Source organism: Vulpes lagopus, chromosome 5 (genome assembly GCF_018345385.1).
Source record: "Vulpes lagopus strain Blue_001 chromosome 5, ASM1834538v1, whole genome shotgun sequence".
Lineage (NCBI taxonomy): Eukaryota > Metazoa > Chordata > Mammalia > Carnivora > Canidae > Vulpes > Vulpes lagopus.
The window spans coordinates 44,894,602-44,955,549 of NC_054828.1; the positions used below are offsets into that span (position 1 = coordinate 44,894,602).

General features: G+C 38.8%; 1 protein-coding gene across 2 annotated transcripts; it reads left to right on the plus strand.

Annotated features, from left to right (window-relative positions):
• Nucleotides 1-21,316: 21,316 nt before the first annotated feature.
• On the plus strand, nucleotides 21,317-53,407 carry PAPOLG (poly(A) polymerase gamma). Of its 2 annotated transcripts, none has more exons than XM_041756734.1 (22): nucleotides 21,317-21,550; nucleotides 24,513-24,674; nucleotides 26,770-26,836; nucleotides 30,442-30,523; nucleotides 30,725-30,834; nucleotides 31,744-31,797; nucleotides 33,601-33,712; nucleotides 35,845-35,934; nucleotides 38,336-38,474; nucleotides 39,317-39,389; nucleotides 40,145-40,265; nucleotides 40,512-40,596; nucleotides 40,986-41,039; nucleotides 43,140-43,259; nucleotides 43,686-43,795; nucleotides 45,736-45,857; nucleotides 46,077-46,252; nucleotides 46,631-46,719; nucleotides 46,797-47,011; nucleotides 47,558-47,623; nucleotides 47,807-47,860; nucleotides 49,385-53,407. In XM_041756734.1, the coding sequence occupies exons 1-22, from the start codon at nucleotides 21,534-21,536 to the stop codon at nucleotides 49,481-49,483; spliced, it is 2,217 nt and encodes a 738-aa protein (XP_041612668.1). In that variant the 5' UTR covers nucleotides 21,317-21,533; the 3' UTR covers nucleotides 49,484-53,407. The 2 variants fall into 2 exon arrangements, with proteins under 2 accessions (XP_041612668.1, XP_041612669.1); XM_041756735.1 differs by having other exon boundaries at nucleotides 46,800-47,011.
• The last annotated feature ends 7,541 nt before the right edge of the window (nucleotides 53,408-60,948 follow it).

Sequence of the window (60,948 nt, forward strand, 5' to 3'; positions counted from 1 at the left end):
AGGCTTTGAGGGGCCGTAGGTCACAGAATCATTAAGTTTTTTAAAATTCTTATTTGGGCACCTGAGTGGCTCAGTGGTTGAGCATCTGCATTTGGCTCAGATCATGATCCCAGGGTTCTGGGATGGAGTCCTGCATCGGGCTCTGCAGGGAGCCTGCTTTTCCTGCTGCCTATGTCTCTGCCTGTCTCTGTGTCTCATGAATGAATAAATAAAATCTTTAAAAATAATAAATAAAAATTCTTATTTAAGTATACATACAGAGAAGTGTATAAATCCTAAGTGTACAGATTGATGAATAATAAAAAGTGACCACATCTATGTAATCAACAATCAGGTCAAGAAATAGTAATATATGAAAAACTAGTTCTCGGTACAAATAGGTCAGAACGGTGGTTAATGGTGGAAGTTGTCATCTGGGTGAAGGATATGCCTACTGAGGCATCTATATCTTGATCTGGGTGATAGTTATCACAAGTATTTACTTATGTAAAAATTACCCTGTACATTTAAGATTTGTGCATTTTCTCTACTTAAATTATAATTGAATAAAAAGTAAAAAAAAAAAGTTGAAGGATTAGTTTTGCCTGTTCTTGAGCCATATGTAAACAGAATCCTACCGCATGAGTTTTTTTTATCTTGCTCAATGTTATGTTTGGGAAATCCACCCATGTGGTTGAATATAGTTGCAGTTCATCCCTTTTTGTCAATAGTGTTTAATTATATGAATATCACAGTTTATTTATCCATTCTACTTTTGGGTTGTATCCAGTTTGAGGCTAATATGAATACTATTTCTGTACATGTCTTCTGGTATGGTTTTGGACACATTGCTGCAGTTATATATTTAGGAGTAACATTTCTGGATCTTAGGGTGTGTGTATACTCAATTAGATATATTGCCAAAGAGTTTTCCAACCTGGTCATCCAATTTACATCCCCACCATCAATGTCTGAGAGTTCCCAGTAGCCCCACTTGTCAGTAGTTGATATGGTCAAGTTTTGTGATCTTAGTCATTCTTAGTCATTTCGTTGACTGCTAGTGAATTTGAGTACTTTTTCATGTATTAGTAGTTATTTTGTGAAATCCGTTCAAACATCCATTTTTAAAGTAGTCTGTATTTTGTCTCACTGATCTGAAAGGGTTTTTTGTTGTTGTTGTTGTTGTTTTTTAACGTTTTAAAGTAAACTCTACCCCCAACTTGGAGCTCAAACTCATGACCCTGAGATCAAGAGTCACATGCTCTACTGACTGAGCCAGTCAGGTACCCCTGCAAGAGTTCTTTATATATTCTGGATATAAATCCCCTGGCTTGCCTTTTTACCTTCTTAATGGTGTCTTTAGTGAACAGTTGGTATTAATATCAGTTTGGTCCAACTTATTGATCTTTTCTTTCACAGTTAGTGCACTTTTTGTGTCCTATTTAAGAAATCTTTTTCAGGAGAGAGTCTGAGATGGTGGAGGAGTAGGAGATCTTAGTTTTGTCTGCTCCCAGGAACTCAGCTAGATAGCTATCAAATCATTCTGAACACCTGCGAACTCAACCAGAGATCTAGGAAAAGAATTGCTGGAATTCTACAAATAGAAAAGCAATCACTTTCTGCAAGGTAGGAGGTGTAGAGAAGCGAATCCGAGGAGATATAAGGGAAGATAAACCATGGGGGGAGGGAGCCGGCTACTGAAAAGTAATAAAGCAGCAGAGCACAAAATCGGAACTTTTAGAAATCTGCTCAGGTGAGGGACATCCCTGCCTGAGAGGCGCTCAGGGGTCCAAGTGAGGTGGAATCCTAAGTGGGACAGTGTGGTCTCAGGATCCCCAGGTTCACGGAAAGAACAGAGGTGCCTGAGAGCAGCAGAGTTCCCAGGCATTGGAGCAGGAAAGTCAGCTGCAATCAGTGAGCCCAAGAGGAGCAGCGTGGGTGTGAGCTGCAGGAGAGCACAGGGTTTATAGACTGAAAATGAGGTCCTGTGCCTGAGATAGAAATGCTTGGTCACAGGCTAGGTGAGCTCAGAGTGCAAACAGAGACAAGGGAGACAGGAGTGATTGACTGCTTTGCCCTGAGGGTGCACTGAGGACTTAGGGTGCAAAATTTTGGCTCCAGGGCTGGAGATTGGAAGGCCACCATTTACACTCTCATTCTCTAAAGTGTCTCAGAAAGCCTTCAGGGAACAAAAGCCACCTAGAGCAATCCCAGGCAGATTACTTAGCTTGGCCCCCTGGCAAGGGTGGTGCAATTCTGTAGGGAGGGGGAAGTCACCTGAGAATCAGTGCAATGGTCCCCTCCCCCAGGAACACTGGCTAAGACCAAGTCTCCTGATCACTGTAAAATTCCAGCACTGGGGAAAATAGTGTATAGAATACATGAGGGTTTTTTTTTTCTCATGATTCTTTAGTCTTTCCATTTTAATGTTTTTCTCTTTCCATTTCAATCAATTTCTTATCAACTCTTTTTTAAAGGCTTTTTAAAATTTTCATCTTTACAGTTACAGTCTATCCTTTCTTAGTATTTAAATTTATATTTGTATATATATATACAAATATATATATAAATATATATATATATAAAGTTTTCCTTTCTTTCCGATTTTGGGATGCAGTTTCTTCTAGTAAACAGACCAAAATACACAGACTCTAGTGTATTGCTCTGTTCTGTTCATTTGTATGATTATATTCTTTTTTTTTCCAGTTTTGGGTCTCTTCTGATTTGTTTAGTGTATATTTCTCTGGGGTCATTGTTGCCATTTTCACATTTTGTTCTCTCATTCATCTATTCTTCTCTGGAGACAATTACTATATGGAAAAACTGACCTCAAAAGAAGGATCAAGAGGCAGTACTGACTGCCAGGGTCATAACCAGTATGGATATAAGTAAGATATTGGAACTAGAACTCAGAATAACAATCCCAAAGATATTAGCTGGCCTTGAAAAAAGCATAGAAGACACTAGAGAATCCCTTTCTGGAGAATTAAAGAACTAAAATCTAATCAAGTTGAAATCAAAAGGCTATTAATGAGATGCAATGAAAAATGGAGGCTCTAACTGCTAGGATAAATGAGGCAGAAGAGAAAATCAGTGATACAAAAGACCAAACAATGGAAAGAAAAAAGAAGCCGAAAAAAAGAAAGATAAGCAACTACTGGATCATGAGGGGAGAATTTGAGAGATAAGTGATACCATAAAGTGAAACAATATTACAATAATTAGAATCTCAGAAGATGAGGAACAGGGGGCAGAAGGTATATTGGAGCAAATTATAGCTGAAAACTTCCCTAATCTTGGGAAGGAAATAGACATTCAAGTCCAGGAACAATAGAGAACCCTCCTCCCCAAGATCAATAAAAATAGGTCAACACCTTCACACATAATAGTGAAACTTGAAAATCTCAAAGACAAAAAGAAAATCCTAAAACCCACTCAGGACAAGAGGGCCATAACCTACAAGGGTATAAACATTAGACTGGCAGCAGATCTATCCACAGAGAACTGGCAGGCCAGAAAAGACTGGCATGATATATTCAGAATGTCAAATGAGAAAACACACAGCCAAGGATATTTTATCCAGCAAGGCTGTCATTCAAAATAGGAGAGATAAAAAGCTTCCAGGACAAAGAGAACTAAAAGAATCTTAATTACTAAAACCAGCCCTGAAAGAAATATTAAAGGGGATCCTTTAAAAAAAAAAAGGGGGGGGGATCCTTTAAGCAAAGGATTAAGCAAAAGTAAGCAAAGGATTAAGCAAAAGTAACATAGACCAGAAAGGAAGAGAGACAATATACAGAAACAGTGACTTTACAAGTAATACAATGACACTGAATTCATATCTTTCGATAGTTACTCTGAATGTAAATGGGCTAAATGCCCCAATCAAAAGACAAAGGATATCGGATTGGATAAAAAAAAGCAAGACCCATTGATATGCTGTCTGCAAGAGACTCATTTTAGACCCAAAGACACCTCCAGATTGAAAGTGAAGGAGTGGAGAACCATTTATCATGCTAACAGACTCCAAAAAGAAAGCTGAGGTAGCAAGTCTTATATCAGACAAAATTGATTTTGAAGCAAAGACTGTAATAAGAGGTGAAGATGACCACTATATCACAATTAAAGGGTTTATCCAACAAGAAGATCTAACAATTGTAAATATCTATGCCCCTAACACAGAAGCAGCCGATTATATAAACACATTAATAACAAAATTAAAGAAACACATTGATAATAATAAGTAATAGTAGGGGACATTAACACCCCAGTCACAGCACTGGACAGATGATCTAAGCAGAAGATCAACAAGGAAATAAGGGCTTTGAATGAAACACTGGACGAATGGACTTCACAAATATACTCAGAGCATTCCACTCTAAAGCAACTGAATACACATTCTTCTCAAGTGCATATGGAACATTCTCCAGAATAGATCACATACTGGGTCACAAGTTAGGTCTCAACTAGTACCAAGAGATTGGGATCATTCCCTACATATTTTCAGACCACAGTGCTTTGAAACTGGAACTCAATCACACGAGGAAATTTGGAAGAAACTCAAATACTTGCAGGCTAAAGAGCATCCTACTAAAGAATGAAAGAGTCAACCAGGAAATTAAAGAAAAATTTTAAAAATTCATGGAAACAGGACCGGGAGGGGCAAGGTGGCGGAAGAGTAGGGTCTCCAAATCACCTGTCCTCACCAAATTACCTAGATAACCTTCAAATTATCCTGAAAATCTATGAATGCGGCCTGAGATTTAAAGAGAGAACAGCGGGAATGCTACAGTGAGAAGAGTTCGCGCTTCTATCAAGGTAGGAAGACGGGGGAAAAAGAAATAAAAAACAAAAGGCCTCCAAGGGGGAGGGGCCCCGCGAGGAGCCGGGCTGAGGCCGGGGGCGAGTGTCCCCAGGGCAGGAGAGCCCCGTCCCGGAGGAGCAGGAGCTGCACCAACCTTCCCGGCGGAAAGGGGCTCGCAGGGAGTTAGAGCAGGACCCAGGAGGGCGGGGATGCCCTCGGGCTCCCGGGGACACTAACAGGCACCTGCGCCCCGGGAGATGCGCCAAGCTCCCTAAGGGCTGCAGCGCGCACGGCGGGACCCGGAGCATCTCCGAGGGGCTCGGGCGGCGGCTCCGCGGAGGGGGCTGCGGGGCGGGAGCACGAATCCAACAGCGCAGGCCCCGGAGCACAGTGCGCCGGGACACAGCCCAGGATCCGGCCTCCCCCCGGGACAGGCAGAGACCGGGAGGGCCCAGGACAGCAAGGACACTCCTGCCCCGAGCTGAGCAGATCAGTGGCCCCGCCCCGGAGCCTCCAGGCCCTGCAGACGGAGAGCTCCATAGTCACTGCGGGAGCTGACTCCAGGGCTCTAGAGCTGGCCCTGCCACTGCGGTTGTTCCTCCGGCGGCCTCACGGAGTGAACAACCCCCACTGAGCCCTGCACCAGGCAGGGGGCAGAGCAGCTCCCCCAAGTGCTAACACCTGAAAATCAGCACAGCAGGCCCCTCCCCAAGAAGACCAGCTAGACGGACAAGTTCCAGGGGAAGTCAAGGGACTTAAAGTATACAGAATCAGAGGATACTCCCCCGTGGTTTGGTTTGGTTTTGTTTTTGCTTTTTGATTTGTTTGCTTCCCCCACCCCTTTTTCTCCCTTTCTTTTTCTTTCTCTTTTTCTTCTTTTTTTCTTTTTTCTTTTTCTCTTTTCTTTCCTTCTTTCTCTCCTCTCTTTTTCTCCTTTTCCCAATACAACTTATTTTTGGCCACTCTGCACTGAGCAAAATGACTAGAAGGAAAACCTCACCTCAAAAGAAAGAATTAGAAACAGTCCTCTCTCCCACAGAGTTACAAAATCTGGATTACAATTCAATGTCAGAAAGCCAATTCAGAAGCACTATTATACAGCTACTGGTGGCTCTAGAAAAAAGCATAAAGGACTCAAGAGACTTCATGACTGCAGAATTTAGATCCAATCAGGCAGATATTAAAAATCAATTGAATGAGATGCAATCCAAACTAGAAGTCCTAAAGACGAGGGTTAACGAGGTGGAAGAACAAGTGAGTGACATAGAAGACAAGTTGATGGCAAAGAGGGAAACTGAGGAAAAAAGAGACAAACAATTAAAAGACCATGAAGATAGATTAAGGGAAATAAACGACAGCCTGAGGAAGAAAAACCTACGTTTAATTGGGGTTCCCAAGGGCGCCAAAAGGGACAGAGGGCCAGAATATGTATTTGAACAAATCATAGCTGAAAACTTTCCTAATCTGGGAATGGAAACAGGCATTCAGATCCAGGAAATAGAGAGATCCCCCACTAAAATCAATAAAAACCGTTCAACACCTGGACATGTAATAGTTAAGCTTGCAAATTCCAAAGATAAAGAGAAGATCCTTAAAGCAGCAAGATACAAGAAATCCCTGACTTTTATGGGGAGGAGTATTAGGGTAACAGCAGACCTCTCCACAGAGACCTGGCAGGCCAGAAAGGGCTGGCAGGATATCTTCAGGGTCCTAAATGAGAATACCATGCAACCAAGAATACTTTATCCAGCAAGGCTCTCATTCAAAATGGAAGGAGAGATAAAGAGCTTCCAAGACAGGCAGGAACTGAAAGAATATGTGACCTCCAAACCAGCTCTGCAAGAAATTTTAAGGGGGACTCTTAAAATTCCCCTTTAAGAAGAAGTTCAGTGGAACAATCCACAAAAACAAGGACTGAATAGATATCATGGTGACACTAAACTCATATCTCTCAATAGCAACTCTGAACATGAACGGGCTTAATGACCCCCATCAAAAGGCACAGGGTTTCAGATTGGAAAAAAAAGCAGGACCCATCTATTTGCTGTCTACAAGAGACTCATTTTAGACAGAAGGACACCTACAGCCTGAAAATAAAAGGTTGGAGAACCATTTACCATTCGAATGGTCCTCAAAAGAAAGCAGGGATAGCCATCCTTATATCAGATAAACTAAAATTTACCCCGAAGACTGTGGTGAGAGATGAAGAGGGACACTGTATCATACTTAAAGGATCTATCCAACAAGAGGACTTAAAAATCCTCAATATATATGCCCCGAATGTGGGAGCTGCCAAATATATCAATCAATTAATAACCAAAGTGAAGAAATACTTAGATAATAATACACTTATACTCGGTGACTTCAATCTAGCTCTTTCTATACTCGATAGGTCTTCTAAGCACAACATCTCCAAAGAAACGAGAGCTTTAAATGATACACTGGACCAGATGGATTTCACAGATATCTACAGAACTTTACATCCAAACTCAACTGAATACACATTCTTCTCAAGTGCACATGGAACTTTCTCCAGAATAAGCCACATAGTGGGTCACAAATCGGGTCTGAACCAATACCAAAAGATAGGGATCATCCCCTGCATATTCTCAGGCCATAATGCCTTGAAATTAGAACTAAATCACAACAAGAAGTTTGGAAGGGCCTCAAACACGTGGAGGTTAAGGACCATCCTGCTAAAATATGAAAGGGTCAACCAAGAAATTAAGGAAGAATTAAAAAGATTCATGGAAACTAATGAGAATAAAGATACAACCGTTCAAAATATTTGGGATGCAGCAAAAGCAATCCTAAGGGGGAAATACATCGCAATACAAGCATCCATTCAAAAACTGGAAAGAAATCCAATACAAAAGCTAACCTTACATGTAAAGGAGCTAGAGAAAAAACAGCAAATAGATCCTACACCCAGCAGAAGAAGAGAGTTAATAAAGATTCGAGCAGAACTCAATGAAATCGAGACCAGAAGAACTGTGGAACAGATCAACAGAACCAGGAGTTGGTTCTTTGAAAGAATTAATAAGATAGATAAACTATTAGCCAGCCTTATTAAAAAGAAGAGAGAGAAGACTCAAATTAATAAAATCATGAACGAGAAAGGAGAGATCACTACCAACACCAAGGAAATACAAACGATTTTAAAAACATATTATGAACAGCTATACGCCAATAAATTAGGCAATCTAGAAGAAATGGATGGATTCCTGGAAAGCCACAAACTACCAAAACTGGAACAGGAAGAAATAGAAAACCTGAACAGGCCAATAACCAGGGAGGAAATTGAAGCAGTCATCAAAAACCTCCCAAGACACAAGAGTCCAGGGCCAGATGGCTTCCCAGGGGAATTCTATCAAACGTTTAAAGAAGAAACCATACCTATTCTACTAAAGCTGTTTGGAAAGATAGAAAGAGCTGGAGTACTTCCCAATTCGTTCTAGGAGGCCAGCATCACCTTAATTCGAAAACCAGACAAAGACCCCACCAAAAAGGAGAATTACAGACCAATATCCCTGATGAACATGGATGCAAAAATTCTCAACAAGATACTAGCCAATAGGATCCAACAATATATTAAGAAAATTATTCACCATGACCAAGCAGGATTTATCCCCAGGACACAAGGCTGGTTCAACACTCGTAAAACAATCAATGTGATTCATCATATCAGCAAGAGAAAAACCAAGAACCATATGATCCTCTCATTAGATGCAGAGAAAGCATTTAACAAAATACAGCATCCATTCCTGATCAAAACACTTCAGAGTGTAGGGATAGAGGGAACTTTCCTTGACATCTTAAAAGCCATCTACGAAAAGCCCACAGCAAATATCATTCTCAATGGGGAAGCACTGGGAGCCTTTCCCCTAAGATCAGGAACAAGACAGGGATGTCCACTCTCACCACTGCTATTCAACATAGTTCTGGAAGTCCTCGCCTCAGCAGTCAGACAACAAAAAGACATTAAAGACATTCAAATTGGCAAAGAAGAAGTCAAACTCTCCCTCTTCGCCGATGACATGATACTCTACATAGAAAACCCAAAAGCCTCCACCCCAAGATTGCTAGAACTCATACAGCAATTTGGTAGCGTGGCAGGATACAAAATCAATGCCCAGAAATCAATGGCATTTCTATACACTAACAATGAGACTGAAGAAAGAGAAATTAAGGAGTCAATCCCATTTACAATTGCACCCAAAAGCATAAGATACCTAGGAATAAACCTAACCAAAGAGGTAAAGGATCTATACCCTAAAAACTATAGAACACTTCTGAAAGAAATTGAGGAAGACACAAGAGATGGAAAAATATTCCATGCTCATGGATTGGAAGAATGAATATTGTGAAAATGTCAATGTTACCCAGGGCAATTTACACGTTTAATGCAATCCCTATCAAAATACCATGGACTTTCTTCAGAAAGTTAGAACAAATTACTTTAATATTTGTGTGGAATCAGAAAAGATCCCGAATAGCCAGGGGAATTTTAAAAAAGAAAACCATATCTGGGGGCATCACAATGCCAGATTTCAGGTTGTACTACAAAGCTGTGGTCATCAAGACAGTGTGGTACTGGCACAAAAACAGACACATAGATCAATGGAACAGAATAGAGAACCCAGAAGTGGACCCTGAACTTTATGGTCAACTAATATTCGATAAAAGAGGAAAGACTATCCATTGGAAGAAAGACAGTCTCTTCAATAAATGGTGCTGGGAAAATTGGACATCCACATGCAGAAGAATGAAACTAGACCATTCTCTTGCACCATACACAAAGATAAACTCAAAATGGATGAAAGATCTAAATGTGAGACAAGATTCCATCAAAATCGTAGAGGAGAACACAGGCAACACCCTTTTTGAACTCAGCCACAGTAACTTCTTGCAAGATACATCCACGAAGGCAAAAGAAACAAAAGAAAAAATGAACTATTGGGACTTCATCAAGATAAGAAGCTTTTGCACAGCAAAGGATACAGTCAACAAAACTAAAAGACAACCTACAGAATGGGAGAAGATATTTGTAAATGATGTATCAGATAAAGGGCTAGTTTCCAAAATCTATAAAGAACTTCTTAAACTCAACACCAAAGAAACAAACAATCCAATCATGAAATGGGCAAAAGACATGAAGAGAAATCTCACAGAGGAAGACATAGACATGGCCAACATGCACATGAGAAAATGCTCCGCATCACTTGCCATCAGGGAAATACAAATCAAAACCACAATGAGATACCACCTCACACCAGTGAGAATGGGGAAAATTAACAAGGCAGGAAACCACAAATGTTGGAGAGGATGCAGAGAAAAGGGAACCCTCTTACACTGTTGGTGGGAATGTGAACTGGTGCAGCCACTCTGGAAAACTGTGTGGAGGTTCCTCAAAGAGTTAAAAATAGACCTGCCCCACGACCCAGCAATTGCACTGTTGGGGATTTACCCCAAAGATACAGATGCAATGAAACGCCGGGACACCTGCATCCCGATGTTTCTAGCAGCAATGTCCACAATAGCCAAACTGTGGAAGGAGCCTCGATGTCCATGGAAAGATGAATGGATAAAGAAGATGTGGTTTATGTATACAATGGAATATTACTCAGCCATTAGAAACGACAAATACCCACCATTTGCTTCAATGTGGATGGAACTGGAGGATATTATGCTGAGTGAAGTAAGTCAATCGGAGAAGGACAAACATTATATGTTCTCATTCATTTGGGGAATATAAATAATAGTGAAAGGGAATATAAGGGAAGGGAGAAGAAATGTGTGGGAAATATCAGAAAGGGAGATGGAACATAAAGACTCCTAACTTTGGGAAACGAACTAGGGGTGGTGGAAGGGGAGGAGGGCGGGGTGTGGGGGTGAATGGGTGATGGGCACTGAGGGGGGCATTTAACGGGATGAGCACTGGGTGTTATTCTGTATGTTGGTAAATTGAACACCAATAAAAATAAATTTATTAAATAAAATAAATAAATAAATAAAAAGAAACAATTAAACTGAGCATAAATTCTAATCTCAATGTAAAAATTAAAATATAATTGGGCAGCTTTCTATAGGAATATTAATCTCTAAATTTAGAATAAAAAACCATCCTTGAAATAAAACTCAGACATCACTTAGTATCTTCCCATAGGAGTAGCTTATTGTACCAATTAGTTCATTGGATTAGGGAACAACTCAAATGTCAATAAATGCCTTGAGCATCATTACAAATAAAAGAAATTAAAATCTGCAAAAAAAAATTCATGGAAACAAATGACAATGAAAACACAACTGTTCAAAACCTTTGGGATGCAGCAAAGGCAGTTCTAAGAGGGAAGTATATAGCAATACAAGCCTTTCTCAAGAAAAAAGAAAGGTCTCACAACGTAACATTACACCTAAAGGAGCTTGAGGAAGAACAGCAAATAAAGACTAAACCCAGCAGGAGAAGAGAATTAATAAAGATTAGAGCAGAAATCAATTATATAGAAACCAAAAGAACAGTAGAACAGATCAACAAAACTAGGAGCTGGTTCTTTGAAAGAATTAAATAAGATTGGTAAACTTCTGGCCAAACCTATCAAAAAAGAAAAGGGAAAGGACACAAATAAATAAAATCATGAATGAAAGAGGAGAGATCACAACCAACACCAAAGAAATATAAGTAATTATAAGAACATATTATAAGCAACTATATACCAACAAATTAGGCAATCTGGAAGAAATGGATGCATTCCTAGAAACATATAAACTACCAAAACTGAAACAGGAAGAAATAGAAAACCTGAACAGACTCATAACCAGCAAGGAAATAGAAGCAATAATCAAAAATTTCTCAACAAACAAGAGTCCAAGGCCAAATGACTTCCCAGGAGAATTCTACCAAACGTTTAAAGAAGAATTAATACCTACTTGTCTGAAACTGTTTCAAAAAATAGAAATGGAAGGAAAACTTCTAAACTCTTTCTATAAGGCCAGCATTACCTTGATCCCAAGACCAGACAAAGACTCCACCAAAAAGGAGAAGTATCCCTGATAAACATGGATGCAAAAATTCTCACTAAGATATTAGCCAATAGGATCTAGCTGTACATTAAAAAGATTACTCACCACAACCAAGTAGGATTTATTCCTGGGCTTTAAGGGTGGTTCAACATCCACAAATCAATCAACATGATATACTACATTAATAAAAGAAAGGACAAGAACCATATGATCCTCTCAATAGATGTAAAAAAAAGCATATGACAAAGTATAGTATCCTTTCTTAAATCTCTTCACAGTGTAGGGATAGAGGGAACATATTGCAAATCCATATACAAAAAGCCTACAGCAAATATCATTCTTTTAAATATATATTTTTTTAATTTTTATTTATTTATGATAGGCACACAGTGAGAGAGAGAGAGGCAGAGACACAGGCAGAGGGAGAAGCAGGCTCCATGCACCGGGAGCCCGACATGGGATTCGATCCCGGGTCTCCAGGATCGCGCCCCGGGCCAAAGGCAGGCGCCAAACCGCTGCGCCACCCAGGGATCCCCAGCAAATATCATTCTTAATGGAGAAAACTGAGAGCTTTTCCCCTAATGTCAGGAACATGACAGGATGTCCACTATCACCACTGCTGTTCAACATAGTTCCAGAAGGTCTAGTTCCAGCAATAAGACAACAAAAAGAAATAAAAGGCATCTGAATGAGCAAAGATGAAGTCAAACTCTCACTCTTGGCAGATGACATGATACTCTATGTGGAAAATCCAAAAGACTCCACTCCAAAATTGTTAGAGCTCCTACAGGAACTCAGCAAAGTGACAGGATATAAAATCAGTGCACAGAAATCAGTTGCATTTCTGTACACTAACAATGAGACAGTAGAAAGAGAAATTAAGGAGTCAATCCCATTTACAATTGCACCCAAAACCATAAGATACCTAGGAATAAACCTAACCAAAGAGGTAAAGCATCTATACTCTGAAAACTTTAGAACTCATGAAAGAAATTGAGGGAAACGCAAATTGAAAAATGTTTCGTGCTCATGGATCAGAGGAACAAATACTGTTAAAATGTCTATGCTGCCTAGAGCAATCTATACACTCAATGCAATCGCTATCAAAATACCATCAACTTTTTTCACAGAGCTGGAATAAATAATCCTAAAATTTGTATGGAACCAGAAAAGACCCCCAAATAGCCAAAGGAATGTTGGAAAAGAAAACCAAAGCTGGCAGCATCACAATTTCAGACTTCTATTATATTACAAAGCTGTAGTGATCAACACAGTATGGTACTGGCACAAAAACAGACACAAAGCTCAATGGAACTGAATAGAGAACCCAGAAATGGACCCTCAACATTATGATCAACTAATCTTCAACAAAGCAGGAAAGAATATCTAATGGAAAAAAGATATTCTCTTCAACAAATGATGTTGGGAAAATTGGACAGCCACATGCAGAAGAATGAAACTGGACCATTTTCTTACACCGTATACAAAAATAGACTCAAAATGGATAAAAGATCTAAATCGGAGACAGAAATCCATCAAAATCCTAGAGGAGAACACAGGGAGCAACCTCTGCGACCTCAGCTGCAGCAACTTCTTACTAGACATGTCTCCAAAGGCAAAGGAAACAGACAAAAACCAAACTATTAGGACCTCATCAGTATAAAACTTTTGCACAACAAAGGAAACAGTTGACTTGACCAAAAGATAACCTACAGAATGGGAGAAGATATTTGCAACTGTCTTATCAGATAAGAGGCTAGTATCCAAAATCTAAAAAGAACTTATCAAACTTAATACCCAAAGAATAAACAAACCAATCAAGAAATGGGCAGAAGACATGAATAGGCCTCCAAAGAAGACATATAAATGGCCAACAGACACATGAGAAAATGCTCAACATCACTCAGCATCAGGGAAATACAAATCAAAACCACAATGAGAGACTATCTCACACTTGTCAGAAAGGCTAAAATTAACAAGTCAGGAAACGACAGATGTTGGCAAGGATGCAGAGAAAGGTGAACCCTCTTACAATGCTGCTGGGTGTGCAAGTTGGTGCAGACACTCTGGAAAACAGTATGGATGTTCCTCAAAAAGTTGAAAATAGAACTACCCTACACCCCAGCAATTGCACTACTAAATATTTACCCCAAAGATGCAAATGTAGTGATCTGAAGGGGCACCTGCACTCCAATGTTTATAGTGGCAGTGTCCACAATAGCTGAACTATGGAAAGAGCCCAGATGTCCATCAACAGATGAATGAAGAAGATGTAGTATATATATATAATATATATATACAATGAAATGCTACCCAGCCATAAAAATTATGAAATCTTGCCATTTGCAGCAATGTAGATAGAACTAGAGGGTATTATGCTAAACAAAATAAGTCAATCAGAGAAAGACAATTATATGATCTCATGCTGATGTGGAATTAAGAAACAAAACAGAGGATCATAGGGGAAGTGAGGGAAAAAATAAAATGATGAAATCAGAGAGGAAGACAAACTAAGAAACTCTTAATTTGGAGGTTGCTGGAGGGGAGGAGTGGGGTAAGGGAGTAACTGGGTGATGGACATTAGGGGGGCATTGGATGTAATATGCACTGGGTGTTACACGACTGATGAATTACTGACCTCTACCTCTGAAACTAATGATACTCTATACGTTAATTAATTGAACTTAAATTAAAAAATAATTTAAAAATAAGATCTTTTAAAAAAGAAACCAAAGAAGAATGATCATCACTATGCTAAAGCCAAGCTATCCTTGTCCCTTACTGCCAAGATTGACATATACTCCGTGGCCCTGTGTATACAAATCTGCCTTACACTGTATTGGACCTGAGGGGCACTTCTTTGATATGAAGCCCCTTTGAGAGAGACTCATCAGGGCCTAGCTTGTTTGTGTACATGCCAGAAGCACACATTGAAGAAAACTTGCAGTGGAATGGAGTCTGCTGTCCTCAGTTCAGAAGACAAAATTAGGAGTTGGGAGCAGCAAGTATCGCAGCTAAAGAATTTGCTCCAAGATCTGAATTAATTTTCACCATCCCAACAGATAAAGGCTAATTTGATTCTGTAGCTATGAAAAATGATCATGGAAGCATTCTTTGTAAAATACTTTGGAAATGTCCCTGATTTATTTCAAATGCCAGACACGCATGCAGCAACAAAATGCTATGACAAATCGTGACATAGACCCTAAGGAATTTTCACTGTCGCCTTTTCTGGAATCCAGAGCAGCAGCAGCAGCAGCAATTCCTGGTAGGACTGTCTTTTCCTGCACTGTAACCGACACTGGACAAGGAAACTATCTACCTGATGGATTCAGGAAATCAAAGTAATAAAACTGCCAGCAACAATGCAGCCAAGTGATTAAACGATGGCTGGTTGAAAATTTAAACACCCTTTTTACTCATTAATCTCCAACTGCTAAAGACAAACAAAAAGCAAAATTAACATGATTGTAAACTAAGCACTTGCGTCCTGCGGCTACCGTGTTAGCCTGCTGAGAAGGAATGGGCTGATCAAAGCTGGGGAGTCTGCAGAGAACCGTGGATAAGGGCTGCTTGGGGGGCGCACAGCCAGGATCCATTACCGCGCCGGTTCAGGAACAGGTGAGTACCGTAATTGATCTTGCCTTCAATTTGGAGGGAAGCGGGAAACCTACCCTCTCTGTCCACCGAGCTTATATGTTAATCCCCTGAGCTCTGGGAAGAAGTTTTTAAATTGGCATAAAGACTTTTTCTGTGCCCTTCGGAACGTGTAGAGGAGAAAGAGTTGGGAGGGGCTGCTGAGGTCCCTAACTTCAGTCAGTTAAGCCGCCTCTCTGGCAAGCTGTTGATTGCCACCTTGCTTGGCTTGACGCATCTAAGCTCACAGAGCAAAGGCTCCTCCAATGAAGCTAGAAGGGTTTTTGTTTTGTTTTGTTTTGTTTTTTGTTGTTGTTGTTTGTTTTTATTTTATTTTTTGTTGTTGTTGTTTGTTTTTAACACAAGAAAATACTTGGAGACGCAGGGGTCCTCACCCGGCAAACATAAACCATGAAAATCCAGATACTTGGAACTGGAGTTGCTTCCTGGAGCAAACTCATCTAATTAATGAATTGCTTAAAGCATATCCAGGACTTCACATATTATTCTAGATACAGAAACATGAATAGGCACCTGCCTGGTCCTTTCTTTGCACCAAATTCATATTTTTTTTAAAAAAAAAACTGATAAATTGTACAAACAAAATATCTGCATTGGCAACAGAAATTTCACATCAGAAACATTGAGGACTTACACTAAAACTCAGTGCTGAATGAATGGGGTAGCAAAACAAAGTCGAACCACAGAAAGCAATCTTTTCTTCTACAAGGAGGCAACAAATTGTGTGTGGAAGCAGAAGATGCTAGAAGTTGTCCTCTGACACCTCTAAGATGGTGCCTCTGTGATAGAAGGCTGAAAGCAAAGCGGTTTGAGAGGCCTGTTAGAAAGGGTAATGATTGGATTTCCCTCCCTCTGAGACACCTCAGTGATGGGCGGAGGCCCCAAGAGGGCACCAATTGGCCATTCAAGCATAAGACCTTTTTAAAAAAAACATTTTATTTATTTATTCATGGGAGACACAGAGAAAGGCAGAGACAGAGGGGGAGGCAGACTCCTCACAGGGAGCCCAATGTGGAACTCCATCCCAGGACTGGGATCACGCCCTGGGCCAAAGACAGACGCTCAACCACTGAGCCACCCAGGCGTCCCTCAAGCATAAGACCTTAAAGAATAAGGTCCTTTTTCTGGAAAACTTGCACACAGTGGTAGAGATGTGACTTCACTTGGACTACCTCCCCCATTCCACTCTTTTCCCCCCACCCCATGCACAATTCTATAACAAAATATTACTACATTTTTGAAATGTCATTATTGCCAGCTTCTTTCCCTCTTTAATTTATCAGGATCTGGTGCCCTACTATTAAAAAGTTGATTGGGACGTGTCTTAATGTGGTCTGTTATAACAAGACTATACACTGGGTGGCTTAAAATACAGAAATTTATTTCTCACAATTCTGGAAGCTGGAAAGTCCAAGGTCAAGGTGCTGGAAGATTTGGTATCTGTTCAAAACCCTCTTCCTGGTTTAGAGATGGATGTCTTCTCATTACATCATCATATGGCAGGGACCAAAGACAGAAGCAAGTACTCTTCTTCATCTTCTTATAAGGGCACTAATCTAATCATGAAGACTCTGCTCTCATGATCTAATTACCTCCTGAAGGCTCCATCTCCAGATACCATCACATTGGGAATTAGAGTGTCAATTTATGAACTGGGAGGGCCGGATAGGGAGTGGAATCAAACATGCAGTCTGTAACAGGACCTGTATCAATTTCTGACACCTGCCAACTCCTATTTGTTCCAAATCAACTGAACAGAACTGGATATGAATTCATTGAGAGCATATTCAACCACATACTTTATTTTATTATTGTGTTGTTGTTGTTCAAAGTGGGTAGGGAGTCCCTGCATGGTCACTGCCTATCAAGCAACAAAACTTAGGGTGAATTCCATATGGTCATTAAGCTTCAGTTACGGAACAGGCCTTAATGAGGGAGATTGCAAGCCAAGAGTCAGAAAGAGAAGATGGCAGAGTCTAAGATCTTCTAAACATCCCAGAAAGAAGGATGCTATGGCTAGGTGCTGCGTGTGTTCCAGTGGAAGAACATGTACACCAAGATGATATCTTCTCAGAGTAAACTCGTGAGAAAGCAGCCTTATCAGAATGTGGACAAAGAAATTATTTAGAGCCAGGGTGACTGAGGTTAGGTGACAGCTGCCCAACACCTGGGATCTCAGGGGCCCTTAAAAAGTTGCATCCCCTTTTGCAAGGGGTAGAAAGCCCTCCTGGGAAGCTAAGTGTGGGCCAGCTGCTCCTGCTGGTAGAAGGACAGACCCTGATCCCTTCTCGCACATTACGTGGGCAACCTCAGCATCAGCCTACAAGGTCATTTTGGGATGATCCTGCCTGAAGGACCATACTCAAGGTGTTAGTCATAACCTGCTAATGACCAATATGAACAATACTCTGCTATAACAATCTGCCAGGTAAAGGCAATTTTTTTGAGTGGGATCCCTCGGTGGCTCAGCAGTTGACCTTCTGCCTTTGGCTCAGGGCGTGATTCCAGTCTGGGGATTGAGTCCCACACCAGGCTTCCTGCAAGGAGCCTTCTTCTCCCTCTGCTTATGTCTCTGCCTCTCTCTCTCTTTCATGAATAAATAAATAAAATCCTTTTAAAAAAGGAAATTCTTTTGAGTTAATAAAGTTGTTCAGAGATGAAAAGTTTCCAACGGAATAGTTACATAACATTCAGACACATCAGAATTTTAAGTTAGAGGGAGAAGGCAAAGTGGAGATTGCCTACCAATTGGGACAAAAAGATGAAGAGATGATGAGATGAAAAAAGACAAAGGAGAATAATATTAGAAATCAATTTCTTCAAAAAATATTAAACACTTATGTTAAGTTCTGAAGATGAGCTGGTGAGCAAGACAGATATGCCCTACTTGTTCTAGATATGTTTAAAATGATAACTTTTAAAGATGGGTTTTTTTGGGGGCACCTGGGTAGCTCAGTGGGTTAAGCTGACCAGCTCAGGTTCCCAGGGTTCTTGGATTGAGTCCTAAATCCAGCTCACTGCTCCGAGGGAAGCTGCTTCTTCCTCTGGCCCTCCCCCTGCTCATGTTCTAGAGACAGCATGTTCATATGATACTCTCTCAAATAAATAAAATCTTAAAAATAAAATAAAGATTTTCCCCCCTGAATTACTTGCATGGACATTTTAACATTCTCCCAAGTTGCAATTCTGTTTACCTGAATTGCAAAGAAGAGCTGATTCTTCTTTTGATTCAAGCAAAAAAAGAGCTGATTGATGGATGGAACAGAAGCAGTTTTTAAAGAAAAAAAAAACGGACTTAATCTAATCTTTTAAAAAGTACTCAGAGGGATCCCTGGGTGGCGCAGTGGCTTGGCGCCTGCCTTTGGCCCAGGGCGCGATCCTGGAGACCCGGGATCGAATCCCACATCAGGCTCCCAGTGCATGGAGCCTGCTTCTCCCTCTACCTATGTCTCTGCCTCTCACTCTTTCTCTCTCTGTGACTATCATAAATAAATTTAAAAAATTTAAAAAATATATATATATATACAAAGTACTCAGAAATTTTTTTTAATGTTTATTATGTTCTAGACACATTCTAGGGAAAAGACGGTCATACAAAGACCTATTTGGACAGAATTTTTAAACTTCAAAACTAAGAATTTTACAAGTGTTTAAGACTCATCAGGTAACAATGAAGCACCATCTACCAAACTTTGAAGGACATGTTTTCAAATATGCCAGAACTAGGAAAATGTACCTCCTTTCTGAATAAGCTATTTCAAGACTCATTCTAGACCAAGAGACAATCAGGAGGAAAAACTCAAACAGAGGGAGGTTGCAGCTGAAAAAGACAGGCAGTAAGCCCTGAGAACATTTCATCTGTAGGGGTGAGTCTTGATCATTGGTGTAAATACCGTTATACCACAAGGAAAATGGACAAAACATATGAATCCATTGAGTGAGAAATATAAAAGGCTGGTGAAATACCACTGATCATGGATATGTCAGTTAAAACTGCAAAGAAACAACACTTTCCAACTTATATTGATTTAAAAAAAAATTTAGGGGATCCCTGAGTGGCTCAGTGGTTTGGCACCTGCCTTCGGCCCGGGGCGTGATCCTGGAGTCCTGGGATCGAGTCCCACATCCGGCTTCCTGCACGGAGCCTGCTTTTCCCTCTGCCTGTGTCTCTGCCTCTCTCTCTCTCTCTCTCTCTCTCTCTCTCTCTCCCCGCCATGTCTCTTATGAATAAATAAATGAAATCTTCAAAAAAAATTTAATACTAGCAGAGGAACCAGCTTGACAGAGAAACCCACTGGCCAAAGTTGGAACAATTTTAGCATTAAAAGAACCATGATTGTAATTGAAGCATGCTAACTATATTAGAAAAATGAGTCCATATGATACTCAAAAAAATAAGAGGAATGAAATAAGCGAGCAAATAAGTGAGAACTTCTTTTAAAGTGGTCATTATACCAAGTTCTTAACTCTGAAAGGGAAAGGAATATTTTTCCTTTGCAGTAGGAGTCGTATTGCAGAATAATCTAATAGTCTCAACGAAGAAAAGCTTTTCTTTCCAGAAAAATGCCAGCTATATATGTAGACAGAATTGGAAAAAAAAATCACAATTTGCAACGCCTAAGGAAATCATTGAACCAAGAATATCAACAGATGCTGAAACCACTAAGTGAAAGGTTGATAGACAGCTAGATATCCACCTAGTGCCAAAGTTATCACCCCACAGATTACTAATTAGTTCCAAGATGACTGCCAATATATAAACCCAGTTGTCAATCTTAATAGCACCAGTGATGGGATAACCAGAGCTTCATAATGTGACTTACAGCCTGATGCCATTTTACCTAAATCTAATCAAACCTTTAGATCCATCTTCCAAGAGGTAGCTCTCCTTAATCCTCCCTAAATCCCTGGCCCCACCTATATTTCATTGATTTCTGTACCTGTTTGTCCTCCTCCACTAGACTGTGAACTCCGAAGGGGAGGAATTAAGCATCTCTAGTGCCTGACACACAGTAGGTGCTTTTAGTTCTACCACAGAAAAATATTACTTATATTTGACTGTTTCCTCACTAAACTCTAAACTTTATGAAGGTTAAAGAATACATCTGGTTTTATGCACCATTAAGCCACTGGTGCCTAACAGTGCTTGGTTTCCAATAAATATTTTTGAATGAATGAATAATTTTATAAGTAATCGCCTCTATTTCCTATGACTCTGAGTCACATTCCGAGGAAAAGTAGCTTCTCCTTTTCCTTGGAATGATTTAGCGTATTAAGCTATTTCTTGGATTTTTCCTCCTATTGCAAACTGCTAAGAGATTCTCCTTTCAACCCCCCACCTCCCCCCCAACTGCCCTAATGTCATAAAGCAGGGGGAGGTAGAGATGCAGTGAACAGATTAGCCTCCACTTTGCAAGCCTGCTTTTCCCTGAGATAATTGTAAAGTCACACGTTCCTCGGTGTGACCCTCTGACGACCAAACCTCCTCCACGAGCGGATTGATTACGTATGATGATGACTAATTAAAAGATGTAGGATAACGGCAGAGTTCAACTAGTATTTGCAAGGCAAGGCAGCGATCTTTTTAAAAATACAGTCTTTCATCAGCGAAACTAGGAAAATATGTTCCAAATTATCTTCCAAGTGGTTTGCCCGCATCGACAGTCCCACGGACAAAGAAGGGGACAGAACTCTCCTTCCGAGCGGCTTTTGCAGCCAGGAGCCTGCGCCCCGCCCCCCTGTGGGCGGGGCCACCGAAGCCTCCCGGGACACCACGGCGGAGGGGGCGGGGCCGGAGGCGGGGCCAGGCCTCGGGGGCGGGGCCACGGCGGGCGAGGGGCAGGCTGGGAAGCGGCGCCATATTGGCGTCGGCCGCGCTGTATTGTCATAAATAGAGCCGGTTTTGTGGTGTTTTCACTACTCGGTTGGATGCCTCGGCCGTAGTAAGTGAGAAAGTGAGCGAGCAGCGAGCTACAAGCGACCCGGAGGGAAGTCGACAGGAGGAGAAGGGAAGAGCAAGAACTTGACTCCAGAGGGGAAGATACTGGCCGGTGAGGGGGAGACGCAGGAAGCGATGAAAGAGATGTCTGCGTAAGTGGTGGTGGGGGGCGGCGGTTGGGGGAGAGGCGGAGAGGGGTGGCCTGGGGTGGTGGGCCCGGGGCCCGGTGTCCGTTCCCTGCCCCTGGCGCCCTGGTCGGCAAGGGCACCTCCCCTGCACCCGGCGGCTCACCTGGACACCCCTGCACCCGGGCTCGGGGACTCCCGAGCCCCCCGCTCCCCCCGGCCTGTCCCGCCTCCGAGGGCTCCCCGCCCCCCCACACACACCCCCAGACAAGGGAGCGGCGGCAGAGGCGCGAGTGTCCGTGGGGAGAAATTGTCGGTCACTCCTCTGCCCCCAGCACTGTCTGAGCCCGTCTCCTCTCCTGTCTGCATTGGCGCAAATACCATCCCCCTGCCTCCCTCCCCCTCCTCCCTCCCGACCGGCTGTCTCCTGGTCTTCAGGAGTGAATGACCTATCCCAGCCCATGCTTTTTTTTTTCTTTCTTTCTTTATTCTTCTTCTTCTTCTTCTTTTTTTTTTTTTAATAAAGGCAATGATGTTTCCGCCCTCCCCCACCTACCCCACCGTATACATCCACCGTTCCGCATGTACCTCCTGCTCACACTTTGATAAGTCAGGAAGGGTGTCGGTGCTTGGCAAGATGTTGTTGTAGCTCCTAACGTTTAGGAAATAATTTTAAACAGGAAAACGCAGAGAATAAGCCAAAGCATCATGTGTGTACTCTCCATCCATCTCTCCCAAAGCATAGAAGAATTTCGTGGTTTTGTTTTTGTTTTGTTGGGGGTGGGGGCGCACGCGTGTGTGTGTACACATATATATCTTTATTTAAAAGAAATCATGCATTACAGATAATGTCTGAAGGATTCTCCTACCTCCTTGTTCTGTTCGCCCCCCTCCCCCAGACTTCCTCACAATCCTGAATTTGATGTTTAAGGCTGCGTGGTTTTTTTTTTTTTTTTTAATGCTATTACAACGTCTGTAAGTGTCCATACATAATAACTGGCATTGTTTTACTTGTTTTTAAGCTTTGTGTGACTAGTGTCCTACTTGTCATTTTGCAACTTCTTTAGTGCAACATAGTATCTTTGAACTTTGTCCATATTAATATTTTCAAGTCCCATTAATTCACATTAACTCCTGTATTCCAGCATAGGGAATACACCCTAGTTTAGTCCTTTTCCTGTCAGTGACTCTTTGAGGTTGTTTCCTGAGTGTCTCATGTGACCCTGTGGTAGTGAACAGTCTTGTACATGTTTCCTTGTACACTTGTACTAGGATTTTTCTAGGGTGTTTAGTTATAAGTGAAATTGATGAGTTGAAGGGAATGTGGAATTCTTTTGCGTACTTTTTTTTTTTTTCCCTCCTCCCTCTCCAGATGAGGGAGATTCAGAACCGTAGATTTGGAATTTTAGTGCTAGTAGGGACCTTAATAGCCAATTTTTCAGCATATAGATAAGAAATGAGGACCCAAGACGACAGTGTCAGAACAGAGGTATTTGTTGAAGGGAGAATGGAGTGGTGGAAAGATCTTGGGTATTGGAGTTCAGATTCTGGCTCTTCCTATCTCTTGGATCTCAGGTCTTACCTGTAAAATGGCACTTACTCAGTATCTACCTCTTAGGGTTATTGTTGAAATTAACTGAATGATCATGTATGATCAGCCTGTCCCATCCATTTACCATATACATTTAAACACACATAGACAAATACCAAAATACCTCTGTAGCTCTCTTAGAGGTAAAAAGCTAAATTTTTAAAAAGAAGTTATTTGAAATAACTAATTGAAATTTTGTTTGTTCCACAGAAAAATTAATACCAGAAAGAAATTAAAGTCGCTGGTATTGGTGTTTCTCTTTTGTTTCTTTGAATTATTTCAGATGATATATAGGCTATTTTATCTTTCATTTGATGCTCCCTACCTACCTAATGAAATCTTTAGCTAAAGAGCATGCCTTCCTATAAGAACTTAGTAGTGATAAATCAGTGTTTTGACCAATTAAAATTCAAAAACAATCACTACTGTATTTTTGTGTTAATGTTTACAAGGCTAATTTATTCATTTAAAAAACTGTTCTTTTATATTTTGAGATTACATTCTTACTGTTGTTAATGGGCCTTAGCATCGAGTGATAAAGATAGTTGGGAGGGTTAGTTGGTTATTGTATATATTTATTTTTACTTTACTTTGTTAGCAGAATAAAGTTTTACCAACCCATATTGGTCCCAAAATTTCTTTTGAAATTATTTAAATCCAAACTAAGGAATTCAGTTGTACTTTATTCAAGACTATAATTTCCTGATAGCTAGGATAGCTTTTGGAGGTTGGGTTGTATTCTGTCTATAAAAGTGTAAAGAATTCGATAATTATTTAGTGTAAAAATGGTCTGATTACTAATCTAAATGAAGAGAACAATTAACTAGAGTCACAAAATTTAGGACTGTAAAATTCACATTTTAACAAAGGATGTTACTGTCGGTTCCTCAAGGGCAAATCTAGTTCTGATTTCTTTTTAAAAGCCGGGATATCTCACAAGGACCTTTTAATGGGATGTTTTTGTTTCTTTCCTGAGGGGGGAAGAAACATTGTTCTTAGAGCTTTCTTTCAAGTGGCTGACTGCTTTTCAAAGACTGAATATAGATGGTACTTGACTTAAGTTCACAGGGTTTAGTGGAGGTGGCCCTGGCCCAGCTCCCATTCAGGGTTTTTTGCATTTGAGCTAAGTGGTGCTGGCACAGTTGTCCTGGTGCCAACACATGCTGCTTTTGGCTTGAAAAGACATCCTAACCAAGAAAGCTGGAGGCAGTATGAATAGCCGTTCATCAAAATAAACACAAAATACCCCCTTTCCCCCTTAAAAATAAAGTGCCTGTCCAAACTGTTAGTACTAAGTAAACTTTTAAGGTAGCTAATAATAGTGAGTGGATTGAGAGATTCAGTGTATCACTATGATATTATACTTTAATTTTTTTCTTTTTCATTTTTCTTGAACAGAAACACCATGCTGGACAGCCAGCGTCAACAAAAGCATTATGGAATCACTTCTCCAATTAGTTTGGCATGTCCTAAAGAAATTGATCATATTTATACACAGAAATTAATTGATGCCATGAAACCATTTGGAGTGTTTGAAGATGAGGAAGAATTGAACCACAGGTATGCCATTTAAAAATGCAATATATTTTGCAGTATATTATTTAATCATTAATTCTGCAAATATATATCAAGTACCTATCATGACCCTGCGTAGGGATACAAAAATTACAAAATGAAGAGAAATTTTGGCCCTGCTAGAACTTACATTTTAGGTGGAACTTCGGGAAAGAGACTAACAATTAGCCAAATAAGTGAAATAAAGACAATGTTACAGATGAGAGATGCTGCTGAAAAAAAAAAAAAAAATGAAGCTAGAAGTGGAGGTTGTCAGGAAGGCCTTATTGACATTTGAGGGAAAATTTGAAAGTGAGAGAGGGAACTATGTAGATATTTGAGGGAAGAACATTCTAGGCAGAAGGTTTGAGGTGGGAATGTATATTTATTTATTTATTTATTTATTTTTAAAGATTTTATTTATTTATTCATGACAGTCAGAGAGAGAGAGAGAGGCAGAGACACAGGCAGAGGGAGAAGCAGGCTCCATGCACCGGGAGCCCGACGTGGGACTCGATCCCGGGTCTCCAGGATCGCGCCCTGGGCCAAAGGCAGGCGCCAAACCGCTGCGCCACCCAGGGATCCCGGAATGTATATTTAATAAGGAATACATAGTAAGGTAACCTGGTGTCCAAAGCAGAGTGAGTAGTAAGCAGGTGAATATAGGCTTATAGAATGTGAGGTGGGAAATTGCTTGGAGAGCTAGGTCACTTAGGACCTTCTAAGTCAATATAAGTTTTGGCCTTCAAGTGAAATTGGAAGCCATAAGGTTTTGGAGCAGAAGATTGAGCTGGTTTACTGATGTTTTAACACAGTCACTTTGGTTGCTATATTAAGAATAGTCTAAAGATGGGATCCCTGGGTGGCGCAGAGGTTTGGCGCCTGCCTTTGGCCCAGGGCGCGATCCTGGAGACCCGGGATCGAATCCCACGTCGGGCTCCCGGTGCATGGAGCCTGCTTCTCCCTCTGCCTGTGTCTCTGCCTCTCTCTCTCTCTCTCTGTGACTATCATAAATAAATAAAAAATTAAAAAAAAAAAAAAAAAGAATAGTCTAAAGAGGGATCAAAGGCACAAGTTAGGAAACTGGTTAAGAAGCTGTTCTGTAAGAACCCAAGGAGGAAAGGATGGTGGGTTAAACTAAGGGGGGTGATAGTAGAGATGATAAGAAGTAGTAGAATTCTTGATACATTTTAAAAGGTAGGGTTGTTTAATGACTGGAATGTGTATGAGAGAGAGAGGTTAAGGATGATGCCAAGGTTTTGGATCTTAGCACCTCAAAACCCAGAAAAGGCTGAGGGAGAATCAAGTTTGGACATCTCAGGGATTCCATTTTTCACATGTTATTTTTGAGATGTCTAAACTACTTCTCTCTCTTTTATTTTTTCCCCTTCAATGTGGATTTGGATATGCTATTGGTCGAAAGTTTGGTTTAATATCAAATTGCTGTTATTAAGTAATGTTTCATACAAATTAACCAATATTTAATTTACCCATTTTAATTATCCAATGATCTACGACTGTCAATGAGAGAATGCTAACCTCTATCACCATGTTGAATTGATTTTTATTCTTTTATTAGAAAGTTGACAGTTCATTTAGGCTCCATAGACTTATTGAAGGTAATTTTGATTTTTTGTTAGGTTTTTTAAATTTTGAGAATAGCTCAAAGACCAAAATACTATCATCACATTTATCATTTCTTTGGATGTCTTAGGGACTTAAGAGTGTCAAAGACACGTGCCATGTATCAACAGATGTGACAGCATTAGCTCAGGTATAAATGTGCTTTTACTCTGGCATCAACATAAAGGTTCTGCTTATATGGTGTATTCTTTTTTTTGCTTTTCGTTTAAAAGATTTTATTTATTTATTCATGAGAGACACACAGAAGCAGAGACATTGGCAGAGGGAGAAGCAGGCTCCCTGCGGGGAGCCGGATCTGGGACTCGCTCCCGGGACTCTAGATCACACCCCGAACTGAAGGCAGACACTCAACCACTGAGCCACCCAGGCGTCCCTGCCTATATGTTTAATTACTTTTTTTAATACTGTTTTGAGGTTTTCTCGGTTTTAATCTAAAGCGTGTTATTTTTTATTATAGGCTTGTTGTTCTTGGCAAATTGAACAATTTAGTAAAAGAATGGATTTCTGATGTCAGTGAGAGTAAGGTAAGACTCTACATTGAATTCAGTTTCATTGTGTCCTGATCATTAGTCCTGGTAATAACTTGGAGGAATTGAGAATAATCTGAAATAAGCTTTTTGATATATGGGTGATGAATTGATCTAGACAGTTGAGTCCCTAAATAATGATAATGAAATAAATAAGAATTTACAGCAGCGTCTAGCTACAATTCTACATAGATTTCCTGTTTGAATTACACATAGTGGACCAAAATTTAAATATCAAGGGATTTTACTTTAAAAGCCAGATTTCAGACATCTTGTGAAATATCAGATTGGGCAACGTTGGGCCTGCTTTCTTATTTTGAATGTAATCAAATTTTCTTTCATTTGAGAATAATCACTGAATATTATCTTATTGGCTGTACTAAACTGAAGTGGGGTATGTGTATCTGGATGATACTATTGGCCCCTTCACTGAGTGGCCCAAAGTATTGTATTTTAAGTTTTTGTTTGGTTTTTATAATTTTTATAGTTTTCCCATCTTTTCCTTAACAACGGTCAGTTGAAAGTTACTATCTCACAGCAGTCAGTGTGTCTCTTTGTAAACTCTTTCTGCTCCTTAATCTGCCTGGATTTAGAAATTAGATAAACACCTGTTAGAATTCTTTCTTTTGCAAGTTTTAGTATTTCTTTCTGTACCTAAGGTACATGATTGGGTACCTTAGGTCTTTTAAACAATGGACTCAGAATAAAGTCATGAGGGACTCTGCTAAATCTGCAGTCATCGAGTTTAAATAAATGGTTTTTATGTTGTTTACTTTTGCTGCCAAACAGCTATGTGACTCATTTCTGAGCTCTCAGCAGGGTTATCTGTAGTTGAGATTTTCAGATAAGTTGAATTCTGAGCTTAGTCATGCGTAACAAAAAAAAAAATCATGTTTGTTTTTCTGCTACTTAGTGATCAGCTCTGTGAGAAAAAGACCTGTCTTGGTCACCTGCATAATCTCAGGACAGAGCTCAAGCATTAAATAAATGTTAAAAGAATCTGTTGTCCCTCTCTAATCAACCCATAATTGTTACAGGTGTGCAAACCAAATATTCAATTTGCTAGAATTATTTTAAAATCTTAGTAACAAGCTTTATGACTTAGTATATATGGTCTTTATGTCAACTATCATGGTTGTGCCAGGGTCTTTGTTTCCATCCCTATTCTAGAATGCATTTGAGATAAATTGAATGTTGTTATTCATGAAAGAGGCTATATTAATTTGTTGAGAGATGTACTAATTTTCTTCACGGTTTCTTTGCATTTATTCTGTTTGAAGGACAAAAGGTGGTTTGTTTGGTTTGTTTTTATTAAATTGCTTTTTCTGCCATTTTACTCACGTCAGTACTTTAATCTGTGAAAAGCAATCACTGGCTTACATTTAATTTCTAGACATAAAAATTAAGGATTTGCCATAATTTGGCTTTATTTTTTTAAACAAAATGAATAAAATACCTAATTATAAAAAAATTTTTAATTGGCTTTGACATCTTCTGTGTGGATAAAGTGTCTTTTTTTTTTTTTTCATTTTCTTCAACTATCCCTTTTATTTATGCATATTTTAGTTTGGAAAATATCAGAAGGATTTGAGTTAGATCAAAGATCATGTGATTGGGATGCCTGGTGGCGCAGCGGTTTAGCGCCTGCCTTTGGCCCAGGGCGCGATCCTGGAGACCCGGGATCGAATCCCATGTCGGGCTCCCGGTGCATGGAGCCTGCTTCTCCCTCTGCCTGTGTCTCTGCCTCTCTCTCTCTTTGTGTGACTATCATAAATAAATAAAAAATTTAAAAAAAAAGATCATGTGATTATTCCACACAATTGGGATTTTTAAGCTATAAACCATCTAGAACCCAAACATCATTTTAAATACTGTGATTTGTGATGAAAATATTTTACTTTGATTCATTGTGTCACTTTCTCATAATCATTTAAGAATCTTGCTTTTCAAAGTAGGAAAGTAAACTCATAGAGTAGGAAGGTAAGCTAAAAGGTCCTATCTTTCATTTGGATTCATATTAATCAGTATATTTACTGACTTGTTTGTAGCTCTAAAATTATGTATGGTGGTCTTAAACATTAACACCCATTAAATAGAAGAAGTAATATAATATGCTGTTACACAGATAATTTCAAGTTGATCAAAGGATATTATTCTTTGAAACTTGCACTGGCCATTATAAAAAAAAAAATAAGAGAAATAGTGGACAAAGCTCTCATTTTCAAGGAATTTAAATATAGTTAAAGAGACGGGACATATATTCAGGGAAAAAAGATAAATGTAGTATGAAAGAGGTTAAAGATAATAGCAGTGGAATACAGAGGGAAAAGACCTTGTTATGGAAGGGGGGATCATCAGAGAAGGCTTAATAAAAAAGGTGGAACTTGAACTTTGAAAAAATAGGTGATACCCAGAGAGCCATACCCAGAGAGCCATACTTATGGACAGGCATATGAGATACCCAGAGAGATACCCAGAGAGCCATACTTATATAGACAGGCATATGAGGCAGGGAGAATGGCAAGTGCAGTGGAAAGGAGATTGGATTATGTAATGTGTTGGCAGTTGGAGCTTCAAAAGGGAAAATCAGGAGACAAGGCACAAAAGATCCATAAGAGCATATTGTGGAGATTCCCAGGATCCAAGAATCCTTACCTCAGTAGTCAGAAAAGAATGCATTAGCAAGTTTTGAGTAAAAGAGTTATATAATAGAGTAAGAATATCAAGTGAATTTTGTACAAGAACTAGAAAAAAAAAAGACTAAGGTCAAGAAGGTAGCTTAAGATTCTATTAAAGCCTAGAATTAAAGGGTATAGTAGTTGAATAGAAAGGAGGTGACATATGAAGGATATAAACTAAGAATTAGTAAGCCAAGAAGAATAATAACTGTAGGTATAGGCATTAAGGAAAATGAGGAACAGAAAGAGAGAAATCAGAAGGGATACCTGGTTTATCATAGGAAGAATATTTTGTTTCAGGCATGGGTAATGAAGTGGATCAGAATGTCTGAATGAAGATACCTGATGGGAAGTTAGAACTGGCTCCAGAGAAAGGCGGAGGAGTAGCCTTATAATTCTGGTACAGTCTAAAAAAATTCATTAAAGATGTTAGATTACCTCTCATAAAAAGGTCATATCAAGAATGACCACTTTCTTGCAGAATGGATACAGAGCTAGAATCAAGAAATTAAGCATATTTGTTACAAAAACTAATGGGAAAATGCAATGAGTTAAGTATATGATACTATAAAGAACTGAAAGTGCATTAATTAGTTTGGTAGTTAAGAGTTCCTTAGTGACTTCAGAATGATGGAGCCAAAGATAGGCATTTGAAAGGGGACAAGCAGGATCAAGTGATAAAAAATGTTTCTCTTAAGAGAGAGATGTGTCCTTGTATAGTAGGCATGCATTTGTTTTGTCTTCCTCCTGAATACTTTTCAATACTTCAAACTGCAGCCCAGAGAGCTCTGAAGTACTTTCAGAAATCTCAATTTCCCAAAGTTGACAAAAATGGTATAAATCAGTAGTATTTGGGCAATTTTTGTGCTGAATAATTTGAACAAATGAATGCCATTTGTTTAATTTAATTTAATTTAATTTTAGAATCTCCCACCTTCTGTTGTGGCTACTGTTGGTGGTAAAATTTTCACATTTGGCTCCTATCGGCTTGGAGTACACACCAAAGGTAACTGCTTTTCTGTGTTGTACAAGCTCTTATTTGTTAATTATAATTAGTAGAAGTACAGGAGAAAAAATACCCATATTATTATATCACTATTCAGAGCTAATCATTGTTAACATTTACCTACATGTTTGTATATACTTTAAGAAAAATATAATACATACTTAATATACTCTTCTTAATTAGAAGTAATTTGATTTGCAGGAGCTGACATTGATGCACTTTGTGTAGCTCCAAGACATGTTGAGAGATCTGATTTTTTTCAGTCTTTTTTTGAAAAATTGAAACATCAAGATGGCATTAGAAACTTAAGAGTAAGTATCCTCTGGTATTTAATATTTTTAAATCACTAACAAAAGCTAGGGCTTATGATTATTGAAATATTTAAGAACTTGCTATATCTTATTAAAATAACAGATGGTTAAGAACATGGGCTTTATACAGACCTGAGTTTGAATCTAGAATCTACCACATATTAACTCTTAGATTTTTAGTTATCTATTATTGTCTTTGAGCCTGGTTTCCTCAAAGCCGCAAGGTGGAGATATAGTGATAATTTTTTATAAGGTTTTTCTGAGGATCAGTGAGATAATTGACTATATTATCTGATAAGTGGTTGATGCATATCAAATGACGGCTGTTATTATACTGTCCTTAATCCCAGAAATAGGAGAGTGAACAAGACATAGTTTATGGGAGGGAGGGATTAGGGGAACTAAACAGACAGATAGCTTTAATACCGTCTGAAGTGCAAGGATAGGCTGAAGTTGAAAGCATCTGCATTATTTGGGTATCTGGGAATGGAGAAAGAGGTTCAGAATTTGTTAGGTTGGAGGATTAAGGAAAGCTCAGAAAGACATCCTTTCTACTAAATCCAAATTATATTTATTGTATATTTTAGATTAATCATGAGCTCTGATTATATTTTAATTTGCAATACTAGTGCTCTTTATAATCAGTTTTCAATTTAATCTCAACAAATAGTAGGTACCCAGATGGTAGTAGTTCTGCCTGTCAGTTTCTGATGAATATAAGTACTATCATGACATTTTCTGTATCTTAAATAACACAATCACAGAGTAGAAGTACTTACTTGGAATGTGAGACCAACAATATTTTCACCTTTTAGCAAAAGTATTCACATTATTGGCAGAAGGGCTAGAGAAAAGGATTATACCGTTAAAGGATTACTTTTGTGTCCTAATTATTGTCTTCTTTTGTAGGCTGTAGAAGATGCCTTTGTACCTGTTATAAAATTTGAATTTGATGGAATTGAAGTAAGTGTTAAATATTTTTCTGACTTTGCAACTGATATTTAATACATAAGGCTTTTTTCAGTTTTGTTTTTTTTTTTTAAATCAGACGGACAAAGACATATTTTAAAGAACCAAATTTTTTTTTTTTTTTTAATTCCTCACCTTTCTCCTATATCTATTGACTTCTCATTGTGGAAAATGGACCAGCTTCCATCCCTACCCCCATGATTTTTATATACACTCTTCATTCCTATAATCTAAAATAATTGTGTTATTACTATTTTGATTGGAGCAATATTCAGTGTTTACATTATTTTATAAGTGATGTTCAAAACTGAGCACAAAGTGTACTAGATTATCGTTCTTTGTGGGATTTGGTTTCTTGGGAGTTGTTTTGCATTTGTCTGCTTGGTTTTTATACTTAACACTAATTCAAAGTCATTCTCTGTAGATTCAGCTGTCTGAATCTTCTCTAAATAGATTTAGATTTCTCAGGTGTTCTGTCATTATCATCTTAAAAAAACATCTGAGTCTTCTCACCTGTTCAATTCCATACCGCCATACCGGTTGTTCTCCATGAATGATATACAGCTGGCATCCTGGCATCTTTCTTTATCATCCTGGGATTTCCTTTTGCTTCTCTCTAGAGTTCTCTTTTTTTATGACTTACTGTCATTTTAGTGGCCCTTATCCACTAGCTTCCTGAGAAAGAGAACATATTTTTGAGATCCTCCATGTTTAAAAATGTCTTTATTTTGTTCTCACACCAAACTACTAGTTTGGCTGAGTATAGAGTTCTAGGTAGGAAATAATAGATTTCAGAATTTTGAAGGCCTTACTTCATTGTCTTCTACTTTCCATGCTGTGTTGAAAAGTGTGTTGCCATTTTGATTGCTCATTCTTTGTGACCTGTTGTGTCTCTTTGGACACTTAATATGATCTTTTTTTTCCTGGGCTTCATAGTTGTAAGATTCATGGTAATGTACGTTGGTATGTATCTTTCAATCAGATATGCTAGGCAGTCAGTAAGTAGTCCTCCTCTACTTTGGAAGTTCCTGTCCTTCCGTTCTTGGAAATTGTATTGAATTCTACTGGATTTCCTGCCTTGATTTTTTTTTTTTTTTTTTTCTCCTCCTGTATATTGGACTGCCACATCTTTATGTTCTGCTTTTTGGGGTTTTCTCATCTTCCAAGCTTCCTATTGTTTTCCATTTCTGCTGTCATATTTTTAATTTGTAAGAATAACTTTTTTATTTTCTAAGTGTTCCTTTCTATTTACATATGTATTTATTTATAGCCTCCTATCCTTTCCTGGGTACAATATTTTTTATCTCTATTTTCTTAAATCGGCTGAGTCTGTTACCACTTATCCATCTGCTTCCATAGTTTTTGCTGTTGTCTCCTTTTATTCCCTTTGCCCTCATGGGTTATGCCTTTAAAAACAAAATTAAATAAAAAACAAAATAAAATTTTGCTGGTATCTTATTGGGGTTTCAAGAGGGAGTGAATGTAAATGTGTGTTGGATCTGCCATCATTATCTAGAAATTCTTTTGTAAGAGTTTGATTTTTTTTTTTTTTAATGCTTGGTATATATGCTAAAATTAAAATGCTTTCCCTTGATTTGCAAATTTAATTACCCTCACAAAACTTTGTGGTGATTTTCCAATGTGAAATTGCCTACATAGGCTTTTTGAAGTTTTGGTAGAACTTCCCAAACTAATAATTAGAACTTTGTACTTTTGAGGTTGGGGGAGTGGGGAGGGGGAGAATGGACCAGAAGGAGAAAAAGTAATATTTTTCTCTTTTTTTGCATCTTTCCAAAGATTGATCTAGTCTTTGCAAGATTGGCAATACAAACCATATCAGATAATTTAGATCTAAGAGACGACTCTCGACTGAGAAGCCTTGATATAAGGTGTATTCGCAGCCTAAATGGTAAGCTTCTAAAAAGAAATCTCAGATATCTGCTTGAAAACCATTAGACAAAGAGATCTTTTTTGCAGAACTATTAATGGACTTTTTAAGAGATTGGATTAACTCAGTTAAAAATGATGTAATTTTCTTTATATAGGTAATCTAACCATATTTAGGCATTTTAAAAGATACATTTATTTGAAACGTTGGTGTTTGTAGTAATGCGCAGACTTAATGGTCTCAGGATCCCTTTGCACTCTAAAAATTTACTGAGGACCCCAAAGATCTTCCATTTATGTGGGTTTTATCTGTCAATATTTACCATATTAGAAGTAAAACCAGAAAATTTTAAGATACTCATTTCAAAATAATAAACCCATTCTGAGTGAATATAAATACTTTTTTGTGTGAGACTGGCTTTTTTTTTTTTTCATTTTTGCAAATCTCATTAATATTTGACTTAATAGAAGACAGCTAGATTCTCCTATCTGCTTTTTTAATGAATTTCTTAAAATGTTTTGATTGAAGCATAGGAAGAATCTGGCCTATAAAGATATGTAATTGGAAAAAGGTGGAGAATTTTAACCACCTTTTCAGAAAATTGTAGATCTTCTTTGATACAGCACCAAAACTTGACCAGTGACAGTATCTGTTTTCTTTTCAAAAACTTTATTGAGGTATAATTACATGTCATAAAATTCTTCCTTTTTTGGTATACAATTCTGTAGTCTTTACTATATTCAGAGAGTTGTATGCCAGAATCCAAGTCTTAGAACATTTTCATCATCTTCAAAAGATCCCTCTTGCACATTTACAGTCATTCTCCTTTCCAACCCCCAGTCCTGAGCAACCACTATTCTACTTTCTGTCTATAAATTTGCCTTTTCTGGACATTTTATACAAATGGGATCATATAGTATGTGGTATTTTGTGTCTGGCTTCTTTGACTTAGCATAGTGTTTGTGAGGTTCATCCATGTTTGTAGCATATATCAGTAGTTTGTTCCTTTTTATTGGTGAGTAAAATTGATTTTTTAAATATTAACTTGAATATTGAATCTAAAACCATATTAGTTAACTTGTTACATTACAATCTATTAGTCTGTCTTGTTCTTTGAATGGATGTCTTACCTATACGTGATTTTATACTATCATGCCTTGGTTATTTGAAAATTACTGGTTTGCAAATTTATTTGGATCTTCAAAATATTAACATACATTTCATTATAAAATATCCAAAAAAATCACGTTCATTGAGATCACCACCAGTCTCATCAGAAAAGTCTTTAAATACTGAAAGGCTTTCGGGCTCACAGTAGCAGATATTAGTTGTCCAGAATGCTAATTTTTACTTGATTGCTCAAATTTTATTATTGGTAACAAGTTTTGTCATTTGTTTTCCCTGAAGTGTGGGACTCACTTTGTTCATTTTTTAGGATTCTTCTAAGTAAAACTGGTGTTCCTTAAAAAGCAGGTAGTTCAGCTTTCCTTAAACTTGTTTAGACATTGCACGGGTTTCTTGGGTTTCTTCTCTGTTTTCTAACTGCATATGTATGGTGGTGAAGGTAATTGTTTACTAGCTTTGTTGCTACAGCTTTGGTACAAGCAGTTGTACCCACCACTGCTTTTGCACCAGTAGTGCAGATGTCAACACAGTAAAGAGGCAAAGCCTATTGTTATAAAAATAGGTTTGACAAACTTTAGAAAGAAAAATAAGTTAATCTAATAATTCCTAATGGCCCACAGACCGCACTTTGAGAACCACTGGCTCATACATCTTTTGTTTAATCACTGCATTTTTGTTGTACTTTCCGAGTGCAACAGTAAATTACAGTATTTGTGAAATAAGGTTTATGTTAGAACAATAACAGTTTTATAAGTTTGGATATTTGATTCACAGTAAAGACAAATGGTGCAGACAGCTAAAGATACTCAGATCCATCTCTTAATATTGAATTACATTACCCATCCCCTTTTTGATTCTTTAAAAGAGAAGCGATTTCTTCTGTATGTGCTAAATTTCAAATACATAGAGAAAATAAACTCCCTCATTTTATTATCTTTGATAATTTTAGCATTTGAAATTAGAAGGGTGTCTCAATTAACTGGATTTTGTTGCATAATGAAAAAAATGAATGTTTTTATCTTTTTCAGGATGTAGAGTTACTGATGAAATTTTGCATTTAGTGCCAAATAAAGAAACTTTTAGACTCACTCTAAGAGCAGTCAAATTATGGGCAAAACGTAAGTATCCCACATCTTTTATGCTTGCGTTATAAAATTACAATTTTCAGTTGCTAATGATAGAAACACATAAGGAAACTCCTGAGCCTGTTGATACTGTTGGGGATTGAAGTCTAGTAGATATTGGAGAATCCTGTTTCTTTTTCAGGTACAGTGGTTATGGTGCTCTGATGTGTGACTACCTCCTCCTTCCTTGATTGAAAACTTTAAAACTCCTGACTTCCTATCTTTGGTTTTAGGCAGGCGGTCAGAATTTCTGAGTTAGAACTAGAAGAGTGAAACCCTCACTGTTCTTATTCTCTGTGGGCAGGACCATCTTTTTCATCTTTGTCTCCCCATTACCAGCAGTGTGTAGTTTATAGTAGATATTTGGAAATTTATTAAATGAAGAGCCTACAGTGATAGTTTCAACTTAACGCTTTTTTTTTTTTTTTTTTTTTTTTAAGATTTTATTTATTTGAGAGAGAGTGTGCAGTGAGTAAACTGCCCACTGAACAGAGCTTGATGCAGGGCTTGATCCTAGGATCCTGAGATCATGACCTGAGCCGAAGGCAGATACTTAACTAACTGAGCCACCCAGGCACCCCTCAAGTTTTTTTTATTTTTAACCTAATAACACTTTTCTAATAAAGCCTGGAACTGATTTACATATATACATAGGATATGGTTCATAAAAGGCCCAATCCTAAGCTGACATAGCACATTTTCTATTATTTGTAGCTACAGTTAAGTAGTGCTGTACTTTTGGCACCAGGTTTTACATACTCTAAATCTGCACTCTCCAATAAAATTTTTGTGATGATGGAAATATTTCCTATCTGTGCTATCCAAAAGTAACCATGTGGCCATTGAGCACTTGAAATGTACACCCGAGGAACTGAATTTTAAAATTAAATTGCAGTTTAAAGAGTATCTCAGAGAAGTAAGCATAGGTCCACACAAAAATCTGTACACAGATGGGGCACCTGGGTGGCTCAGTTAAGTGTCTGACTCTTGGTTTTAGCATAGGTCATGATCTCTTGGTCATGGGATCAAGCCCTGCTTTGGGCTCCATGCTTAATGGGAGTCCGCTTCTCTCCCTTTCCCTGTGCTCTGTTCCCACACATTGTTTCTCTCTCTCTTAAGTAAATAAATCTTTTCTAAAAAAAATTGTACACACATATTCATAGTATTCTTCTAATAGTTAAGGAGACAACCACGTGTTTATAAACCGAAGAATGGATAAACAAAAGATTGTATATCCATTAATGTGGAATATTACTTGGCAATAAAAAGGACTGAGGTAAATTCCATTTATATGAAATAGCCAGAATAGGCAAATCTATAAAGATAGAAGAATAGGTCTAGGAGGATTGGGAACAAACAGGAGGGAGAGTGACTTTTAAAGGTTTCTCTTTGGGGTGATCAAAGTGTTCCAGAATCGATTATGGTAATGGTTACAACTGTGAATATACTAAAAGCCATTAATTTTTAACATTTTACATGGATGAATCTCATGCTATATGAATGATATCTCCATAAAGCTGTTAAACCACAAAAAAAAAAAAAAAAAGGAAATGCTACATGTGATTTGTGGCTACCATATTATAAGTACACATCTGAAAAGATCTTAAGCAAATAGGATTTGTCCTTGGGCTCAGTCATTTATCTTATATAGTCAGGATATAGTAATTTGTAAGAAAGGAATATCACAATTTTTCTTATAGATTAAGTTAAATTCAATGTCTTGTCAATTCTTAGATGTATATTTTACACACTTAACATATCTGAAATTGACATTTTGTATCTGTTTTGCTTGCTTGCTTGGTGGGACATAAAATAATGCTGCATTATGTAATTGAGGACATAATAGATTTGATGAAATACGGTAATGCTTTTTATAGATTGTTGTAAGAAACAATTTAAGAGAAATGAATAATATCAATGGTGTATTGTACTTTATGGAGACGTATCCAAATTCTGCAAAATACTGAAGTTAGTCTGGCTTTACACTTGATTTTTAAAGTGCCCATAAATATGATTACTAATGAAATGTTTGCTCTTCCTAGTTGGAGACCCTCCAGATCTCTTTCCTCCTTCCTTCTGTTTCTCAACCAAACTATTGAAAAAGGGGCAGTTCCAATGTTATATCAGTAGAGTCCAGGTGGGCAGTCAGAACTGAGGCAGGGAACTGAGATGTCTGTCTGGGAGGGCAAAGTAGGGGAAGAAGATGCAGTTTATGGGTTACTAATAAAACTGTGGGTCTGGAAATAAGGTCTGCTTATTGATTGTATAATGTTATTTCCATAGGAGAAAGGATAGCTAAGCAGTAATCTTAGGAACTAAGTTATCCTATTCCTTATAGTTGAATGTCACGGATAGTAGATCCTAACAATAATTAACAAGTACGTTAATTTTCTAGGACGTGGAATTTATTCCAACATGCTAGGATTCCTTGGTGGTGTGTCCTGGGCAATGCTAGTTGCAAGAACTTGCCAATTATATCCAAATGCAGCAGCTTCTACTTTGGTTCATAAGTTCTTTTTAGTTTTTTCCAAGTGGTAAGTATTCAAATGCATACTTTCACTATTTACTGACTTCTGCCTATATGTAAATTTGTTTGGCAGTTTAAGAGATATGGATAGACTTTTTCTGTTGTCTTATATTCTTTTTAAGTTAAAAGTTCAAAGACCTCAAATTTGAGACAATAAGACACCAGATGGCGCTTTCTTCTGCAGTTCAGGGAGTTCTGTGAATCTTGCCTTTTGGTTTGAGAATGGTCACAGTAGATTTGGCTCTGATTACTAGCTGTGTATAGGTTAATGTCTCATGTAAAATGGAGGTGATAATCATAGCTACTACATGAATTTATTAGGAGTATAAATAAGTACTAGAGATAAGTAAATTTATCTCTTTGTTATTGTTGTCTGTTATTATCCGTTAAACCCATGAAAATGGAAGGGAAAAGCTCAGATGGCTTTTTTGTTTGTTTTTAAAAGATTTATCTATTTATTTTAGAGGGGCAGAGAGAGAGAGAATCTTAAGCAAGCTCCCTGCCCAGCACGGACCGTGACATGGGGCTCGATCTTACAACCCTGAGATCATGACCTGAGCCAAATTCAAAAGTCAGACACTTAACCAAGGCACCCAGGTGCCCCTAGAAAATTCAGGATTTAATTAGCTACAGTTTAATGGGCAAAACAGTTATTTGCCTTTCAGAAAACACATTTAAAATAAGCAACTTTTTCTTTTGTATACTTCCTTTCCTTGCCCTTTTGTTTTTTTCAATACCAAGTATCAATCTACCATGTTTGCTATATGAAAATTGAAACAGAGTCTGATGATATTAATATTTCATATGAAGTGAGGTCCTATGTGAGTTAATTTGCCTTACTCATGTTAGGGAATGGCCAAATCCTGTGCTCCTGAAGCAACCAGAAGAAAGCAATTTGAATTTGCCTGTTTGGGATCCTCGGGTATGTGACTTATTATTTAAATTAAACCTTTTAGGAAAAGGATGAGTCTATATTGCAACCTATTCTAATCTTATTCCTGCTCATCTTCCTTTTGTATAGCTATAGTTCTTTCTGTCTGCTGTATTTTTTGGTGCAGATGAGTTGTATCTCAAATTCTGATCCAAATATTATGTCATTAAAAATCACCCATATAAAGTAGATGAGTGGGCGTATCAACCAAAATGTCATAATCCATTGTTTAAAACTTACAAGTAATTAGTTACTACTAATAAAGTGCTGAAGTATATAAAAGATTTACCTTGCAGTGCAGTTTAAAGCAGACACATGGTTCTAAGCTAGCATAACTCTTACCTTGCATTTTAATCAGCTTGTAGAGTAAGTGCTCATTCCTCTGAGTTACCTAGGGGAACTTACCCCTCGATGAGTAAGTGCAGAAAGACCATTGAGAACCATTTGATTAATAATGCTTTTTGCAGCTATGATACTGTATTTATTGGTTCTAAAAGACCATTTATAAGATACACCATCAGTTTAACAGCTTTTCAGAGGAAAAATAAACTTTTACAGAGTTGCCTTTGAATATCAGACATACCTGCCTTCAGAAATAAATGTAGTAGGGGAGGAAAATTGTACTTCTTAGAATTGAAGAAATATAGTATTAAATTTATATTTCATTTCTTCAGACTTTTGGGGAAATGAAGTGAGGACAACTGAAATAGGAGAATAGATCAATTATTCTGCTTCTAATTTCACAGGTAAATCCATCAGATAGGTATCATCTCATGCCCATAATCACCCCTGCCTATCCACAGCAGAATTCTACGTATAATGTGTCCACCTCAACTCGAACAGTAATGGTAGAAGAATTCAAACAAGGTAAACCTGTTGGCCCTTTCCCTTCTCTATAATTCCCACAAGTTTTTGGTTTACAACAGTTTTATTCCAAAGTGCAGTTATGCCTGTTATTTCTGTTTGAAATTGATTTTTGTGTTCTGAGAAACAAATTTACCTTTTTTTAACTCAGGAGTTTGATAGGGTTAGAGGTTTTTGGGGTAGGGTGATATAAGAGCTGATAACAAAATAGCCAATTTTCAACATCAGTCTCTCTTGTTTTTAATTTAGGTCTCGCGGTCACAGATGAAATCCTTCAAGGAAAATCAGACTGGTCCAAACTACTTGAGCCACCAAATTTTTTTCAAAAGTATAGGTATTTGAAATTTTGCATTTTTGTGTGTGTGTGTGTAAAGAAGAATGTTAAACTTAAAAAGTTAAATATATGATGGGTGACTGTTATCACTTAAATCTCAAGTGAGGTAGAGAATAGGTTAGCAGAAATCCTAAATGAAAGAATTTGTATATTCTAGTAGTATCTAACCCAGTATTAGTGGTTTTTGTTTTTTAATGATTTTTAATTGTAGGGTCTAGAATTAATTTTGTGAAAATCAGAGCATGTTCTAATTTTCATAAGCTGTGTGCCTACATTAGTTCTTTTGTTCACTGGGAGGAAGAAAGAAAAAGTAATGATGGAAAAGTAGACCCTAACAATGTTTCTGGCTTTTCTTTTTTCCCCTGATTGTTGCTAAAAATTCTTCATAGACATTATATTGTATTGACAGCCAGCGCATCAACAGAAGAAAATCATCTGGAGTGGTAAGACTGATAATTCAAGTTCTGTACTTACTTTGAGGTGATAGCATTTTTATGATGCTTTACTATTTACAAAACACTTTATCCTCAAAATTGTGAAATTGTATTGGTGACTGTTGTACATGACCAGTGTTAAGAACTGCTGTCAAAATAATGTTTCAGATTTAGAAGTAACATAAAATAAGGATATATGTATATTCTTTGCCTTTTGCTGCTTCTTGGTCAGATTTAAGCAAAATTGTGAGGCACTTCAAATGATTCTGATACCTAGCCTCTTACTGAGTTTTCCATCTTTGCCATCATGTTTCCCCATCAAAACTAGAATGAAAAGACATTTTTTTATATTCTTTTAATTTAGGGGATTAGTGGCACGAAAGCTTCTGTCAACAGTTAAGAGAGAGGCATTTTTGGCCAAGGAGCAGTGCATTCTTTGAGTAAATCTAAATGTATTCCCTTTGCCTGTAGTATGTTGACGTCCCTAACTCTATCAGGTAGAAACAATTAGGCACCACACATGGTTATGCTTTTCTCAGATCTGACCTCTGGGAAAGAGAAACACAATACTGTCTTATTTTTGCTTCAAAAGTTTAATGCTTATTTTATTGGTAAAGAGACACTGAAAAGAATCCTGCCATTAAAACAGAATATTTCATTTGTCAGGGCGCTTGGATGGCTTTGTCAGTTAAGCATCTAACTCTTGGTTTTGGCTTAGGTCATGATCTCAGAGTCCTGGGATCAAGCCCCTCGTTGGGCTCCACACTCAGCTGAGAGTCTGCTTATCCCTCTCCCTCTGCTCCTCCTCCATTCACACACATGTGTTCTCACTCTCAATAAATAAAATCTTTGTAGAAAAAAAAGAATATTTCACTTCTCTAGATTGGGAATCAGAAAACTATGGTCTGGACAATATCCAGTTTGCCACGTGTTTTTATAAAGATTTATTGAGGGGGGCACCTGGTTGGCTCAGTCCAGTGAGCATGCAGGTTTTGGTCTTGGGGTTGTGAGTTTAAGCCCCACCTTAGGTGTAGAGATTACTAACATAAGTAAACTAAAAAAATTAATTTTTTCTCAATTTCTTGAAATACAGCCATGCTCACTCATTTGTATATTGCCTAGCCTCTTTCCTTCTACATGGCAGAGTTGAATAGTTGCAACAGAAACTGGCCTACAAAGCATAAAATACTTACTGTCTGGCCCTTGATAAGGAAAAGTTCGCCAACCTCTCATTTAGATAACACTGAGCAGTAATGTGGTGTTCTGTATATGTGCTGTTGAAGCACACACAATTATAATGTGTATGCTTTTTCAAGTGTTTGAGTAATGTAAAAATATTCTTGTAGTTATTCTAATTAATGAAATCACTTTAAGTTAACATAGCTGACAGCTGTCACGTTTCTTAGGTAGAAAAGAAAGTTGTAGAAACCTGATGAAACTTTGTTTTAGTAGTATCTGATTTTACTGAATTTTTTAAAAATGCAGTATCTAGTAATCAGAGCATGATTATTTTATGAATTAGGTGCTAGTTATTAGTGGTTTTTTTTCCCACATTATTTTAACATATCTTAGCCTTAGGGTATAGACATAAGATTTGAAAGTGAAAAAACACTTAGAACCAAATTAACCAGTTTTTGTTCATGCTCAAATCATGACTTTTATGGTCTTAACAGGCAGGGTAGGTAAGATTGAGAATTCACTAAATATAGAGCAGTTCTTTTAAAAGAGAGGAGAGGGAAACACAGAAATTGACAAAAGTAACTTGTCATTTACTTAAATGGTCTTTTAAAAAGTCCTAATATATTGGACTAAATTTTTTATTTTTTTTAAAATATTTTATTTATTCATGAGAGACACAAAGACATAGGGAGAGGGAGAAGCAGGCTTCCTAAGGGGAGCCTGATATGGGACTCGGTCTCTCGATCCCAGGATGCTGGGATCACAACCAGAGCCAAAGGCAGATGTTCAACCACTGAGCCACCCAGGTGCCCCTGGACTAAATTTTTTAAAGGAACAGGTAAAGCATCATAGCTAAAATGCTTTTTGGGTTACCTAGATGTAGTTTCTAAATTTAATATGGAAAAATTGTGTTCACTGCTCTATTTTCAGGGTTGGATTAGTAGAATCTAAAATCCGTGTACTTGTTGGGAACTTGGAACGAAATGAATTTATTACTCTTGCCCATGTAAATCCCCAATCATTCCCAGGAAATAAGGAACATCATAAAGAGTAAGTTAATTATTGTTTAATACTGTATTTCTTAAATAATGTTATTTGACAATATGCATTGTTTAAGATCAGTTATGAGATTGTCATTTAACAAGCATTGATGGGGGAGGATGATACACTATTTGAGCATAGTGTTCATGCATTAAAACTAGTACATGCTATGTTGGTAGCCCACAGGTCGCAGCAGAAACTCTTTCTCAAGATTTGGAGCATCTTTATATATTTAGTACATCGTTTTCAAAGCCATTTAATCCTCTTTATAACAACACAGGGATAGCTGATCAGTGCTCTTGTCAGTTTTAAGAATTTAGCCAAACCACTGCAATTTGTATTTATACTTCCATAGAGACCAAGTTTGAATTATCAAAGAACATCTGTAAACTTAAAAAAAAAAATTAATGGAAATTTAAAATTTTTATTTTATAGCAACAATTACGTATCAATGTGGTTCCTTGGAATAATTTTTCGGAGAGTAGAAAATGCAGAAAGTGTTAACATAGACTTGACCTATGATATACAGTCATTTACTGATACAGGTAAGACTGTCATCATGGAGCTGTGGTTCCCAACCTTGGCTCTAACGTGGTATTATTTGCCATGGATCTGGCTGGCTGGCTGGCTGGCTATATTTTTCAGTTGGTTAAATGAATATATTACATCCATATTATGAAAACCTATCCTATTTAAAAAAATTAAAGGCGTGGTGAAACCATCTCTAAGACATTAAGGGGGGGAGAAATAGCAGTACAGTATGTATAGTGTGCCACCATTTCTGAAAAGAAGTAAAAAATATATGTGCATGTTTGCTTATGAATACATAGAGTATCTGTGGAAGGATATATAGTCTTAAGAAGGTGGCAGAACTGGTTGCTTTTTAGGTCAAGGAGCAGGTGTGTCTAGGGGATGGGGCAAGGAGACTTCACTCAGTGCCCTTGAACTGTTTGAGTTTTGTACCAAGTGATGGTATCATCTATTTTAAAACAAAAAGGAGACTAAAACCATACAGGTGATTTTTATTTTCATTGTGTACAAAAAGGAGCACAATCATAAAGATGACTTTTACTTTTTTTTTTTCATGTACTAACATACAGCTTGCAGATTATATTTCTGAATCAGCAAAAGAATGTCTTTCACATCTAGCTCCTTAATGACACCTCTCTAGAATATCTTAATGTATCTGTTATAAGTTTGGAGTTATCTTAATCTGGAATGGTGTACATTCATATATTAATATTTTTGGCCGGGCTTAACTGATTTTCTAAATTCTTCTAAACTAGTTTTCACATTTATGAAAATGCAGATTCCTGTACATCACGTTAGCACTACTGAATCCCACACTCTGGGAGTAGAGCCAGAGAATCTGCAAGTTGAACAAGCACTCCTGGTGATGCTTTTATAAGCAATCTGGAATGAAAACATAAATTTTTCCATTCTAATTTGGGCTCATTTTTCTAAAATCAGGAGGATGGAAAGCTCTTTATTACAGATTTGTAGAATCATCTTCTTCAGATAGAGATACTGAGACCCCAGGAGAATAGATAATTTATCACATTTCACAGTAGTTACCGTGCATGTCTTCAGTAAGCTTACAGTCTAATTTGGTATTCACAGTTGAACCATTAATAATGGTTATTTAAATAATGTAAATTATTTACATAAAATAATGTGTGTGTTAATAAGACTTTCTTATATAGTCTTGTAATAAGACTTTCTTACAAGGTGTGTGAATAGGACTCTAGGGCTGTATGTATTTTAATCTCAGCATGTCATTTGGGGCTGTTGAGCCTTATTTACCCACCTGTATAATAAGGATGTACTTCTGGATAGTTCCTGACAGTCTGACATTCTAGGATTAGTGTAGTAAAAGAAGCTTCATGGAGGAGAAGAGCTCGAATTGCATCTTGGGTATTTAGTATAAGGATTAGTTTAGACTTGGCAAGTAATTATGAGAAGAGATTACCTTTTGGGAAAATAACAGAAAACAGGATTTGGAAAAAACTTTTTTCATGCATTTATTTTGTTAATGAGATTTAAGTATTGGAAAAATCCTAGTTGGACATAAGAAAACTAGTTGGTACTTTTTCTTTTTAAGATTTTAGTAGAGAGTAATGCGCACGGGGTTGGGGGGTTGGAGGGTGCTGAGCTTCCATGCGCAAGCACTGTAGCAGCAGGAAGGGCAGAGAAGAGAGAGAATATAAAAGCAGACTCCAAGCCTGACAGGGGCTGGATTTCATTACCCTGAGATCATGACCTGAGCCAAAACCGAGAGTTGGACACTTAACTGACTGAGCCACCCAAGTACCCCTAATTGGAACTTAAATAAGATTATGACAAGATGAAAATGTTTGTTCAGTAAGCAGGATGGGTATGTGTGTTTGTGAGATTATGGGGAGATAGCAAATGTATGCATTTTAGAGAAAACAGACCTCTCTGTTCAGGAAGAAATTGACCATTTAACATATTAACATTGTTACAGTGTACAGACAGGCAAATAATATAAACATGCTAAAGGAAGGAATGAAAATTGAAGCAACTCATGTTAAAAAAAAACAACTTCATCACTACCTTCCAGCAGAGATTCTTCAAAAGAAGAAAAAGGTAAGTTCCTCTCAGACACATGATCCTGGGACCAGATTTGCATTAGGTCAAGCTCCCAAACCTATTGAGCAAAAAGGAAAGAAAGGTACAATTCAGTCTAGAACTAAAATCTCCCTTTCATTAATCACAAAAGATACTTCATTTTATGTGCTTTAGAATTGAAATCAGTAATTATTTTCATTTGCCTTTTGAAATCCTAACTGCTTTCCCCTCTTTCAGCAAAGTCTTTCTGATGTTAGTCGAAGTTCAAATGGACCTCAATCCAAAAGATCATCTCTAGATAGCAATTGTTTGGATAGCTCCAGGGACACTGATAACGGAACACCTTTTAATTCCCCAGTGTCGACAAACAAACCTTCCAAGCCTGATCTTCCTCCTTCAGGAGAAACAGAAAGGTCTGTATTTCAGAATTTTCCTTTCAGTCTTCAGTTTGGGGATGATGTAAACTTTTTTATGCCTCAGCTAAATATCTTAATTGTTACGATATCTTATTTTACCAGTAGCTAGTCATTTTCTGGCTAGAAATACTTGACAATTTGTTGTGATCCTGTGGGATGTGGGATGGGGTTATGAAGATGTAGGCCTGAATCAGTACACAGAAGTGCACAGGTTTTCTCTTTTCTCACTTTTTACTCAGTCCCCTGCCTTTCTTCCCATTTTCTCTTCCTCCAAAATGTTAAAGTAGGAGTGCTTGAAAGAAATAATCCTGAATGTTAAGACTGTTTTAAATAAGTAACACAAATTACTCAATGATAACTCAATACTTTCAATAGGAATAATGCTGAGCCTGCTGCTGTCGTTGTGGAAAAGCCACTGAGTGTCCCACCAGCACAAGGACTATCTATCCCAGTCATCGGTGCAAGTAGGTATCTGTACTTTTGTTAAGAATGATTTTACTGTGTCTACATTCAATTACTAGAATTTTCCTTTCTTTTTCAGAAGTTGATTCTGCAGTAAAAGCTGTATCACCCCCAGCTGTGTGCACCATTCCTACTGTAGTAGGACGAAATGTCATTCCGAGAATTCCAACACCCCACAACCCTACCCAGGGACAACCACATCTTAATGGAATGGCAACTAAGAATGTTACACACAAGAGATCCCATTCCCCATCCATAGATGGGTCTTCTAAGAGGTTGAAAGACATAGAAAAGGTAAAGGTACAACCTTAGTGGTAATTCAGTAGTTTTTTTTTGTTGTTTGTTTGTTTTTTTTTTTTTTTTAAGTTAAACTAGCGCTAAAGAAACTCAGAAGTCTCCATAGCTTAGTGCTTCCTTTAGGATTTGACTGTTTAAAAAGAATGTTTGCCCAAACTGTGAAGACATACTGGTTGCTCATCCTAAATTCAAATTCGTAATAGATCTGAAAACCTGAATGATTGGTCGAAGTTTCTCCTTGACTTTACATAGAAGTCATTATTAGTAACTAATCCCATTTATTGTGTTATAGTGTTGTTGTCCCTGCCTCCAGTAGGTGGTGGTAAAACTACTGTTACCATCTGAATTGATTTAACCAAAAAGATCACTCCAATTGTAGAAGTTAAGGGTGTTAGCTGAATTTAGTCTACTTTAAATTCTTTTCCCTCACCAACATGTTTGCAGTAGTTTTGATGATAGCCTTATCACTAGTTTCTCAGTTTATATAAATTGTATGGTTTTTGTAGGTAATCACAGCAGTTCATCTTAATGTTTATGTTCTAGTTTATTCGACTTGAATCAACATTTAAGGACTCACGTGCTCCTGAAGACAGGAAAAGAAAAGCAGTGGTAAATATATTAATGGTGTGCCTCAACATATTTCTCTCAAAGAGCCATGTATCAGGAAAAGTACTGTATTCGAAAGTGGACCAGACTAGATAGGTCTGGGAAGTTTGGGTTGTGTTTTATTTTGTGTAGAAATAAGCATATATAGGAAAGAAAGTTTTCATTTGTATACAATTCTGTTTTTAGGATGCCATTGGAGAATGTATGCCTATTCCAACTATTGATACATCACGCAAAAAGGTAACAAAGTCTTAATTCATAGGTAATCTACAGGTACAGAAAGCTTTTAAGAGTCTTGCATTGGGTGAAACAAAAGGATAATGAGATTTTTTTCTGTCCTCAAAGACCAACAGTGTTTATTTGGGGATTGGGGTAGAAATAGCAAACAGTGTCTGGTCATAGATGTATGTACCTCAGAAGGGAGGAAAAGAGGAAGTAATTTAAGACTTCACTGTTTATCCAGTTTAGGTTCAACCTTTGTTTATTTTTAAAGAAGCTTAGTGCTCATACTATAATTTCTTAGCAAGACTTAGTATATTTTTGTTGTACACCACTGCTGTTAAGCTCAGTATGTATTAATATTTTGGAAGAATCAAATGTATCAATATACATAGTATAAATACCTTTAAAACATGAGCTAAAGATCCCCCTAAATCTCAATTTAAGAATTTATTTTTCAAAGAATTACTACTAAACTAATAATACGGTATTAAGCATGGTAAGTTAATAAACAGGTGCTCAAAAATCAGCCTGTGTGTACCAGAGACAGCCCTTCTCTGAGAGTTTACAGTTTAGTTTAAGCTAAATACAGCTTATTTTTAAAAATAAGCAAAATGGCTTATTTTCACCCCGTTACCCTGCCAAATTCCTTACAATGTATTGGCCATTTTTCTAGTAGTTGTAGAATTTGTAAAATGTCTTTTAACATAAAGAATGGGTTACAAAAAATACGGGTGTATAATTATATATGATAATGGAAGAAAAAGTTTGATATGGATATTAAGTATGAAAGTGTGAAATGACATGCCTGAGTGTGGCTCTAAAATATTTCAAGTATAAAGGGCAAGGATGTAAACCAAACAGATGTGGCAAAATTTTTTTAATGTCCGAATCTTGGTTGTGGCATTGAAGCCTTCGTTGTTCTTTTATGTATGTCTGAAATCTTTCATGTTTTTTGAATGGCTGTGGGTAGGATATAGATTTAGCTAAGGTAACAAGGGAGGGGAATTAACTCTTGCATACTGTTGCCGTCACACCGTTATCTGTTCCAGAGGTGTCTTTCTCAATTTTGCCTCTCAAAATTGCCTTCATTATATAATTCCTTTAGTATCCTCAGAAACCCTCATCTAGATGCCCCTGAATTTCACCATCACTAACTAGATAACCGGTCTTCCTCTATAACACACTCATTTTTCACCTAGCACCCCAAGAGTTTTCCTGCTTAGTGACTCCACTCTTCCTACTTCTCTTTACCATTGACTTTTTGCATTTCTCAATCTAGAAGTGGCGAGTAATTTAGCAGTCTTTTTTCTTATACATACTCCTCCCACTTGCACCCTTTTCCTGTACCTCTGCCTTTCACCTCCGACTGAATAAAAAAATTCCCCAAAACAAAGAACTGACAGTGAACATTGGAAGAAAATATCCAACACATATGTGAGTGTTTAAGAACTTAAGGGACTTGGAGGAAAAAGTTTTGTGATTTACTAGTTGGGACTTGATAATATATACTTGCTTTTCCTTGTTTCTCTTCCTTTCTAATAGAGACTACCCAGTAAAGAGCTACCAGATTCATCATCTCCGGTTCCAGCAAATAACATCCGAGTCATCAAAAATTCCATTCGACTGACCCTTAATCGGTAAAAGCAGTGCCTCCTTACTTAAGTGAATATGCAATCATTTAGTGGCATAGATGCAGCCATTCTTTTTATAATAGAAGTGGCTGACATACATAAAATAAGGTGAAAGTTTCAGTCATCGGACTAACGACCTTGAAGTGGTTTTTGAACTCTCACACTTTGACCTGCAGATGCCGTAGCATTCTCTCATTGATTGCTACATACACTTCTGTGAGGATCACCTGCTATCAAATTGTCATCTACAATATTATGGCTTTGCGTTGGAGGTTTTACTGCCTTAACTTTCGATGCTTGTTTCTCTGTTGTGGGAACCAGTTCTTGGCTCTTTGGACACGGATAAAACAAGTCCTGAACTTTTTTTTTTTTTTTTTAAGTCTTATGTTATAATCATTGTATAGAACTGAAAAAGTTGAAAAAACAAAAAAAAAAATTGTCTTGTAATTTTCCAAACGTTAACACATTTACTTTAGCATTGAAGCCACTTTGTGAAACCTGAGAAAAATGAATGTGAGGTATCTTTTCTGCTTTCCTCATTTGTGTAGATGTACTTATTGTCTATTCTGTTGATTTAAATTATTTTTTTCCCAGAATGGCACATGGAATATTTAAATTTTTATTTTTTTGTGCCTTTCTGTCCAAATGTTGCATAGTTACCAGGGAGGATTAGTCCAGTGATTACATAAGAGTTGGGCACCATTAATTCTCTATATTTTGCCTCCCATGGAGGCCTTCGAAATGCATCTTTATTAAGAATCAAAATATAACCAAAATACTGAAAGTCAGTATATGAATGGTGAAATTGTTACATATCCTAGCTCATGCCATTCTTGTTAGTTGACTGGTATTTTTTACTAAGGAGCAACTCATTCCAGCACCAACAGTAAAATACCTTGAAGTATGGCAAACTTGTATTTTTGAGGTATAAAATTAACTTGGCATGGTAATTCTTGACCATTACTTACCCCACAACTTCAAACCGCTTCTTCATGGACTAGGCATGCAGAAATAAGCAGTGGATTTTACCGAAATCTAAAGGCATTTTGAATGATATTGTTACCAACCATTAATTGGCTCAGGACCTTTGTAATTTTTATTTATCTATATGAGTTGTCTTTTTTTACACTGCTTTTTTCAATGCATTTCTTAATATTTTTTAAGTTTCATGAACGCATGCTCAGTTTATTAAAATCCATAACCATGTAATTCTTCTTGTAATATGTTGATTCAGTGTTTTGTAAATGAAGTCGTATGTATTTTCAGAGTATTTTTGTATGTACTGTAAGATACCATCTTTTCAAAGAGAAAACTTTAAAACCTTTACTGTCTCTCTTTAGTCTAATTTTTTAAATATGGATTATGCTTGAATTATTCTTAAAATGAAAATGTATAGATTGCACAACCAGGAATGCTAGTATTTATTACCTTGTTCAGCTTTCACTTGGCAATTTAGTAGGTTCTGGTAGGAAAAACACATACATTTGAATAATGCAGGGAAAATACTTGGTTGTATATTTTATAGGACTTGTGGGACCCATTTAACCCATGGAGTAATAATAGTCCGTATTCTCTCTTGCAAGCCCCTTACCACTGAGTTGAAATGCTTGGAATTCTGATTGTCAGCAGTATCCTTTACCCACACCTGTTCCTTGATCTCTAGGTTGCTGAAATGGAAATGCTAGCATTTAACTCTTACGAAGGAAAACTGAGAAGTTGAGCAAGGAAAAAAGTAATGGTTTTTCCGTTATTCACTTTTTACATAGCAAAAGATAAGAATGAAATCCTATAAATCCAAGTTGTAGCTCATGTGGAAAGCTCTCCTTTTAGCTGACCCTTTCCTTTATCCAAGGATTCTAAGATTTGTTCTATAAATACTCTTTGAGCAAAAGTAGATGATTATGAAAGAACTGTCACCTGACTTCAGACTTTGAAAAATTAAGATTTGAGTAAATCACATATATGTTTGCATTTCTGTGTTTAATATCTACCTATGTTCCCCTTCTGTTATCAGTCTTCACGATCTCTTTAAGAATTTTCATGTTTACCCACCTATTTAAACAGATTCTTGGAAGTGACTAGTGGAGTTTTTAATAAGAAAGCCACAGGCCTAACCCCATACACCAGGATAGTCATTTCTCTTGTTTTAAAGATTCATTCAGCATGGGGCTGAGACATAGCCAAATGGTTCAATGTTAGACACCCCAAGGATGGCATTCTTTAACCTGTTTGGTAGCTGGGGAGTTGATGAGATGCTTTTGAGATGATGGGTTTGATCAGAAGTGAAGTGTTTTGTATCCTAAACGGTAGGTAAAACGTTCAGAACGTTTTGTGACCACAGTAGGAGAGCTCCATTGTACTAATGCCAAGTAAGTAAAAGGGGAAAGTATGGCCTTATATGTCATGTTCAGAGGCACTAAGTAAATGTGACTTTGAGTTTGAAACTATACCTAGAAATGTATTTTATAAAGTCAAATTATCTCCATTATGTAGACAGATGTTTATTTTCACAAGGGTATTAGATTGTAATCTCAGTGTTCAGGACTGGCTCTGAAGAATAGTATATATCAAAGGAAAATACTTGTCAGCTGGCTTAAATCTTAGGGACTTAACTCATTTGAGAGGGTACATAGCTTAGACTTGTAAAATTGGGGCAGCAGAATAAATTTTACAAGACTATTACTGGTGCTTACAATGACTATCTTAAGACCGTAACCTAGTAACATTATTAAAATGCTTACTTGACTACAGTAGCAATAAAGTAAAGATGGACAGTGTCCACATGGGCTAACCTTATTCTCCGTTCCTCAGTTTTGAGGTAGGAATTCCTAAATTGGGGATCATGGGCCTTTGGGAATCCTTTGCAAATACATATATATGAAATTTTTGTTTATATGCATTTTTCGGGGGGTGGGGAATTCATAAATTTCGTCAGCTTTTCAAAGTGGTTCATGACCCTTTGAAAGAAAAGGGTGATGGGGCATTGTTAGGAACCACACAGCTTTGCAAGATTAAGTAATCCCAGACTCTCCAGAGGTTTTCCTGTGGTATATTTCTGAAAACGTATTATGGCTCTTAACTAGTATAGTGGGCTTCGGGAACACCAAATTTCTCTGAGTTTCTTTATATATTGCAGATGAACCTTAATCAGTATTTTAAAAAATAATTACTATTGAATTTATAAACATCCTCATGTTTACTTAGATTCATTAACAGGGTCAAACTTTTAACAAATTTCGACCTAAGATCAAAGTAGAATAGCTTAGAATGAGAATTAGAAATGGAAAAAAAAAAAATTAGAATCATTAAGGATCCTAATCCTTTGATTTCAGTAGCATTATTCTCTCTCGTTCCTTTCATGTTTGTGGTTTAGAGCAGAACAGACTGAACAGACCAATAAATAGAACTTTAGTTTTAAAAAAACAATGTGTGTGTGTTCAAAATAACTACCTAATAAATCTCCCAAAGCTTAGAATTTAGGTTATGATAATAGTGGTAAGTAGTGCAGGTGATGGAAGAAAACAGGTCTCAATAATGGTAACTATTTCCTTTGGATTTTTTAAAAGAATTGTACAAGATCAGATTCTTACCAAATTCTTTTTTTTTTTTTCTTTCTGGATTTTTCTGATAAACTTTTATATTTGAAGTTAGTTGAACAGAAGTTTATCATCAGACTTGCTACAAATTTTAAGCTACTGCTGCATTTTAGCGAGGACTCCCATAATTCCCTTATAAAGTACTTAGGTCTTTGAGGTACATGGTGCTACATCACTCCACAGTATTCTGTAAAACGAACGCTGCAGCTGCTGTTCCTTTCTAGAGAGCTGTTGGTGTAGTTCATATTAATATTTCCTGCCTTTTATTTGGATTGTCTTATTTCTTAGTTGTACACACAAGCCTCACTTGTCTGGAATAAGTAATCAAATAAACTTGCTTTGCTAAATAGGTGTGGATGATTGACATTATTTGGGAGTAACTCAAGACATCTTAGTTTTCTCAAACTGAGAGCCGTTTGGTCACTTACCACCCAGACTCTAGCAGATAGTGGTATTCAGCATCTGCTTAATATGAAAGCAAGCTTCATACTCCATTTGTCTCACAAACATTAAACGTTAGCAAGCAGTAGCACATGGTAGCATCTGTCTCAAGTACTAGGGGAAAAATCTTTCACTCTGGTCAACAAAATGCAACCAGAATTCTCTAATGGCTGGACAGAGGTACATTTAGCAGTCAGGCCTTGGGAACTGTCTACAGAAGTACAAGCTACACAGTATTTCGTTCTTGTTAATTTAACAGAGACTTGTTTTTAGCCAATCCACATATCTTGAATACTAGTACTGAATAAGATTATTAGCTAGCCATCCGTGGCACCAATGGAAACACATTTGGCATGAAGCTAATTAGCAAAGCCTCCTGGATTTATTGAGCTATGGATAACAGAAGAGCTTCTAGTAGTCACTCGAGACTAATACTGTCTTCTTGCTTGGACTGCTAGCCGACCATCCCTGGAGTGAATTTATAGAGCCTTTACACAGTTACCACTCTATGCTGAAATGTTTTTGTTTTATGGTGAAATGTTTTAAGTTAACAGGTGCTTTACGGATCCCAATGCTTTAAGGTATTGTGGCAAAATGGAAGTTACTGCTTTTAAAGCACATGTTCTAAAAACTATCTTTCAAAGTATATGATCCAGCCAAACTTTTACTTACTAGTCCTCAAAATGGCATACTTCCAAAACTTTGCTTGCCAGTCTGATTGCTGACCTTTGGGGCCCAATGGCTGTATAAAGCCTGATAACCTGGCCAAAATAAATCACCCTACCTTCAGAACATGTTACTTCTACCTTTTAACATTTCAATTATTCTAACTCATGTAATGTTCAGTTGTTTCCCTTGAAGAGGCTGTAGGCTCTTTACCTAAGAATCTTGATGTAGTGGGTGCCCAGAAGATGCTCAAGAAAACACAAGCCCTGGTTGGTTGGTTGGTTGGTTTTTTAATTTGATTAAGATTATTTAGAAGAGAGACCTGATGAAGGATCTAAATCAGAGAGGCAAACAAAACTCTGAAAATCATTAAGACACATTTTACAAACCTTTGCAACTGTCATGCTTAGTAAGAAACACATTTTACATTGCAAATCAGCACCTGGATACATACATACCTGAATGTGTGTGTATATATATAATTTATATATGTATGTACTCACATATATAATTAAATTTCACACACACAAAATGCTTTCCTTACCAAGTGTGATACAGGTTATTTTTAAGTGCTAGTGGTGATTTCGCTAAGGATTCATAGCCTCTCCGGAGTCAACACCTACAGTTTGAAATACACTGCACTAGAAGTTCTCTCTCCAAAAGTTCATTTCAAACTTTATCGTCTTTCTTGATTCAGTCTATCTACTGGGTGCAAGCTGTTCTGGTAAAATAGTACTGAAAGAACAGCATAAAGCATATGGGAGAAGTAGATGAAGTACAGATACTCACTTCTCCCAAGGAAAAATCTTGCCAACAACAACTTTGTATCAATTGATAATAAAGAAAAAAAATGAGAAGCCAAAAATCAGTGCAAGAGTTGGGCCATCTGGCTGGTATTTATTTTAGTATTGGTCAATTGACCTCACCTGGCCTAGGAATGCCCTCAGTCCCTGGAGGGTGGCCTGGGATGAACTGAAGAAGGACAAACATACCTCACTTACCAAATGTCACTTGAGTAAGGTGCATAAGTTACTCGTTTAGAAACTTCTATGTTATGGTGCTGGGAGAGCTGGACAGCTATATGCAAAAAAATGAAACTGAACCACTTTCTCAAACCATACCCAAAAATAAAATGAATTAAATAGGCCTAAATGTGAGACCTGAAACCATAAATCTAGAAGAAAACATAGGCAGTAATCTCTTGGGCATTGGCCTTAGCAACTTGTTTCAGATAGGTCTCCCAGCAAGAGAAACAAAAAGCAAAAGTAAACTAATGGGACTACACCAAACTAAAAAGTTTTGACACAGCAAAGGAAACCATCAAAAAAACAAACAAACAAAAACACAAAAAGGCAACTTATGAAATAGGAGGTATTTGCAAATGAAATATCCGATAAGATGTTAATATCCGAAATATATAAAGAACTTGCACAACACCAAAAATAATAGTTCAATTTAAAAAATGGGCAGAAGACCCAAATAGACATTTTTCCAAAGACATAGCCAACAGACACGTGAAAAGCTGCTCCACATCAGCAATCCGCAGGGAAGTGCACATTGAAACTTTACCATGAGATACCATCTCACGCCCGTCACGCGGCTGAACTAAACAGACACAAGAAATAGTGTTGACAAGGACATGGAGGGAAAGGAACCCTTGTGCGTGGCACCGTTCGTGGGAACGCCAACTGGTGCCGCCTCTGAAGAAAGAATGATTTAATTGTTTGGAGATTCCTCAAACAATTAAAATACAACCACCATATGGTCCAGGAATTCGGCTCCTGGACATTCACTCCAAGAAAATGAAAACACTAGTTCAAAACAACATATGCGCCCCAATGTTCATTACAACATTATTTACACTAAGCAACTCTGGAAGCGACCAAAGTATCCATTGACGGATAAAGAAGATGTGGTCCGTGTACACACACACACACACACACACACACACACACACACGCACACACGCACACTGAAATATTACTGAGCCATAAAAAAAAATGAAATCTTGCCATTCATGACAACACGGATGGAATCTAGAGAGTCTTAGGTTAAACGAAATAAGGCAGAGAGAGACAAATAAGGATTTCACTTATATGTGGAATCTACCCCCCATCCAAAAAAAGGGCAGAAACAGGCTCATAAATACAGAGAACTGGTACTTGCCAGAGGGGAAGTGGTGGGAGTGGGCAAAAGTGGGTGATGGGGAGTGGGAGGTCCAGGCTTCCAGTTATGAAGTGAGTCACAGAGATCAAAAGTATAACATAAGGAATATGGTTAATGGTGTGGTTGTGACGTGTGGTGACAGACGGTAGCTCCACGTGCCACGCAGGGGACCTCACAGATGTGTCGGATGACTATGTTGTATACCTGAAACCAGTGTAACCTTCTGTGTCAAACTATACTTCAGCAAAAATAAATGAATACAGGGCGCCTGTGGCTCAGCGGTTGAGCGTCTGCCTTGGGCTCAGGGGGTGACCCCCGGGTCCCAGGATCGAGGCCCACATCGGGCTCCCTGCGTGGAGCCTGCTTCTCCCTCTGCCTGCCTGCCTGTCTGTCTGTCTGTCTGTCTCTCTCTCTCTCTCTCTCTCTCTGTGTGTGTGTCTCTCATGAATAAATAAATAAAATCTTTAAAGAAAAAGAAAAAGAAATAAGAAATACATACTTCTTTGGCAGAAAAAAAAAATTCTATTTACACAGCTGTCACATAATATCCCAACATGGACCAGGAACTTGAGACTGCAAGAGAATTGGGGTAAAATAGTAAAAGTATTGCTATCTCCTGAGAAATTTTAGACCTTCCTTATGAAAACGTTTAAGCATTCAGGATATGCCTTTTCAAATATCGGGCGCTTAATCTTTGCAGTGATCCTATGAAATCGCACTCTTCATTATTTTACAAACGAGGAAATTGAGGCTTAGAGAGATTATGCGATCAGCTCCGAATTGCATAACTATTAATTGGCAGACTCAGGAAATATGACTCAAAGCCTAGTGTTCAACTGTGTCTCCCACTTATGAAAGAAGTTGGAGGTGTAAATCCAATCTCTGCCTCCTAGCACTCTTCCATGGAGTCTGGAACATTCATTCATTCATTCTTGATTTATTTATTGGAGAGCGAGCGAGCCAGCACGGGAAGGGCAGAGGGAGAGGGAGAGAAGTAGGCTCCCTGCTGAGCTCGGAGCCTGAGCTGGGGCTCGATCCTCCGACCTGAGATCCTGAGCTGAGCCAAAACCAAGAGTCAGATGCTCACCCGATGGAGCCTCCCAGGAGCCCCAAGTCTGGAACTCGGGATGTTCGCCTGGCCAGCAGCAACCCGGCCACCTGTGCCAAGCTGCAGGGACACTGGCCTCCCGGCGACAGCCCTTGGCTAAGGCGAGGAAGCCCAGTTCTGGGCCCACTGGCCACTTGCTTCTGGGTGGGGGACACCCAACCCCTCTCTCCCCTCTCTGCTCTCACCCGTCGGAGACACTTGCCCTTCAAACCTCACAGGGAAGCTGCAAACATCAAAGTATTCAGAGACCAGCAAGGTTCTACCAATGGGACAGACAGACAGACAGGTTGTCCCAGAATAACCTCTGTGCAGCATTCCTTAGGTTGGAGCAGGAGGAAAATGGAATCGGTAGAGCCCGGGGTGGGGGTGGGGGCTCAATCCTGGGATCCCAGGATCATGACCTGGGCTGAAGGCAGACGCTTAACTGACTGAGCCACCCAGGCATCCCTCAAGTAAACTTTTCTAAATGACACGTTAATTTCAGGGAATTGAAAAAAAGCTAAATGAAAATGAAATATTCTAGAGTATGTCACATGGCTTGGTTGCGACCCTTCACGTAGTCATGATGATGTAAGTAGAGAATATTGAACTCGCCCCAAACTGCATCTACAGTGGGTGGAGAGAGTGAAATCCTCATCTTCGGAGGCGGTAAGCAGAAAATATCTAAAACTGAAAAGTCTGGAATCGTGTAGGCACCTGATTTAGAAATAACAGGAGAAAAGTCTTAAGAATTTGAAATTTTTGAATTTTCTGCTCTGGGGAGCAGAAATCAGGAATGGGAGGAGGAGGAGGAGGAGGAGGACGACGACGACGACGACGACAACGACGAGGACTCTTTTTCTTTTGTAAAAGGAGGACTTAGGAGAACTTTTGGACTCTCCCTCCGGGATACAGTAAGAGGACATCGTAGGCCTCGGACAGACGGACCTCAGCTGGGTCCCTCCTGCTTGGGGGACCTAAGACTTAAGTTCTGGAAAGTGACTTAAGTTCTTTGGGTTCCAGGTTGCTAACCTGTCAAGGGGGAGCGTGAGCCCCTGGTTCATAGGCAAGGGGGGGTGGAGGCTGAGGGGCTCTGCGGTCAGGCTGCCTCGGCCCTGAGTGAGGGGAGAGAGAGCTCGTGAAAATTACTTGGCTTCTCTGCACCCGGCCTCTCTTCTGGAAAGTGGGGATCACGATAGAACCCGCCTCCCGGCGCCGCTAAATGGACTGGGAGACGCAGTGCAGAAGCCCCGGCTGTACACAGCCCGGTGGGTGCGGCCCAGGCACTGGGCCTGCACCACAACCCATCCGGCCCCCACCTCCCAGGGCAGGGTCCGGGTACCTGGGCAGCCCAGGGCGTGACCCCGGGTCAGGGATCCAGGCCCCATCAGGGGCCTTGCCCTCTGCCTGTGTCTCTGCCTCTCTCTGTGTCTCTCAGGAATAAATAAAATCTTTTTTAAAAGAAAGAAAAAGAAAAAAGAACGGGTGTTCTACTTGGAGAGCGCGTGTAGGCCTCTTCAACTCTCAAGCTTTCCCGCTTTCCCCAATCCACTTACAGATGAGCACAGGCCAGGCTGAAAGGAGAGCCCGTCAGGGCCCCCCTGCCTGCGGGGCGCACCCCCCCCCCCAGGTCCCACCGACCTGCCTCTGATGTCACATCAGACTGGATCCATCAGACCGGCCACAGGGGGCCCAGAAGCCACCTCATCCCACATGCCCCAGCCCCTCAGGACTCCCACCTCCCTGGGAGCCGGACAGGCCCGGCCAACCCAGATCCCAAGTCACTTCCTGCCAGGGCGTCTCAGCAATTCAAAGAACTTCGAAGTGCCGGTTCTTTCCAAACAGATTGGTTTCTTGAAACTCACGAGAAGTCAGAGACCAGAGAAGAGGGGATTTCTGAGAGCCACCCACTAGGATGGCAACTGGTACTCGGTAGTTTCAAATATTAAGCAAAGAAGAAACAATCGGCGTTGATGAGGCCGTATCTAATCTCCCCGAGCACAGGAAGTGCAGGCGAGCCAGCCCGATTTGTAGGAGGCCTTGAGGTTGCACAAAGCAGCCCTCCTCCGGCAGGGCCCACTCACTGCCTGCAGAGACAGGACGCTCTGCCTGCCTCCAGCTGAGCACACCAGAGGGAAAGCACCAGCAAATTCCCTGTGAGCTCTGAGCCAATCGGCTGCAACAGGGTCACCAGGTGAAGGGGATGGGGAAGGGGGGACGGAGGGGAGAGGCGCTGACATGGGTTTGACCAGGCTAATCTGATGGGGCCAGCGGGAGACAGCAGCCAGGAGGCCCTTGGTGCCTCAGTGTTCACAGAGCCCCTACTAGTCCCTAGACATCAAACTAGGCCGTGGACAAGGATTTTAAGCCCATTCCCCCCACGGCCGGACCCTGCAGACCAGCAGGGAAGCTGGCCGCCCCGGGGAGCACAGGTGGTGCCAGGGAAGGATAACCTCCTGTTGTAGGACACCTGGGACTTGGGCGGGCAGGCGGCCAGCTGGGGGAGGGGCGAGGGCGGAAAGAGATAAACCTCCGGTGCAAAAAAGAGGGTTCTGGATAGTAGGTGTTGCTGGAGGGGGGTGTGAAAGGAGCAGTAGGTGCATCTTCAGGAAAAGGTGTAAGCAGCTGGAAATGTAGGCAGGCTCCCCTGCCTGGGGAGGGAGAGGGCGAGGCCGGGGCCTGGTGGCTAGGGGGGTAGATGGGTGGGGGCGGGATACGGGCCCGGAGCCTAGGACAGAGGCTTTGTCTGGATGTCCAGATCTCACAGTGGGGCGGGGGCTGTCTTTAGAAATAGTTGTTAGGGGGCCGTGGGCCTCACCAGAGGGGTTCTCCTACTACAGAGGCAGGGAGGGGGCGGCTTATCTGATGGGTCAGCAGGGGAAGGTACCGAGCCGGCCTGGCCTCTGGGGGTTCAAGCCCTGGATCTGCTTGGCCCCCGCGCTGAGAGGCTCCCCTGGGGCTGCAGCGGGTTGGTCTTTAGACTGAACCACTTGGAGCAAACCTAAACCCACAGCCTCCAATCAGCTTTATCCGTAACAGGTAACAGTGAATGTTTTGATCTCCATCTCGTCTCCTACAGACTCACTCGGCAGGGAGAAAGTGTTATTTGCGGAAATCACTGCCAGACGCTCAAACAATATTTTTAAAAATATTTTATTTGAGAGACAGAGAAAGAGAGAATGAGCAGGAGGGGGAAGCTGACTCCCCACTGAGCAGGCTCCCCGATGCAGGCCTCCAACCCAAGATGCTGGGATCATGACCTGAGCTAGAGGCAGACACTGAGCTGACTGGGCCCCCCAGGCACCCCCCAAACAATATTAATGTATGTTTTGTTTGCTGCGCTTTCCCATGGCCTGCGTTCCAAGCAGGTGGTCAGGCCTGTAGGACTCCCTTTCCTGACATGTTTTTGCAGGGTGGAGAAGCCATCACTGGTTGTCTGTGCTTGGTGTCCTGGGGAGGGCGCTGAGAGAGAGAAGAGAGAAAAGAGAGAGAGAGAAAGAGGAGAGAGAGAGAGAGAAG

Excerpts from the sequence above, each read along its gene's own strand:
- PAPOLG (XM_041756734.1), top strand. Across the intron at positions 30,524-30,724 it reads GCTTGGAGTACACACCAAAG|GAGCTGACATTGATGCACTT; the intron begins GTAACTGCTTTT and ends TTTGATTTGCAG. Across the intron at positions 40,266-40,511 it reads GGTAGAAGAATTCAAACAAG|GTCTCGCGGTCACAGATGAA; the intron begins GTAAACCTGTTG and ends TTTTTAATTTAG.